This window comes from Nicotiana attenuata, unplaced genomic scaffold, assembly GCF_001879085.1.
Source record: "Nicotiana attenuata strain UT unplaced genomic scaffold, NIATTr2, whole genome shotgun sequence".
NCBI classification, from domain to species: Eukaryota; Viridiplantae; Streptophyta; class Magnoliopsida; order Solanales; family Solanaceae; genus Nicotiana; species Nicotiana attenuata.
In genome coordinates, this window is record NW_017670512.1 from 301,161 (window position 1) to 370,913 (window position 69,753).

Consider the following 69,753-nt stretch of genomic DNA (forward strand, 5'->3'; position numbering starts at 1 on the left):
AAATCTCTCCCGAGTAATTATGATAATTTACTAGACGCTCTCTCCCGAGTTACGCTAGCTGGCTTTATTTATTACAGCTCACTATAGATTGCACCCAAGGCTTCGTTATCCCTAATCCCGCCTTTAAACCCGCAGTTATAGATCCCTCTTATATCTTGGGAGTGGTGTTGTTCAACAATTACCTAAATATGCACTCTCTCCCGAGTTATGCACACTAAATAGGCACAACTAATTGAGGATCCTGTCAATTAACTACAACAAACACGTAGTTGAACAAATAGAGATTAAACTGGCAAACTATATTAACATAATCAAGAAGTTCATCCTTCAATAGGTTCCATCAAAACCCTAGACAAAGGAATTAGCTACTCATGCTAGTGTTCATCACAATAATATTCAATTTCATCACAAATCATAAAAACAAAAGGAAGAAAGGAAAACTCGATGTTGAATTATCCTCCTTGCCTCTTGCCTCTCTTTTTCTTGCACTAAACTATGAAAACCTTGATAATGCCTCCTTGGGCGAGCTTGACCTTCTATAGGTTAAGTGAATTTACCCCCAGACTTCCAAGTTTACCCCTGAAAATTTACGTTCCGGGACTGGACTAGCGCGGCCGCGCTAGTGGGCGCGCTAATGGCCGCGCTAGTAGCCTACCATTCTGCCTCGACCATCTGGACTAGCGCGGTCGCGTTTGTGAACGCGCTAGTGGCCGCGCTAGTCCAGGCCTTTATTTCCTCGACTCTTTTTCTCGTCTTCTCGCGTACTCAGTTCCTAGGGGTTTTTCTTGCTTCAATGTAGCTCCAATCACCGCTTTAAGGCCTCATACAAGCTCTTCACTCCTGCAACGTGTGAAATTCACAATTAGAGCTCATTTTTCATCATTTAATTATATTATAGCATTGAAACATAATCAAGCTAGGGGATAAACAATCGCCAAATCACATAAATCTAGCCTATTATCATATGCCTAGCCCTAATTATTTCTTTATTTATTTTTGTATAACTATACACACCTCGAGTCGAGGTAAATGGGTGCTTAAGCACCCATTATAACATGATAGTCGGGGACATCCCTCAATCCTATTTGCATGATAGTAAGGAGATGTCCGTCTTCATTATATATTTATTTGACCCAACAAAAGAAGAAACCGGGATTACCAACAAAAAGAGTTCCATTGGTACCGGGACTGGTAAAATTTGTTGGTAATTTCATTACCTTTTTTCCCTTGAATTATTTCCAAAAGCCAACCCTGGTTTAAAAATCTTCGAGTTCAGAAACAAGATGGGTTTCTTTGGAATTTAGTTTTCCAGAGGGAATGGGTGAACGCTCAACTAATATTCATATAATTGATTAACTATAAGAGTTTAATATTAGAAAAAGGTTAAAATAGTCAGATTGTAATATTTTACATTAATAATGAACATATTAAAATAACTGTCGGAAGAAATCAAAACAAGGGAGATACACGTATTACTATATATAAACTATAAGGTAGGTTAGTGTTATAAAGTAAAACATGAGGAAAATCCTCTGAAATTATCCAAAGAGTTTACGTTATGTGAGATTTAAAATAAAACTAGTCCCCTATTTAATGAACTTACCCTCTCGAGATAAGTAAGGGAAAAAAAAAAATATCACAATTTTACCACAAAAGTTCTGTATGAAAGGTAATCAAGTTGTGTTGCACACGATAATTAGTTAGGAATGACCATTATGGTAGCACACTAATGTACGCATAAACATACGGAAATTGTATTATATTGCTTATTTTGGGATTTCTCAATGTGCATGTAACTTCTTAAATATCCAAGTTGTATACAAAGAACTAGCTTAAATATCCAACCTGTATGCAAAGAACTACTCATGACTCATGAGCTAATTCTCCATATACTATGACACAAAAGTTGAAGAATTATCCAAAAAATTAAAGAATTTAAGTTATGCATCGCCGGTGGAAGAAATTTGTATATCATTAGGTCACATTTACTAATCTTTCTTATTTTCAAGATTACAAATCCCAGATTTTCGGAAGACTTACGTGTAAATATATTTTGAATGACCTGCTTACAGTATATATAACTGAAACTCAAAATGAAATACACTATTCCAAAGCGTACTAGTGATAGTACATCCTACTCAAGAGGTAGCTTTTAACAATGAGCTAACGTGATGGGACAGTGCTTTAAGGGCGACATCAACAGCATCCCTAAATCCATATGAAGTAGAATTAGGGTGTGCATACGTTAATGTTGGGATCAATTGTATGACAGTCCTCCTCATTCTTTCTACTTCTTCCATTGGAATTTTGAGAAGCTCCTCCTCTATTGAAATGCTATGGTTTCGTTCTAAATCAATGTAAACGGAATATGTGGTAGGATCAGAAGGTAAAAACCATTGGTATTGCGAATACGCGGTATGGTTAGAAAAGAAGACCGGAATACATCCAGCGAGTATGGAATCAAAAGTTGAACGTCGAGTATATGAATCGCCCAATACTTGCAAGCAAAAATTGGACCTCATCATCACGTTAAGAACTTGTCTAGGCTTGTGACACTTACTTGGTCCCTTGCCACATTTCAAGATCAAGCATTTACTTGACTCCTCGCATTGTTTTATGACTCTGTCCCTAGTGACAACTTTTTTCTTTCCTGTCCGTGGAGCCCCAACAAACGAAAACAAATGAAGCCTATCCATATAACTCACACGATCTTGCCATTCAATCATCTCAGACAATGCAGAGGGATGGAAGTAGGAGGGGTAAGGAATGCCATGTTGATTATGGCCTTCCCATGGATGTCTTTCCACCAAAAGAAGAGACATATTTTGCACAGGGGACATGTTCAATAACATGTTTGCACCAAAATCAGGAACATCATCAGTCCTCATGAAATCCCAAGCAGTTCTTCCAAAAGCCATGAAATGGTCTCTCCCATTATTATTCTTCCACCACTTCTGCTCTTCTATATACTCCACCAATTCAACAGCCAATGCATCACGAATCGTGTAATTTGGCTCGCGGAATTTGCTCGAGGCATGGAGCCCCCCGTAGAAAGGTACATAAAATAGAGTAGCTTTCTCTGCATCCTCTGTACGACAGGGGTGGTTTTCGATTCGAGCATGAACGATTAATTCACCGATGAGTTGATGAGTGGTGTACCAACTGCTAGAGCCCATTTCAGGGAGTGGTCTTCCCATGCCATTATTTGTAACATGAGGGCACATATCTGTGTAGATATTCAAACTGCTACAATCTTCCAATAGATCAAAATTGAATTTGGAAGGCAGGTTATAAATATAGACAGAGTAATTGTCTTTGCATTCTGCTGGAGAATGAGTTGAGAGGAATACTCGGATGGGATTCGATATTCTTTTGGGTGAAAGAACTAGGAGAAAAAGAAACCAAATCATCAAGGATGTTGTAAAAAGAACAAGGATTTTCAAATGGGGTTGAATATCTTTCAGAGAAGTAAATTCTTTCTTTCTTGATCCATATTCTTCATCTTTCTCCTTTCTAAATATTTTTAAATTGTGTTTTCGCCACATGATGGAGAATTCTCGAATGATGAAGAAACAGAGTAAAAGGACAAGTGATACAAAATGAAATATATAGTCACACTGTATTAATTGTTTAATTGAGAGGAATAACTAACCATATACTATACTCCTTATTTTCATAACTTGGAATAGTTTCAATGCAATGAATTCTTTGAGTGTATCAAGCCATATCTTTTCATCTACTCCCTATATCTCAAACACACTCGTTTAAAATGAGATTGGCAAAAATGGTACTTATTAAAAGTGGTTCAGAAAATTGAAATTTTCATTATTATAGAAATCATCTATACTCGGCAAACTTTTGTTCATTAAAGTGTCCTATGCATTCACCGGATATATCTATCATTTGGTGTTCAGTCAGGGATCCTAGCATTCATTATGGCTATAATGGGTCATTAATTAGGTTCATTATTTTAAATATGAGAGAAACAGTACTGTTTCCATTTAGACTATACTAACAGCAAGTTTATGGGAGATTAAAAGTATTTTTTCTCCAAAAGTACTTTTTACAAAATTAGAGTTGTTTGGTCAAAGACGGAGAAATACTTTTGCCCAGCAGTTGAAGCAGTTTTTCTGCTTTTGGGAAGAAGTAGAAAATTCTAGCTTCTTCCAAGAAGTAAAAGCAGACAAAACTATCTTCACCATAAATTTATATTTTTCGAATTATCCCTTACTAATTTAAGCCATTTCTTTTCTTTTTTGTTTCTAGTTTCTACCATTCTTTTAAAATCTAATATGTGAAAATTACCTACAAATAGGTAATATATTTACAATTGCGTCGCATAATCTATATATTATTATAAGAAGAAGAAAAAGCCTCCACATCAAATCAAGTGATAGTTTCACAATAGGCCACTTGGCAATTTAGGACAAAGTTAGTTAGGTTAGGTAATAATTAGTTTTTTGTATTTAATTTTTTTTTTAAAAATTATGTATTATGTGCTGTTAATAATTAGTTACTCTTTCTGAATTTGAATTTAAACATACTTAACTTTTTTTAAAACAATATTTTTTTAATATTTAATTTTTATTTTATGCTCAATTCCATCATTCAAGTTTGACATTCAGAATCATCTTGTTACAACTACCATGGCTATATATAATTTCATCCGACGATATTCTTCTATCAATAAGGAATTCAACTGTTATGCTAATGAAGACATTATTGTATAGATAAAGGAAGGAGATGGACCTTCTGGTATTCCTTTATAAATACAAACCAAGTCTTCTACTAATAAGAAAGTGTTGTATGATAGTATTAGAGATGAAATTGTTGAAAAATATTATCATGTGCGAGTGATTGCTTATTATTTCATGGTAGATTATCAATATATAGTAATTTGTGGAATAGACTTCTAACTCATACTGAATGATGACAATAAGTAATTATACTAGATAAAATTATATGCTCTGGTATAACTATATATGTTATATTGATTTAAATCTTTAATATGTATGTTTACTTTGTATTTTATAATTTAATTTAATAAAATAAAAAATAATAAAGGTCTCTTACGATAAAGATTTGAGTTCATTTTTCCCTTCAAAATTATTATAAGACCTTGGTATTATTTTTTTTGGTAATTTGACACTCAAAAGCACTAAAACATTGGCCAAACACATTTTGTTTACCAAGTGTTGCAAAGAAAACTTCTTAAATGAATTGGCCAAACACAAATTATTATTTTTCAAAAGTACTTTTGGAAGAAAAAAAAACTTCTAAAAAAAGTACTTTTCAAAATAAGCAATTTTTGGCAGCTTGGCCAAACGGGCTCTAATTTATATTTTACAATTATTTATGATATAATTCTCAAATATTAGAAACTATCGCTATATATATATATATATATATAGTTAAACTAATTGCCTAAATTTTACATATTATACACTGAATATAGTTAATGTTAGATCCATGTTTCGATGATGAAAAATAACATTACTCTTATTGCAGGTATCCAAGTACAAATAATATTCCAGAAGCAAAATAAGGCGTCAAAAAAGAAAGACAATCCATAATGCTCAGAGAAGGAAGGTTCAAATAAACCAAAGATCATGCTTAATAGAAGATCATCTAAGGAAGCAATTCATAAGCCCCAAAGAAGGAAAGTCAAAATCAGCAGAAGATAATCAAGCCGAAAAATCCGCTTGGATCATCAATCAAGCTATCAAAGGAAGATCGTGTCGTGCTTGAAGATCCGCCCAGCTATCTGTAACGACCCGATATCATTTTGAGTAGTAGCTCCATTTTCTATATTTCGAGACTTTTCATAGCTCACTTTGATGAATTATTACTTGTGTGCATGATCCGTGTCGTTTTTCGAAAAGTTTATATGTGGAAATTTTGAAGAAAATGTGATTTTTGGCATTTTGACGAGGATGGTAGAGTATTGATGGGAGAGTCCCAGATTAAGCAGAGATGGCAGACGTACTTTTATGGTCTTCTGAATGAGGAGGGGGACCGGGATATAGCGCTAGGGGACTTGGGGCATTCGGAGAGTCTTCGAAATTTTAGGTATTGTAGGCGCATTAAGGTGGAGGAGGTCGTGGGGGCGTTGCGTAAGATGAGTAGGGGTAGAGCGACCGGGCCAGATGAAATTCCGGTTGAGTTTTGGAAGTGTGTGGGTAGAGCAGGATTGGAATGGTTGACTGGATTGTTCAAAGTAATTTTTAGGACGAAGAGGATGTCGGAGGAATGGAGGTCGAGTACAGTGGTACCGTTGTACAAGAACAAGGGTGATATCCAGTGTTGTAACAATTATAGGGGTATCAAGTTACTTAGCCATACCATGAAAGTCTGGGAGAGGGTGGTGGAGGTGAGGGTGAGGAAGACACATCTATATCCGACAATCAGTTTGGGTTCATGCCGGGCCGCTCCACTACGGAAGCTATTCACCTTATTAGGAGGTTGGTGGAACAGTACAGGGATAAGAAGAAGGATCTGCACATGGTGTTTATTGACTTGGAGAAAGCGTATGATAAGGTTCCTAGGGAGGTGCTCTAGAGGTGTCTTGAGGCGAAGGGCATGCCGGTAGCCTACATACGAGCGATCAAGGACATGTATGATGGAGCTAAGACTAAGGTTAGGACGCTGGGAGGCGACTCGGAGCATTTCCTGGTTGTTATGGGATTACACCAAGGCTCAGCGCTTAGCTCGTTCTTATTTGCCTTGGTGATGGATGCTTTGACACACCATATTCAAGGGGAGGTGCCATGGTGTATGTTATTTGCTGACGACATAGTTCTAATTGACGAGACGAGGGCCGGTGTTAGCGAGCGATTGGAGGTTTGGAGACAGACTCTCGAGTCTAAGGGTTTCAAATTGAGCAGGTCTAAGACAGAGTACCTGGGATGCAAGTTTAGCGCTGAGTCGAGGGATGTAGGCAGGGACGTGAGGCTTGGGCCACAGGTCATCCCCAAGAGAGATAGCTTCAAGTACCTTGGGTCGATGATCCAGGGGGATGGAGAGATCGACGAGGATGTCACTCACCGCATAGGGGTGGGCTGGATGAAATGGAGGCTTGCATCTGGAGTCTTGTGTGACAAGAAAGTGCCACTGATACTCAAAGGTAAGTTTTATAGAGCTGTAGTTAGACCGGCCATGTTGTATGGGGCAGAGTGTTGGCCGGTTAAGAACTCTCATATCCAGAGGATAAAAGTAGCAGAGATGCGGATGTTGAGGTAGATGTGCAGGCACACTAGGATAGACAAGATTAGGAATGAAGATATTCGGAAGAAGGTGGGCGTCGCCCCTGTGGATGACAAGATGCGGGAAGCGAGGCTCAGATGGTTTGGGCACGTGCAGAGGAGAAGCCTCGATGCACCGGTGAGGAGGTGTGAGAGGTTAGCCGTGGTGGGTACGGGAAGAGGTAGAGGGAGACCTAAGAAGTATTGGGGAGAGGTGATCAGGCAGGACATGGCACGACTGCACATTTCCGAGGACATGGCCCTTGATAGGAAGGCCTGGAGGTCACGCATTAGTGTTGTAGGATAGGGGTAGTAAAGCTTTCCTTACTTCATTCCGGGGGTGAGGCGGGGTTGGATTAGGGTTGGTCTTAGATGGCTTGCAGTTTAGGTTGGACCCACACTATTCTTGTTATTTGTCTTAGCCCCGGGCCTTAGATTAGGGTTACTGTTATTGCATGTCATTCATCTTTCGGTTTTTATGTTTCTGTTATTATTACGATTTTCACTGGAGTTACTAATGATTTCTCTCCTCTTATTTTTTTTCTTACTTTATTTTTGTCTTTCTGAGCCGAGGGTCTATCGGAAACAGCCTCTCTGCCCCTAACGGGGCAGGGGTAAGGTCTGCGTACACATTACCCTCCCCAGACCCCACTATGTGGGACTTTACTAGGTAGTTGTTGTTGTTGTTGTTGTGATTTTTGGCATTAAAATTGACTAGAGTTGACCACGATCAACGTTTTTGTAAATGACATCGGATCGGTGTTTTGACGGTTTCGGTAGGTTTGTATGATGTTTTGTACTTGTACGCATGCTTGGTTGGGGTCCCGGGTGACCCGAGGCCATTTCACCACATTATGTTAAAAGTTGGAAAAATGAGTTTTGAAGTTGAAAATCTTGAGTTATATTGATCCATTCTTGATATTTGATGCTATTTTGATGATTTGAGTTAGCGGGCAAGTTCGTACGATATTATTACACTTGTGTGAATGTTTGGATTGGAGCCCGGGGGGCTCGGATGAGTTTCGATGTGTTGTGAGAAGTTTTGAATTACTGATGAACTGTTGGTGTGAATTGCCTTCAAGTCTCTCATTTGCGAAGGCCAGCTCGAAATTGCGAGCCTCACTGGTATTTCACTTTTGCGAAGAAATGGCCGCATTTGCCATGTAGGGTGTATCGCATTTGTGATGAACGAGTCGCAATTGCGACTAGAGACTGGGCTAGACAGCATATCGCTTTCATGAATTGTGGGCTTTTCGCAAATGTGAGGTATATGTCGCAAATGCAACAATTGATGGGCTCAGAAATTGTTCACTTTCGCAAACAATGGTTTGCTTTTGCGAACGACGTAATTGCGAACAAAAGTTTGCATTGCGACATCTGCAGCTGGGCAAAGGTTGGAAATTTTGGGACTTAGATCATTTTACACCTTTTTTGAATCCTAGACTCCATAGAGGCTATTTTTGGAGGGCATTTTCTTCTGAAACGCATAGGTTAGTAACTTTAACTTGTTTTCAATCAATTTCAATTACCTTTTCATGAATTTCATCATCAAATCGATGAATTTTAAAGTAGAAAATGGGAGTTTTGGGTAGAATTTAGGAATTTTATAAAATAGAGATTTAGACTTCAAATTGAGGTCGAATTTTGAAACAAATCACATATATGGGCTCGGGAGGTGAATGGGTAATCGAGATTTGATCCTAATTTCAGATTTCGATCGTGTGGGCCCGTGTTGACTTTTTCAATTGTGATAAAGATTGAACCTTTTTCATTTGTGGGTAGTTTCTAAAGCTTATTCTTAATTGTTTGAATGATATTTGACTAGATTTAATTGGTTTAGAGGCTTGTTCTAAAGGAAAAGCCGTGTTGGATTGTTGATTGTGTTCCAAAAGAGGTAAGTGTCTTGGTTAACCTTGATTTGAGGGAAATAAGATAGAGCCGAATCTATTTGCTTTAGTGAACATAAGGATAAAGCACGAAGGATGATGCTATGCAATTGCTTTTGTTTTATTCTGTGAGAAAGATAGTAAAAGCACGAAAGGTGATGTCGTGTACTGGTTTTTTCATTATTTTGCATGTGAGGATGAGAGTAAAAGCACGAAGGATGATGTCATATACTTCCTTTATTATTATTATGTGAGGATGAGAGTAGAAGCATGAAAGGTGATGCCGTGCACTTCCTTTGTTATTAATATGTGAGGATGTGAGTAAAAGTACAAAGGGTGATGTCGTGTGATTTGGTTGATTCCATTGCTCTTTACTTTGATATTTGAAATGTGACTTGGCTTGTGTCTTCGTTATTTACTTGTAAAGAGGTGTACTTAGTGATACTTTATTTGATATTTTCGATTGTTGTCCCTTTAATATGTCCCTATCCCGTTATCATATTTGATCTTTTACTTGTTATTTCGTTACTTTTGATATATAACTACACATGTTTATCATAGGTGTCTTGTCTTAGCCTCGCCACTACCTCAGCGAGGTTAGGCTCGATATTTATTGAGTATATTGAGCCGGTTGTACTCATACACCTTTCTGCACTTCTTGTGCATATTCAGATATTAGTACCAGAGGAGTCTCCGGAGGTACTTAGCGGTTACCAGATGGTGATTCAAGGTAGAGCTACATTTTGTTTGCAAGCCTTAGAGTCACTTTTCTATTTCTATTGTACTATTTCTATTTCTCGGATAGTGTTGTACTTCTTTCAAAATATTATATTTAGTCTAATCTCGAGCTCATATACTTGTTACTCCATATCTTGGGATGGTTTACGCTAGATGTTGGATTTAGTCTTAATATGCTTATCTCGGAATTGCCTTTACATTATGTTAAGTCTTTTATAACAGTTCTTCCTATTTATCTATTGTGTGTTGACTTTCCTAGCAAGCGGTGTTAGTAGTGTTGACTTATCTCGGAATTGCCTTTATATTTTGAAAGGAGCACCCTTCTGAGTCCACTTGGTCAATAGAGCTGCAACAGATGAAAACCCCTCAACAAAATGGCGATAGTAGCCTGCCAAACATAGGAAACTTCAAATCTATGTAGCTGAAGTAATCTAGGATAATTCTGAAATGTCTCAATCTTCTTAGGATCAACCTTGATACTATTACTAGACACGACTTAAGAATGCAACTGAGTCCAACCAAAACTCACACTTCAAAAACATGGCATAAAGATGACGATCCTTCAAAGTCTAAATACAATCCGAAAGTGTTGCTCATGCTCCTCTCTACTACGAGAGTAAATCAGAATATCATCAATCAATACAATCAGAATGGAATCAAAATAGCTTGAACACTAGGTTCATCAAATCCATGAAGGCCGATGGAGCATTAGTCAAAATGTCACGACCCAAACCCCGCTCCGTTCGTGATGGCTCCTCTCGTGAAGACAAAGCCATCCAACCAACCCTATTTGCCTTTTTCAAAAATAGATAACATGAATAAACAATTTTAAAGATGATTCAATAATATTATTTGGCGGAAGTACAACCAAACACAGCCCCAAACTGGGGTGTCACAAGTCACGAGCATCTAGAGGAGTCTAAATACAACTACCATGACAGTAATATACAGAATACCAAACTTGATCCAATCATCAAAACACCACGATTAACACTAAAACCATCAAATTACATCAAATCCAAGCCTAAGTTCCTCAAATTCTTCTGAAACTCGCATTCGATCAAAAACCCAACCAAACCACCTCCGAATCACCTGAAATTTTGCACACACATCCCAAATCACCTAACGAAGCTACTGCAACTCTCGGAATTCCATTCTGAACCTCGGATCAAAATCTCACCTCTCAACCGGAATTCGCCGAAATACTAACTTCGCCAATTCAAGCCTAATTCTACACCGGACCTCCAAAATCAATTCCGATCACACTCCTAAGTCACAAATTATCCCCCGAAGCTAACCGAATCACCGAAAATCACATCCGAGCCCTATAACTCATAATTCAACCTCCGATTGACTTTTTCAAACCAAGCCTTCCTTATTTCCTACCAAAACCAATCCAAATCAACTCTAACACACCACTTACTGATAATGAAACATGAAGAAGCATAAAATGGGGAAAACGGGGCGGTAACTCCTGAGGCGACGGGTCGAATCGTCACATCCTCCCCAACTAAAACAAACGCTCGTCCTCGAGCGTACCCAGAGTTGTCCTAGAAGCCAACCAATAGCTGAATGACCTTACCATGCATATACCCAGGGGTGATCCCACGTCACCCTATCTCGCATAGATAACACAACATAACTGAAATTTCCACAATCCATCTAGTCCATAAACCATAGAACCACATTGCACTTTCCGAAATCACACACAAGATCAGAACCTCATATCAAAACTCAGAATAAGCCCGAACCAGCTGTAATAACCCATACCTGCAACCTCAGGTGCAATCATATGATATTTTACATAACCCAAACACTCGAAGCGATAACTTCTATTCACAACAGTTGCCCACAACACCCGAATACCGGTAGAAAACCTCTTATCAACTAAGGTCTTATTCCAACACTTTCATATACTGCCAACGATAAATGAAACACGCAATAAACCGTAACCATTTCTCATATCAACCATTCATGAAGCCACTTCCCTTTTGACTAACACCACAGCAGATTCCGAGCCGAACCTCGATACTATCCTTCCAACAAGCTGAAATCAAATCCGTTCGTATCCATTAGTGACCAAATCCAACACAACACTCTGGTGATATGACACCTCAATACAAGCCTAAGACACAACTTGCATAATACGCGCACCAATAAGAAACGATCTGAATATACTCAAATCATGAAAAATGACTCAAACGAAAGAGCTGTACCTCAAGCTCACCAATAGCATCACCACACGAGGCTGAGACCCCGTCTCACATCATAGAAATAGAACACCTGAATCTACCCCGAAAGGTCATATCTCCACGTAGCCTCGCTACAATGCGCGATCTCATCCAAACACTATTACACATGAAACACCCCAAGCCACTATGCTCAAAGTTAGACAGCCACACACAATTTGATGTCTGGAGCCCAAGAAAATCATTACACCCATGGTGAGACAAATAACATATGCCACGCAAGCCTGATTGAACATAACCAGTACGTCAATTACCGAGCAACTCCCAATTACTCTTCCGGCTCTACTTCCACTATGAAACCCCAATGGAACAGCACCATATGTGCCCATAACCAAAAAATCATAACGTCTCGCAGCACAAAAGCAACTCATAGATCTCCCCAGATCACTAACAAGCTCACTAACGATCGAATCAACCTATCCTTCAACAAGAAAATTTGGGGCCAACCGAGCCGACTCAAGCTAGAACATGCATCCACATTGGCCTGCCAACGAACTCCTCATCAAGAAAGCCTGGGGCTGCTCCTTCCACTACTACAACTTCTACCGGAGCCATACGATACGGTTCCCGGCACCAAATCAATACCGAAATCCACAACCTCGCCCGGCAACATGCCCGGCCACAAGAAACGCATCCGAAAAGTCCCTCAACACCAGAACTGAACCAATGGTAGGAACCTCTGCACTGACATCCATCACGAATGCCCAATTAAGAAAAGCAGTCCTCCCCAGCCATCCGCTGGTCTTTGGATTAAAAACCACCCTGCTAGAACATAATCCGATGCACCTCGCCACTCAACCCGTGGCATTTTCAGGCATAGCCCATAGCGCAATAGTCTAGAATAACCCAACACTGAGACAACCAGTCTACACCCCCAACATCATATCCAAAATCTAACATACCAAGCAAAGAAAGATCCACTCGGGCCTCCAAATCCCAATAGCCACTAAACGGTGCCGATACACACGATCCACAACCACTACACAGTCTGTACCTGAGAACTCCCAGTCTCCCACTCCATATAGCGCACGACTCACCATACCTGATCTCGAATTCTACCGTATGAATACATATCACACCTCAAGTACCAAATCATTCCACGAAAGATATTCTAAAATTTCCCCTATGCCATCAAACAAAATCAGATATCGGCAATCGACCTAACAAGAAAGCGCCGCAACACTACCGAAGTATCATCAGTTAAGTCACATTACCCCTTTCCGAGACAAATACTCTCGTCAAATCACTTCCATTTAGCAGTACCATTTCCTTGATTATCTGAGGCTACCCGTTGCCTAGGAGTTTTATGAACTTCCTTTCAGAACTGAACTGAAACCTCGCACACGCCAGTCTCGATCCTCTACAACATACCGCATATACCATACCATCCAAGGATAACATGAGAACTTTTATCTCGCTTCCGCGCCGCAGACATCGACGCACTCAACTAGTCAAGAACTTCCATTGATCCCATCCAAAAGAAAAATCATTACACACTCCATGCTCCGCATGTCCATAGAAATATACATCTCCAAACCACGATGAAACCCAACAAGAATTCTCTCCCAATTCCATTTGCACAAGCTAAACTGTCAGGACTGAATCCTTCTAACTAGACCAAGCTAAACAAGCTGTCAGAACTCAAGGACTTTGCTGCAAAATACCTATACGAACTCATTGCCTCGAACACGCACAAAGAATTAATCACATCCTTACCATACCGATTCGGTCTTCTATCAAGATACTCCACCCATCTAAATTTCCTTCTGTTCCATCCTCAACTTGATATTTCCTCTTACTGTAGCACCACAATGCCTCACCCAAGCTTACCACACGAGACCCAAGCATGAACCACACTGTCTGAAACCCATAAGCCGCTGAATACTCACCCTCGAATATTCCCAAAAACACCACATTCCGCAGCACTTTATTCTGAAGAACTTCCTGTGAATCTAAATCTGTTGCCTTTACTTTCCTGATACTGATGCATAGAATCCCATAATTAACATAAAAATACACAAATCTGAACCTCTTTCGATGAAAACACAGTTTCTAACCACACATGCAACTTTAAGATACCCAATTGTTCCCTGTAGACTCTTGAACACATTAGAACCATTTTCGAAAGTCATTCTCTCTTATTCAGACTGCAAATCACCTGACCTGACAGACAGGACCACCCGTGCCTCATTGGCACTCCGATACCGCAAAATGATATCTTCATCCCAATACAACCAAGCAACTTCCTGCTCTATACGCCGAGCATCCTTTGCAATAACACTCTAGACATTCCGTGATTCTCATACTCTATAAAGCATAATATAACCTCTATCACAATTTTTGCTTCACTCATGCCACCCTCGGCTCAATTTCCGCGACCAGAACTGATTCGCCAGCATGCCTCAAACCAGAACCAACATAGCACATAACCGTGCAATCAGCTAAACAACAACAACCTCCCCAACTTGGCTCGAAACCATATATCAGGACACACTCAATAACCCAGAACACTTTTACTCTAATGATTCCACAATACCATAGTGAGATTAAACTCAAATCATTTACAAGTTTGTGAAAACACAGATCATCTAGTACTGTAATCCTCTGCAAATCTCGCATTCATCCCCACATCAGTTGAGTCCACTCTCTTAAGCGGCCCAAATTTTCAAATTTCATCTCGTACTTTTCAATTACACATGAGATCTTCTAACATACACCTAGGGATCATATCACTTAAGAACACTTCGCAGGAGATAACCCACCGGCTTCGCCTCAATTTAACATTTCTGCATACCTTCCACCGCCATACACATTACACAGCCACTTAGTCTTCCTGAGTCTGAACTCGTACCGCAACATAAAACTTACTTCACTCCCATCTAGGAGACATGAAAAGATTCTTCACGGGCCCGTCACTCGGGCAACACATCAAATCACAATAGGAAACGAACACTTAACAGTTCATCTATTATCCAGCAGACTTCTTCGTCACTACCAAGTCAAATAGATACATCTCGCAGCACTAACGTACTCATCACACGGACATCTAACCGCCATTCCGGCTAATAGGGACAATACCGAACATATAAGTTCAAAACACTTGCTCACACAAAATCAGCACCTCGGTGCTCCAGCCATAGGCAAAGATCCGGCCTCAAGTCATCCAGACTGGCCCAAATAAACTCACGGAGATTGCATCTCGCCCCTTGATCGGGTAATCACAAGCCATCAAGGCACATCTGATACTGAGCGCTCATGCGCGCATACAAACGCGTGGAAGGAATCTCAAGAGTTTCTTTTCAAGCTGAATTAAAGACGCACGATAAGAATTCAAGAATGTGAAGTTTTCCTAAAGGTTTTGCAGCCTCTCGAGGATAAATACAGACGTCTCCGTACCGATCCGTGAGACTCTACTAAACCTGTCATGACTCGTGAGACCTAGTAACCTAGGCTCTGATACCAACTTGTCACGACCTAAACCCCGCTCCGGTCGTGATGGCGCCTCTCGTGAAGACAAGGCCAGCCAACAAAACCTATTTGCCTTTTTCAAAAATAGATAACATGAATAAACAATTTTAAAGATGATTCAATAATATTATTTGGCGGAAGTACAACCAAACACAGCCCCAAACCGGGGTGTCACAAGCCACGAGCATCTAGAGGAGTCTAAATACAACTACCAGGCCAGTAATATACAAAATAGAATTTAGAATCAAAGGAAGAAATCCGGTGCCGCGAACGCTGGCGGTCACCTTACTCAGCTACGATAGCAAAATCTTCAACCGGCTCAAAACCCGTTACCGGGTGAACAAATACCTGCATCTGCACGCGAGGTGTAGGGTGTAAAGTGAGTACTCCAACTCAGTGAGTAATAAAAGTAAATAATAACTGAGCGGCAAGAAATCACGTAAAGCAACCAACATGCTGTATAGAAGCTGGGTACAATTTTTTTAAGAAAACAGTAAGATCTGTGAAATCTTTAGAAATACCTTGGCTCGGTTCAAATCTCTTTTGAAAATGATCTTTTCAATAATTACGAAAAAATGATTTCAAAACAGTTAGTGCTGATAAGCACAGAAAATCCACCCCTCGGGCACAAATACCACAGTGTAATAGGTAAAAAGGCAAATAAGTATGCAAGATGAGCACATAAAAGTTCGCCCCTCGGGCAATATCTCAAATTGTACCAGCCCCTCGGGCTCCCTCTCTCAGATCACTCTCAGAACGGTATCATATAGTAACCGATGCGGCGTGCAGCCCGATCCACATATCGCTGCGGCGTGCAGCCCGATCCATATGGGTACCCGCGCTCACTGTGGGGGTACAGACTCCGGAGGGGCTCCTACAGCCCAAGCGCTATATCACTGCGGGGTGCAGTCCGATCCAATATATATATATATATATATATATATATACACACACACACCGCTGCGGCGTGCAGCCCGATCCATATAAGTATCACTGCGGCGTGCAGCCCGATCCATAATATAAACCCTCACATACAGGCCCTCGGCCTCATATCACTCAGTGTATCCTCACATCTGGCCCATGGCCACACTCAGTCAGAATATCATCACAAGCCCCTCGGCATTAGTAAAACAGTAGTTCTTAGCCCAAATTATCATTTAAATATCATTTAAGACTCAAATAGAGTAAAAGTGGCTGAGTTGTAAAATAGTGGAGAAACAGTATGACTGAGTTCAAGTAATAAGTCAAAACAGTGAGGAAACAGTGATAACAATCCCCGAAGGATTCAAATAGTTGGCACAAAGCCCAAATATGGCAATCAGCCCAAATCATGATAAAAACAAATATGTTTCAGTCAAATACGCGATAAAATCATCAACCGGGACGGACCAAGTCACAATCCCCAATGGTGCTCTACCCCCACGCTCGCTATCCGGCGTGTAAGTCACCTCAATATAGCACTATGGTGTGCAAATCCGGGGTTTCAAACCCTCAGGATATCATTTACAATCATTACTCACCTCGAACCGGTGAAATATCTAGCTCGCGACGCCTTTGCCCCTCAAATCGGCCTCCACGCATGTCGAATCTATCCAACATCAGAGCGAATACATCACAATATGCCAATGGGACAATACCCAATCGAAAACAATCGGAAAAAATAGCAAAAATCTCAAAATTAGCAAACTCGAGCCCTGGGCCCACTTCTCGAAAAATCAGAAAACTAACATCACCGAATTCCATATCTCGCCACGAGTTCATACATACCAAGAACTCTCAAATCCGAGCTCAAATGATCCATTAAACCCCAATTTGAAATATCAAAAACTCAAGCCCTAGTTCACCAATTTTAGGCTTAATTTCCATGAATTTCTAGGTAAATTTCACATAATAATCATGTTTTTAACTCATTAAACTTACCTCCAGTCAATCCCAGTCGAAACCCTCTTCAATTGCTCCCAAAAAGCTCTCAAGATGTTCAACAATGGAGGAAAATAACTTACACTCGCGGATGAAATATCATTAAAACCCATTCTGCCCAGTCATTACCGCATCTGCGGTAAAAATGTCGCTTCTGCGACTTCCGCTTCTGCGGTCACATTCCGCTTCTGCGGTAAATCCCAAAATCCAAGACCACTTCTGCGACGCAAAATCCCGCATCTGCGACTTCGCAGATGCGGCTACTAAACCGCTTCTGCGGAAACAGTGGCCCCGACAAAAATCTCGCTTCTGCGATCCTCCCTTCGCTTCTGCGTGACCGCACCTGCAGTCCCATAACCACAGGTGCGAAAACACCAGATACCAGCAGACCTTTAACATGCAAAAATTCCAAAACTCTCCGTTTAACCATCCGATCTCGCCCCGAGGCCCCCGGGACCTCAACCAAAAACACAAACATGATCCAATACCTTATTCAAACTTGCTCCAATCATCAAAACACCACGATTAACACTAAAACCATCAAATTACATCAAATCCAAGCCTAAGTTCCTCAAATTCTTCCGAAACTCGCATTCGATCAAAAATCCAACCAAACCACCTCCGAATCACATAAAACTTTGCACACACATCCCAAATCACCTAATGAAGCTACTACAAACCTCGGAATTCCATTCCGACCCTCGGATCAAAATCTCACCTATCAACCGGAATTCGCCGAAATACTAACTTCGCCAATTCAAGCCTAATTCTACACCGGACCTCCAAAATCAATTCCGATGACACTCCTAAGTCACAAATCATCCCCCGAAGCTAACCGAATCACCGGAAATCACATCCGAGCCCTATAACTCATAAGTCAACCTCCGGTTGACTTTTCCAAACCAAGCCTTCCTTAATGAGACTAAGTGTCTCATTTCCTACCAAAACCAATCCAAATCAACTCTAACACACCACTTACTGATAATGAAACATGAAGAAGCATAAAATGGGGGAAACGGGGCGGTAACTCCTGATACGACGGGTCGGATCATCACACAAAAAGAATTACATCACCAAGAAATCATAATGACCATAACAAGTCCTAAAAGCTATCTTAGGGACAACAGAAGCCCTAATCTTCACCTGATGATAGCGCAGATCTCAAATCAATCTTGGAGAACACCTTGGCACCCTAAAGCTGATCAAATAAATCATCAATACGAGGCAATGGATACTTATTCTTGATAGTAACCTTGTTCGACTATCTTGAATCAAAGTACATCCTCATATAAACATCCCGCTTCTTCACAAATAACACCAGCACACCCCAAGGAGAAACACTCAGCCCAATGATCCCTTATAAAGAAAATGCTAGAACTGCTCCTTCAACTCAACTAGAGCCATATGGTATGGTGGGATAGAAATGGATTTAGTGCCTAGAACTAAATCAATGCAAAAGTCAATATCCTTATCGGGTGGCATGCCTGTAAATCTGCTAGAAAACACCTTTGAAGACTCCCTCACTACCGGTACTGAGTCCATAGAAGGAACCTCCACACTAGAATGTCAAATGTAAGCCAAATATGCTCAGTACCCATTCTCCACCACACGTTGAGCCTTAAAAAATAAAATCACCCTACTCATGGAATGGCCAAGGGTCCCTATCCACTCTAATCTAGGCAACCCCGGCACAACAAAAGTCATAATCTTGGCGGAAAAATCCAAGATAGCATGATCAAGGAAAAACCAATCCATACCAAGAACAACCTCAAAATCTACCATATACAACATACAAAGAATAACCTCAAATTCACCATATCTAACAACAAGAGATCAACTATAGTACCAAAACTATTAATAGTAACAACACAAGACCTATACACTTGATCTACTACTATAGAATCCTCAACCGGTGTAGACACAAAAACAGGACTAACAAGAGAGTAACGAGGCATACTCAAGTACGATGCAAAATATGAAGACACATATAAATAATTAGAACTCGGATCAAGCAACACCGAAGCATTTCTATGACCGACTAAGATAATACCTATAATGACTGACTAGACTGGCCTAATAGAATGACCTCTACTAAAAGAACCTCTGCCACTTGAAGTACCATTAGAACCTCGAATGCTGACTAGACTAGCCTAATAGAATGACCTCTACCAAAAAAACCCCTGATTCCAAATGAGGCACCACTGAAAACACCAAAATGACGAGGCATCTTAATAGATGTCGCCTCTCTCTATCTCTCCGCCACGAATTTGCTCAATCCTCCTAGTAATCTCAACCACCTAAGTAAATGAAGTCTTAGTCTCGGCGTCCCTAGCTATTTGTAGTCTAATACCATAAGCAAGCCCCTGTTTGAATCTCCACACCTTCTCCCTCTCAGTATGGATTAGGATAGCTACATGACGAGACAAATCTACAAATCTCATCTCATACTAGGTGACTTTCATACCACCCTGCTAAAGGCTCTCGGCCATGTAGCCCATCTCTTTGAGTGAGGAGGACAAACTTCTCCAAGAATAGCTATGAAAACTAGGCCCAAGTAAGAGGGGGTGAGCCTCTTGGTCTTCCCATCTCATAGGTCTGCCACCACTTCTTGTCCAAACCATGGATATGAAAGACATTGAAATCAACTCCATTGGACTCAACTAGTCCCAAAATGTGCAATATTTCATGATAATGGTCCAAGAACTCCTGGGACCCTTTGAAGGCGCACCACTAAAGTGAGGAGGAAACAACTTCTAGAACCTATCCATCCTCTTTAGCTCATCAGCTAATATCACAGGCCTAACCTTAGGTTGTTTTGCAATACTAGGCTGAACCACCCTAACTAGTAGCACCCCTGGGGTCAGATACCCATGTACCATCTGCTCTGGAGTATGAGTAGCGTGCGTAAGTTCCTACACTAGCCTGAGAGGGGACTGGTGCCATAAGGAGCACACCTGCCTGAACCATCCTCTCCATAAGGCCAACCCTGCGAACTAAGGCATCCTGAAGCACTAGTGTAGTGATTAACCCCTCTAAAACCTGATCTAGTCCTACTGGCTAGGGGTGGGCATAAAATCCGAAAAACCGAATTCCGAACCGGACCGAATTAATTCGGTATTTCGGTTTCAGTTTTTTCGGTATTTCTGTCTAATTTGGTATTACATTTTCGGTATTTCGGTATGGTCCTCGGTATTAGGATCTTGAAATTTTGGTATATCGAAATACCGAATTACCGAATTTTTAAAGACTTTTTTTAAAATTGGGCCTATAGTTAGCTACTACACTGCCCAACGCCCCAGCCCAACAATTTCTAATCTAATTCCCATCCCACTGCCCACTCCAGCGCCCCAACCCAAGCCCACTCTCTATTTTTTGTCTTTCATTCAATTAGGGTCTAAAGATTAGGGCATTAGGCAGTCACAACTCACAACTCAAAACTCACTCCTCACTCCTCAAAAATTCAATTAGGATTTAGGGATCGGTTGCTGTTTCAGAAATTCCGAGCAAACAAAGACCAAAATTCAAAGAGATCGGATGCTGCTATAGTGCTACTGTCACATGTTTGTTGAATAATGAATAGTGGATTAAGCCATTAAGGCATTAAGCCACAAGAATGTGAGTAGCGAAATGCTGCTACAGTAGATGCCATTATGCCAGCATGTAGCGAAATGGCTACTGTTCAATTTCATGTGTATTTACTTCTTTCTACTTATTTCTTTCTGACGAAATGGTTGTTGAACTTCATTGTTCTGTTGTTCAATTTCATTGTATTTGTATTTCTTGGCTGAACAGTTAGACGGTAGAGCATTGAACATAGGAGAATTGTCACTCGTTAGTGTTGCTTATTTAGCGAATATTAAATCGAAACCATACCGAACCAAAATAATAAATACCGAACCGTACCGAAATACTTTGGTACGGTATTTGGTATATACAATTGATAAACCGAATACCGAAATACCAAATCGAAATTCTTAAATACCGAACCGAAATACCGTATGCCCACCCCTACTACTGGCTCATCCTGAACTGGAATCTCAACATATGGAGCTATCTAAGGCTCGACTTATGTTGCTTTAGCATGAGAGTGAGTAGCTACAGGTGCTGTTACACGTGCTCTAGGTTGGACTTTACCTCTGCCTTTGCCCATACCCATGCTCTAGCCTTTACCCCTGGTAGTGGCTACAACCTGGGGCTCTGGCTCCTGCTATGTTGTGGCTGAAGCACGTATCCTCACAATCTGTGAGAGAATGAGAGTAACAATTTGAACTTTAGGATTGAACAAAACTGCATGATAGAGAAAGAAAGAAAGGGAAGTTTCCTAAAAGCCTTATAGCCTATCGAAGATAAGTACAGACATCTCCATACCGATCCTCAAGACTCTACATAGCTTGCTCATGACTCGTGAGACCTATGCAACCTAATGCTCTTATACCTACTTGTCGGAACCCAAAATCCCAAACAAAAGGTCATGATAGAACCTAACACCTCTTGTTAGGCACGGCAACACTTAACAATAAATTAAGAAGCAAGGTTAACAGTTAACAATATTTAATATAGATAAAGAGTGAAAGCTGAAAAATACGTTATAAGTCTAAAACCAAATACTATCTAGTCTATTCCCTAAGATTTGGTATCACATAGTGCATGAGCTACTAAGAGCACTAAATACAAAGTCGCAAGGAATATAATACTGTCAAATACAATAAACAATAATGGAGATAATGGAAAGGTGACTCTAAGGCCTGCGAACAAGTGTGCACCTCTACCTCAGTGGCCTGTCTAGTAGCATCTAAGCATCTCTCAACACTCTATTGGCACCAATGTCCGAATATGCATAAGAAGTGTAGAAGTATAGTATGAGTACAGTCGACCCAATATAAAATATCGAGCCTAACCTTGACGAGGCTATGACAAGACACTTACCATATATAAACCTATACAATTAATAAGCAATAGAAATGGCAAGAGATATAACAATAAATATAATAGGAATAAAGGTAGAAAATAGTAAAAGGATCCAATAATTAACAGAAGTAATAACTATGTTTCTTGAATAACACAACCAAAATGTTTTCTGCAGTTCAAATCAAAGGGTAAGAAAAAATATCCATGAACAACATAGCCAAAACCAACAAAGGAAGAATATATCACAAAATAACACCAGAATTCATAACATCTACATTGTGGTGCACAACCCGATCTAACATACAAAAACTTCTATTATGGCAACAACCTTATTCCATGGCCATATTAGTGTTGTAGCGAGCAACCCGATCCTTATCATAGCAATGTTGTAGTGGCAACCCAATCTAACATAACATACCAATCCATATAGAAACATCCAATAAATAACCAAACATGGCGAGGTTCATAATATGATATCGAGGAGAATAGATATGCATAATTCATTAAGGAAAAGATGAACTCACATAACTCAACTAAAACTCAAACAAGGTCATAAACACGTGAAGAATCAAGTGATCACACAATCCAACATAGCATAGGTGAATAAGGCATGAAATAAGTATAGACATGTTACAATTAAAGGCATATAACAAGTAAAGACATGAAACAAGTATAGACATGAAACAAATATAGGCATGTACCAAGTAAAGGCATGAAACAAGTAAAGGCATTTAATTGGTAAATGTATGAAATATGTAAAGACATGAAATCAGTAAAGGCATGAACAAACTAGTTCTACCTGTATGATTTAACCCATGACAACGCATATACACTCATCACCTTGTATATACTCTGCCCCCAACACATAAAGCCCGTAACAAATAGACCCAATCATATCCTAGTTTAACCACGATACTTATCTCTTTCCAAAATAAAATCAACAATCCAACACTACTTTCCTTTTAGAATAAGCCTCCAAACCACTCGAATCTAGTCAAATAATACCCAAATAAGTCAAAAGAAGATTTAAAAATTACTCTAGTATAAAAATGGTTTGATCTTCAACATATTTGGAAAAGTCAACAAAAACCCAACCCTAGCCCACTTGGTCGAAATCCAAAATCAAGATCAAATCCTAATTACCCCTTCATCTCTGAGTCAAAATATGTGATCTGTTTTGAGATCCGACCTCAAGTCGAGGTCTAAATTTGTAAAATACAAAATCTTAACTTTCTACCAAAAAATCTTATTTCTACTCTATGAAATCCTAGATTAAGGGATGAAAATCTATGGAAAATAATAAAAATTAATCAAAAACAGGTTCTAAGGGTCTCACAAGTCACGAGCAAGCCTAGTAGAGTTTTGTGGATCGATACAGAGACGTCAGTATGTATCTGCGAGATACTATAGAGCTTTAGGAACTTTCCCTTTCTTGGTTCCTCATCATGCATTGATTATTGTCTAAGTCCAAATCATCCCCTTCTCCTCTCTCATATATGGTGAGAACGCGCGCTTCAGTAGTAGGAGCAGGTGAGGGAGAGGATGTACCACCAGTTATATCCATAAGAGGTAGGGCTCAAAGTAGGGCCAAGGCCCCCGCTAGGGATCACACAGTCATAGCTAAAGGTGGAGCATCCAGCAGAACCCGTGACCACGCTAGAAAAGTTGCAGCAGAGACGCATAAGGACCATACAGAGAATAAAATTATGCATGATCACGTTGAGGCTCCAATACCCACTCAGCATCTAGAGGGTTTTATTGTTGCACCAGTATTTCAAGACGCTATGGACAAGATGGTCAGTTTCATTGAAGCCTTGACTTGGGTTGGAGTGGTCCTAGTGGCCCCATCCACATGTCAAATTGGAGGGGGAGCTCAAACCCTGTTACCCGTACTCCGGAGAAGGCAATATTGATGTTTCAAACACCAGGAGTATATCCAGTTGGTAACGAGTAGCCTATTGTAGCAGCTAGACTTGAAATTATGCATGTCATGTCTTCTGAGGAGCAGAATAGGATGGAGAGGTTTCAGAGATTACATCATCCTCACTTCGAGGGTGGTTCTTCAGAGGATGCCCCGGATTTTCTTGACAGATGTCATCACATGCTTCACAATTTAGGTTTGGTAGAGTCCAATAGGGTGAATTCATTATATTTCAGCTGAGAGGGGCTGCTAGGAGATAGTGGCAGATGATCTACATAGGCCAGAGGGTTCATCTCCTCTTACTTGGACTCAGTTTTTGCACTTTTTTCTTTAGAGGTACATACCAGTCAGCAAGAGGGATGAGTTGAGAGGCCAATTCGAGCATCCTCATTAGGATCTTATATCAGTGACTGAGTATGGGGTGAGATTCACAGAATTGTCTCGTCATGCTGCTTTCTTGATCCCTACCAAGGAAGAGAAGGTAAAGTAATTTATTGAGGATTTGAATACATCAAGGTTGATATGGTGCGGGAGTCAGTGATTGGGACTACATTCAGGCTGGGGAGATAGCTTAGAGGATCGAGCATATTTGCAGTCAGGGGAGAAAGGCCATGATGAGAGATAAGAGCTTTTGTCGTTCTGTTAGTTTCGGTGGCACCTCATCTGGAGGTATAGGTCAGTTTGGCAGAGGCCATCATGGTAAGTAAGCTTATTCTACAAAACGTGTAGCCCATGATGCAGTGGCTCGACCACCTTTCAGCACTCTAGTTCCATCATCTTTTAGTGCTTTTCTAGTGAGTTTGTATCGTGCTTCATCTATTCAGGATTCTTCTAGTGTGTATTTGGGTCACCAGGGTAGATTCAGGTTCAGCAGCCTCAGTCAGCTAGAGGTTGTTATGAGTGTGGAGAGTTCGACCATATGAGGAAGTATTGCCCCGGGCTTGGTAGAGGCACAACCCCTCAGAGTTCCTAGTCAGTGGTTCCCACACAAATTACATCACCCCCTGCCCACTCAGCTAGAGAGGGGGGACATGCAAGTAGAGGTCCCCTAGAGGAGGGGTTTAGGTAGGTAAAGGTCAGGCTCGTTATTAAGCTTTTTCGGGTAGAACTGAGGCAGTTGCCTTAGATAGTGTGATTACAGATATGGTTTATGATGATTTTGTGTTGTTTGATCTAACGTCTACTTATTCATATGTGGAATCATATTTTGCTCCTTATTTGGATATGCCTCATGGTTCTCTTGGTATTCTTTTTCATTTATCAACACGTGTTGGTGATTCTATTGTAGTAGATTGCATATATGTCTTGTGTGGCCACCATTGGGGCCTATGAGACTAGGGTTGATCTTCTATTGATTAATATGGTAGACTTTAATTTTGGAAATGGATTGGCTATCTTCGTATTATGCTAATCTTGATTATCACACTAAGACTGTGACATTGGCTATGCCAGGATTACCAAGGTTAGAATGGAGGGGTTCTCTTGGTCATATCCTTAGTAGAGTGATTTTATTTCTGAAAGGTTCAGCGGATATTTAAGAAGGGTGTTTGGAATATCTGGCTTTTGTTAGGCATGCTAGTGATGAGACTCCTATTATTCATTTAGTCCAAGTAGTGTGGCAGTTTTCGGATGTGTTTCTTGCAGACCTACTAAGTATGCCACCTGATAAGGATATTGATTTTGGTGTCGGGAACTCAACCCATATTTATACCCCCATACCGTATGGCTTTTGCTAAGTTCAAAAAGTTGAAGGAGCATTTGTAAGAGTTGTTGGATAAGGGATTCATTAGATCAAGTATTTCTCCTAGGGGATCACTTGTGTTATTTGTGAAGAAGATGGATGGTTCTAAGAGGATGTGCATTGATTATAGGAAGTTGAACAAGGTCACTATCAAGAACAAGTATTCATTGCCTCGTACTGATAAGGGATTCATTAGATCGAGTGTTTCTCCTTGGGTGCACTGGTATTGTTTGTAAAGAAGAATGATCGTTCTAAGAGGATGTGGATTGATTTTAGGTAGTTGAACAAGGTAACTATCAAGAACAAGTATCCACTGCCTCTTATTGATGATTTGTTTTATCATCTCCAAGAAGCCACGATGTTCTCGAAGATTGATTTGAGGTTGGGTTATCAATAGTTGAAGATTAGGGCTTTGGACATCCCTAAGACGGCTTTCAGGACTCGATATGGACACTTTTGGTTTGGCGTATGCCCCAGCAGCTTTCATTCATTTGATCAACAGTGTGTTTCAACCATACTTAGATACTTTTGTCATTGTTTTCAATTACGACGTCTTGGTATATTCCCATAGTGGTAAGGAGCAGGAGTAACATTCGAGGATTCTGCTTCAGATTCTAAGAGAAAAGAAGTTGTATGCTAAGTTTTGCAAGTGCGAGTATTAGTTGGACTAGGTGGATTTCTAGGGCCACATGGTGTCTAGTTATGGTATCAAGGTAGATTCCTAGAATATTGAGGTAGTTCAAAGTTGGCCTAGACCTCCTATAGCTACAGAGATCATAAGTTTCTTGGGTTTGGCAGGCTACTATCGACACTTTGTGGAAGGTTTTCATCTATTGCAACTTCATGACCAAGCTGACTTATAAGGGTACTCCATTCAGATGGTCTGATGAGAGCTTCTAGAATCTCAAGATTGCTTTAACTACAACTCCAGTTTTAGTATTGCCCTCAGGATCGGCAATGTATACTGCCTTGGTTATGTGTTGATGCAGGATGGTAGGGTGATTGCTTATGCGCCGTACTAGTAGAAGACCCATGAGAAGAATTTTTCTTGTTCATGATTTAGAGTTAGCAGCTATTGTGCACGCGCTCAAGATTTTGGAGGTATTACTTGTATGGTGTGTCATGAAAGATTTACATTGATCATCGGAGTCTCCAACATTTATTCAAGCAAAAGCATTTGAATTTGAGACGGCAAAGGTAGTTAGAGTTGTTGAAATATTATGATATCACTATCTTTTATCATCCGGGTAAGAGGGATGTGGTGGCGTATGCCTTGAGTAGAAAGGTTGAGAGGATGGGGAGTTTGGAATTTATTCTAGCTGTGGAGAGGCCTTTGGATATAGATGTTCAGCTTGGACAATAGATTCGTGGGGTTGGATATTTCTTAGCCTAATAAAGTTCTTGCTTTGTTGTTGCACAATCATCCTTGTTTGAGGGCATTAAGGCTCGCCAGTATGATTATCCTCATTTTCTTATCTTTAATTACACGATATTGCGAGGTGGTCATTGGTGATGATGGTGTATTGCGACTTTATGGTCGGATTTGCATTTCTAATATGGATGGTTTGTGGAAGTTGCTTCTTGATGAGGCTCACAGTCCATGGTATTCTATTCATATAGGTGCTACGAAGATGTATCGCGACTTAAATAAGCTTTATTGGTGGCAGAGGACGAAGAAAGACATTGTTAGACATGTTTCACGATTTCTAAATTGTCAGCAGGTCAAGTATGAGCATCAGAAACTAGGTGGTTTGGCAGATAGTGATACTGGGGTGGAAATGGGAACATATTACAACGGACTTTGTGGTAGGATTACAATGGACCTTGAGGAAGTTTTATGTTGTTTGGGCCGTTGTGGACAGACTAACAAAGTCTGTGCATTTCATTCCAGTCATGACTTCTTACACTTCAGGGAAGTTGGCTAAGATCTACATCAAGAGATTGTCCATTTGCATGTGGTGCATATTTTTTCATCTCAGATCGGGGTACCCAATTCACATTGCATCTTTGGAGAGTTGCTCAGCGAGACTTGGGCTCGTAGGTAGAGGTTAGCACCGCATTTCACCCACAAAGGGATGTGTAGTCCGAGAGGACCATTCATTTCCTTGAGGATATATTGAGAGCCTATGTTATTTATTTTGGAGACCATTGGGATCAATTTATACAATTTGCAAAGTTTTCTTACAACAACAACAGTCCAGTATCTAGATGGCTTCGTATGAGGCTTATATGGGAGGCAATGTCGTTCTCCGGTTGGTTGGTTTTAGCCTGATGAGGCTAGGTTATTGGGTACATATTTGGTTCGTGATGCTTTGAAAAGGTGAAGTTAATTTAGGAGCGGCTATGTACAATTCAGTCCGGATTGAAGAGTTATACTGATAGGAAGGTTCGTGATGTGGCTTTTATGGAGGGTGAAAAGGTTCTTCTTAGATTTTTGCCTATGAAGGGAGTGATGAGAGTTAGGAAGAAGGACAAGTTGAGCCCTCAGTATATTGGCCCATTTAAGGTTTTAGAGAGAGTTGGTCAGGTGACTTACAGACTTGTTTTGCCACCTAGTTTTTTGGGAGTTCACCTGGTATTTCATGTTTCCATGCTTCGGAAGTATTATGAAGACCAGTCACATATGTTTGATTTCAGTTCAATGCAGTTAGATGGGAATCTGACTTATGATTTAGAGCAGTGGCCATTCTAGATAGGCAGGTTCAAATGCTGAGGTCGAAACAGATTTCATTAGTGAAGGTTCAATAGATAGGTCAACTGGTCGAGGAAGCGACTTGGGAGACCGGACATGATATCAAGAGCAGATATTCTCATCTTTTTAGCAATCCAGCTATGATTCTAAACTTGTTTGAGGAGGAATGTTTGTTTAAAAGAGAGGAATGTAACGACCCGGCCGGTCGTATTATGTATTAGAGCCATGTTCCCCTATTTGATACTTCCTCTATGTTTGTTTTACATTTTATGACTTGCGGGAATGGTTGGTTTGGTTTTGGGAAGGTTTGAGAGTGAATTGGAATACTTAGTTCTATTTTTGGAAGCTTAAGTTGTAAGAGTTGACCAAGGTTTGACTTTTTAGTATACAACCTTGGATTGGTGATTTGATGGGTCTAGTAGGTTTGTATGGTGATTTTGGACTTTTTCATATGTTCAAAATAGGATTTGGAGGTTCCTAGAAGGTTGTGGCTCTATTTGCCGAAAGTTGGCGATTTGAAGAATTGGAGAGTGTATAGGTTTGATCGATAGTTGACTTTGACTGTAACCTTATTCAACTGGCGATAATCAATACGCATGCACATAGAACCATCCTTCTTCTCAAACAAGACTGGAGCACCCCAAGGCGACACACTGGGCTGAATGAAGCCCTTATTAAGCAACTCTTGCAACTACTTATTTAACTCATTTAAATCTGTTGGGGCCATACGATATGGTGGAATAGAAATGGGCTGAGTGCCCGGTAACAAATCAATGCCAAAATCGATATCTCTATCGGGCGGCATGCTTGGAAAATCCGCTGGAAATACATCGGGATATCCCTCACTACCAGAACTGACTCAACGGTAGGAGTATCAACACTGACACCCCTCACGAAGGCTAGATAAGCATTACACCCCTTCTCAACCATCCGCTGAGCCTTTAGAAATGAGATAACCCTGCTAGGAACATAATCTAAAGCACCTCTCCACTCGATCTCTGGTAAACCTGGCATAGCCATCGTCACAGTCTTGGCGTGACAATCGAGAATAGCATGATAGGGCGACAACCAGTCCATGCCCAAAATAATATCAAAATCTATCATACTGAGCAACAATAGATTGGCTCTGGTCTCAAAACCGCCAAGAACAACAAAACATAACCGGTACACAAAGTCAACACCAATAGAATCTCCCACGTGTGTAGACACATATACAAGAGAACTTAAAGAATCACGGGATACACCCTATTATAGAGCAAAGTAAGATGACACATAGGAATAAGTGGAGCCTGGATCAAATAAGACTGATGCATCTCTATGACAAACTGGAACAATACCTGTGATGACTTAGTCGGATGCAACTGCCTCTGTCCTAGCAGGAAGAGCATAATATATGGTCTGGCCTCCCCCTCCAGGGTGACCTCTACCTGTATGACCTCCACCTCGAGCTTGTTGTGCAGGTGGAGTGGCAACTGGTGCGGTAACCATGGCCTGAGGACCCGGTAGAATACGCAGAGCCCGAGTAGTCTGTGGAGGTGCACCCCTCCTGAGTTTGGGGCAATCCCTCACCATATGACGAGTGTCACTCAAAATAAGCTCTCGGAGGACATGACTATTGTGACTGGCTCGAGTCTGATCGACTGGACTAGCCGCTAAAAGCACCTCGTGCAGGAGGTGCACTAGACAATAGCGGTGCATAATAGGGAACCCGAGGCCTAGGAGTGGTCGAAATACCACTGGAAGCTGGAAGTGCTAAATGAACAGGGCGGCTCGCAATGCCCCGCACGAGCACCACTATATGTTCGAGAATCTTGAGGCCTCATGGACTCCCTCTCTTTTCTCTCCCGGGCCCACATACCCTTCAATCTCCTAGCGATCTCCACTACCTGCTGGTATGCGATGTCCATCTCTAGCTCTCGGTCCATGCTAAATTTGATACCAAGGTTGAGCCCCTCGATAAATCGACGGACTCGCTCTCTAATAGTAGCAACTAGGGTCAGTGCATGTGTGGACAAATCACTAAACCGGACTACATACTCCGGTACGATCATAGCACCCTGGTACAATTTCTCAAACTTTGTGCGCCATGCATTCCCGAGACTCTGGGGAACAAACTCCCTCAAGAACATATCTGAGAACTGAACCCAAGTGAGTCAAGCTGCCTCGGCCAGACTACCCAACTCATACGCTCGCCACCACCGATTAGCCGCTCCCTTAAGCCAGAATGTAGTGAAAGCAACCCCACTCGACTCCATAATACCCATAGTACGGAGGATACGGTGGCATTTTTCAAGAAAACCCTGGCCGTCCTCCGAATCCAAACCGCTGAAAGTAGGAGTGTGGTACTTCTTGTACCTCTCGAGCTTGAGTTGCTCCCCCTCAGAAGTTGCTGCCCTAACCTCGAGCTGAACTAGGGCGACCGCTTGTACTGTATGACCTCTAGGACCTGGTCAACTTGGACCCTCTGCTCTGGGGGTACTGGAGATGGGAGTCTGTGCTCCTCCCCCGGCCTGAGATGTGGCAGGAGCAAGTGAGATCAACCCACCTGAGCTAGAGTTCCAGACATGCTGAGAAACTAAGCGAGGGTCTCCTAAAGTTCTGGGGCAGTAACAGACATCTCAAGTGCCTGCTCTTCAACTAGAGCTACTGGTGGCTCCTCTGTAGCAGCTCGTGCAGGTGCTCTGGTTGCACCATGTGGACGTCATTGGCCTCTACCTGGCCCCGGCATCTCGCGGCTCTAGCAGGAGAGGGGGGTTTGGTCATCCGTTCCAGCTGTACGTGTCCTCACCATCTGCGAGAGAATAAAAAGACAGAAATTTAGAATCACAAAATCAACAAATTCGCACGATAAGGAATCAAAGAAGTGAAGCTTTTCCTAACAGTTCCATATCCTACCGAAGATAAGTACATACGTCTCTGTACCGATCTGCGAACTCTACTAAACCTGCTTGTGATTAGTAACATCTATGAACCTAGAGCTCTGATACCAACTTGTCACGACCCCAGTTTTCCTCCATAAGATGTCGTGATGGCACCAAGTATCTAAGACTAAGTAAGCCTAACAAACATGCGGAAGTGACTGAAACAATAATTTAAAAATCTCAAAACTCAACAACATATATAAAGAGAAGTCTCTACAACTCAATGTGTTTACAATAGACCAAAACCCGGCGTAATACAAGTCACAAGCTCTATGACAATACCGAAATCATTCCTATACAACTGTGTCTAGTAAAGAAGGATAAACATAAAAAGGGATAGAAGAGGACTCTGAGGCCTGCGGACGCGGGCAGGTGTACCTTGAATTCTCCAAATGCGAACTCAGCTCACTAGTGCCGGGACTGATAGAAAGTACCTGGATCTGCACATAAAGATATGCATAAGCGTAACCACAATAGTACCCAGTAAGTGCCAAGCCTAACTTTGGTAGAGTGTGACGAGGTCAGGGCAAAGCCCTACTGGAAATAATAAGGAACAGGACGAAAGATATAACAATATAATGACAATGATAATAGAAATGAAACAAATAAGGAGTTTACCAAAAGTTAACTACACAGAATCAAGGCAGATAATACAACATGGAAGGAAACAAGGATTGACGTGTTAAGGAAACAAACAACCAAAGACAAGTACAGCAAATAGATAAAGATCAACAAGGGCCACTAACGAGGTACCGCCTCGTAGTCCCAAAGTAACTCACAGTCTTTACTTATATCACCGCGGGAGCCTTTACATTTAATTTTGAAAATTATTTTTCCCGAAATAGCATCCCGCGTTTTAGCCCACCTTATCACACTGCATGGCTTCTAGTAGTTCCCCAACTATCACGCATATCAAGCCCACCTTATCTCACCACATGCGATTCAACCCCTAGATCTTATACCACCGCATGCGTATCAATATCACAACATATCACAAATCACACCTCAAGTGCCCAATATCACAACTTTCCAGATAAACCAAACAATAACAGAATTTCACAATAAGGAGCCCTCGGCTCAACCACAATGTACACAAAATCTCAACAATAACAACCGGAAGAGTAACTCAATAGAATGATATTTCACAACTTAGCACTTTGCCTCAATAGGAATCACGTCCTTTGCAACTCAATACCAATTTCAAAAACAAGATATTCTAAAAATAGCAATTTAAAGTAAAGAATTCAATAGTTAAATAATGAATATGGGATAAAGAAAATAAGAACTTTAACTAAACATGTAGAGCAATTAGCAAATAAGAGATAAGACAAGTAGACGTGTGAAATTAGACCAAAAATGAGGACTATAACATGTTAAGGCAACTCAATTAAGGCATGGAAAGGATCTACATAGGTCAAATCGAAAATTTTCCACATTTAGCCCGTGTACACACTCATCACCTTGCGTACACGGCTTTCACATATCACTATTATCACAAACAACACCAATCCTAAGGGGTAGTCCCCCCCCCCCCCACAAGGTTAGGTAAGTCATTTACCTCGAACCACGCTAAATCAATCCAATAGTAGGCTTTTCCCTCGATTATCCAACTCCGAACGGCTCGAACATAGCCAAAGCAATTTTATACTATAAATATAACTATAGGAAAATAATTCAAATAATGAAATTACGATCCTTGCAAAGAATTATAAAGTCAACCCAGGTCCACGTCTCGGATAATTATAAGTTCGATATCGAGTCCAACCATACAAGAATTACTCAAATTTGACCTCATTTCGCCTTTCAAAACTCAAAAATTTAGTCTAAGAAGTTTCTACCATTTTTTTTAAATTTCCAACTCAAACTACTAATTTAATGAAGAAATTAACAATAGATTATTGCAAATTAACCAAAACTTAGTTAGGGTCGCCTCCCACCGAGCTCTCTAAGTCCAAAATGTGAAATATGAGATAAACCCTCGATTTTAGAATTTTAAGTCTGCTGCCAGTGGATTACTTTTTGCGAACGCGAAAAATGCCTCGCGTTCGCGAAGCACAATAATGCTACTGCCCAAATTAACACTACTCAAACACGAAAGTCCACTGGCAAATGTGACACACCGGCTCCTGAAGCTACACAATCGCGGTCCCCTACACGCGATCGCAATGAACAAAACACGTGGACCTGTAGCCCCCAAATTCTTCTACACGAAAGCGACTTTCTTCACGCGTTCGCGATTCACTGGAAGCCAACCTTCCGTGATCGTAGACCCATTCTCGCGATCGCATAGAGCGAATTTCCCCTAGTGCCAAACTACTCTTTGCAGCGTTAATCCACTCGCGATCGCATATAAGAAAACCAGAAGCACCAGATTCAGCAATCATCCATGTTCCGAAATGCGCCGAACATGGTCCGAATTACACCCGTGGCCCACGGGACCTCAACCAAATATACCAACAAGTCCTAATACATCATGCGAACACGCTCGAAGCATCAAATCACATCAAACAATACTAGAATCACGAATTGCACATCGATTCAAGCCTAAGGAATTATGAACTTTTGAATTCTGAAACCAATGCCAATTCATACCAATACAACTCCGATTGACTCCAAATTTGGCACGCAAGTCATAAATAATATTATGGACCTATTCCAACTTTCGAAATTGGGATCCGACCCCATATCAATAAAGTCAACTCCTGGTCAAACTATTCAAATCCTTTCAACTTTCCAACTTTCGCTAATTCACATCGAAACGACCTATGGACCTCCAAATCAACATCCGGACGCGCTTCTAAGACCGAAATCACTATACAGAGCTATTGCAACCATCAAAAATTTATTTCCAAGTTGTCTTCATAAAAGTCAAACTACGGTCAACTCCTACAACTTAAACCTCTAACTTAGGGACTATGTGTCCTATTTCACTCTGAAACTCCCCCGAAACCACAATCAAACACTCCAAAAAGTCACGTACCCACAATATAACATAGAGGAAGCATAAATTAGAGGATCGGGGCTAAAACACTCAAAATGGCCGGTCGGGTCGTTACATATTGATACGCATGCAGTGGTATGAGGGTTGATATTGAAACGCATGCGGTGAGATAAGGTGAGATTTATACCTGTGTTGCTAGTAAGGGAATTACTTGAAGGTCACAGAGTGAGATGAGGGAGCTAAAGCGCTTGTAGCTATTTCGGAAAAAATATTTTTAAAATAAATGCAAGGCTCACGCGGTGATATGAGGAAATTTGTGATTGTAACTTTTGAAATGTGAATATGAGGTGCGATACCTCGAATGTGATTCTTGTTGTGCATTTTATGTTGAAAAGGCTTGTTGGTTGGAACAGTTATTATCTTTCCTTCTTTCGTTTACTTGTATTATACGATATTTGATCACTTTTTGTTCTTACCATATGATCCCTCTTCGTTGTCTTTTATTGCCTTAATATCTGTTGTTAGCCTTACATCATTGTATTGTTCAGTTGTCATCATTTCTTTGTTTTCTGCTATTAGACTATATTAATATTCTGTTCAGGTTTTTATGTCTAGTAGGTGTTATGACCTGACCTCGTCAATATTCTACCGAGGTTAGGCTTGATACTTACTGGGTAACGTTGTGGTATATTCATGCTACGCTTCTATACATTTATGTGCATATCCAGGTACTTCTGCTTGTGTTGGACGTCAGTAAGTTGACCCAGAGATTTTGGAGACTTCAAGGTATACCTGTTTGATGCTCGCGGGCCTCGGAGTTACCTTTTGTTATTGCTTTTACTACTGTTTATTTTCGTATCAAACAGAGTTGTATTTAGAAATTACTAGTGCATTTTATGTAGAGCTTATGACTCAGTTCCACCGGTTTTGGGAATTTTGTACCTGTTAATCCGTTTTGGTTTTATTGTGAAAATTATCAGTTTAATTTTATATCTTGTTTGTTAATTCTGTTAAATTCTCAATGATTGTTAGGCTTACTTAGAGACTAGGTGCCATCACGATATCATAAGATGAGAATTTGGGATGGTGAGTCGTGACACTTATACATTGGCAAAGTTCATAAAAAATGGGCTTGCTTTTGTATAAATAACATCAGGACGGGAAGAAATGTCTTTCTCAAGTACTAGCTTTGGTTAGCTCTTTCCGACTAAAATATTATCTGCAAATCAGCTTCCACTAGCATGTATAATCAAGCTAAGATTGTGACGAGAAAGTTTGTGTTTGTTCCCTGCCAAGGGAGGCCACCATTCAACCAACAGAGTAGCGGCGGTGATAGCTGTTCTAAGAAGGCAATAGTTGGTAAGCTCGTGATGGATGCAAATGCAAACATTACAAAGGATGATATCTCCTCTTTGCTCATCAACAATTAGAAAGAGATAGTTGGCAAGCTTTTTATCAATGACGATGGGCAGATTCTTGCTTGGTTACAAGTTGGTGAAAGTATGAGGCAGATTTTGGTTGGGGAAAACCAATTTGGGTGAGCTTGAAGGAAGAAGACATGATTGAGTTTGAACAAGATCAGGACATTCTATCTTTACATTTTCTGAGTTGTAAAGCCAAGATTCTCAAAGTTTAATTTGTTTGACAAGTACAGTATATCATAATACAATTCAGAAGATAATCTAAACCCTATGAACACTTCCCTTTGTTATGGTGATCATCAGCAAAGAATTAAACAAGTATATATAAAGTTCAAATTACACTTCTTCAGTTTCAAGTATCTGCTTTCAAAATTGCTTCTTCGCTAACCTGCACAAGACCATCAGATGAATAATTTGTTTGACCTTATTATAATTACTAGTTTTCTGGAACCTCATTGTACCTTGGTTTTATCATTGTATCTACCCAAGATACTTGAGTAAAACACCATCGTTCCCCAGTACAAATCCCTGGTTGTCATTGATAAACCTGCATAACAATGTTTCACAATATCATGAAGATAAGATTTTAAAATCACATGTACAGACAGCAGACCACAACTTTATCCTCAATTAAGTTTTCATGTGGAATCTAATAACGAAAGGCTGAATACATACGGAGACACTTAAAGTTGGCACGATTTTTCATTTAGACATCTGAACTTAGGGGTGTTCCTAATGAGCACGTACATTACATGAACTTTGTTTCAATTAGGCACTTCTATCTGAGTTGACACAGAGTGAGTTTCACCCAATATAGGCGCGTGAAAAGCCCAAAAAACAGTCTTTTTTTTGTCTTTTTTATTTCCTTCTTCTTTTCTTTATGTCCACCACCATTGCCTCCTCCACTTTCACCATTTTCTTTTTCTTCTGTATCAGTGTCACTACTCATATCCAATTGAAGATAAAGCAATTAATTTAAGCTTAAGCTCTCAAATTCAATCATCTTTCCGTTACAGAACTCTCAATTACTTTAAGCAATTAATTTAAGCTTAAGCTCTCAAATTCAATTACTAGCTAATGCTTCGAATTCACCTTTCCGTTACAGAACTCTCAGTTAGCTTGTACCAGACCAAACAACCGGCCGCCGGCAAGCTCCCCCTCCTCACCACCAAATCCTCCGCCACCCTCCTTTCTAACCCCCATCGCCGAACCCTTCTTCTTCACCCCACCCATCTCCAGCTGTCACTCTTCTGCAGGAGCAGCCCCCCCAATTGATTAAAACTGAAATGAGACCGAGGTCTTCATTTCAAATCGAAACACCATTAATGGGGTCTTTAAAAAGCTTGAAGGTTTAAAATGGGTTACTTGATTTGATGAAAGTTTGTGAAATTAATGTTGGGGTTGCCTTCGGGTCGTCTTGGGGAATCTTTAGCTGAAGTTATAACAAATTTGGAGGAGTTTTTCTTAAAAGTTTGGATTAAAATCTTGGTTGGAACAAGAACACACATGAAGATAGTGAAGAACACCAAGAACACACCTTAAATAGATTTAACATAGTTTTCCCTCTCTTTTTTAACTCAAAAAGATATATGTCCACATTTTATTCGCCATTTGCCACATCAGCAGCGAGTGTATTGCACAGACTTTGTAAGTTTCACTAATTGTCAAAAGAGTGTCTAATTGGAACAAAGTTCGTGTAATGTACGTGCTCATTAGGAACACCCCTAAGTTCAGGTATCTAAACGAAAAACCGTGCCAACTTTAAGTGTCTCCATATGTATTCAGCCAATAACGAAACGAAGGCTGACTTTTAAAATAAAAGGTGTGGGTGGGACAACATGGAATTATCTATAGCAGTTTACTCACACTTCATTATAGACAGCAAACTAAATAGACCAGCTTAAAGACTGAAGGCTGGCATATATATGTGGGGTGGAAAGGAACAGAAAATTTCGAGGTGGAATTCAAACCACCAGAGGAAAGTAAAAATTCAAACATGAGAATTTAGCGGTTGATTGTGGAAGAAAAGGTCAGCTTGTAGAGCTTACTTCACCGAATAAAGATTCGCAGCAATATTATCAGCTGCTTTGTCACGAATCCATGTCTTGCCGCCATTTTTGGTCTTCAATAAAATCCCACTTCCACCAGCAGCCCATGCCTCATCCTGAGTACCAAACAAATTAATTAATACATGAACAGCAGAAAAATGATTTAGTACAAAATGTAGGAACTAATTAAGTCCCAATTGAGGAAGTGCAGTTCATCAAACATCTTTTCTCTTGGTCTGTCCATATATTAAAATAAAATCAGGCAAGTCAATCAGAAATCATAATCTTACTTATTATAAAAATAATTCTGAAATTACTACCTTTTCATTTAACGTAGTATCAGTTGGAATGGCGAATTACCCATTCAATCTTATTTCTGTTGCAACAATAAACTAGCAGCCAATAATTACATGCATTCCTATTGCTAATTCAGCTCGTGTAAGTGATCGAACTATAATGACTAAATAGCACCACAGCCCTTCCCCTGAACGAGCAGGAGAAATTAATGAAACTGGTGATTCAAGATATCTTCAGGGAATGGTGCCTTTTGGGAGCATTTAAATTTCAGCAACATTAAGTGATTCATCATCAAGAATTCACCCCAAACTCACTCATGTAGTCTATTATGTTTGATTCAAGGCAACCATGCATATACCTGTGAGCGGTAGCCGACATCAAGAATGCCAAAACCACGGCTTTGTACAGAAACTTCTTCAAAGTCCTCCGATAACTGGAGATCAAGGACAATTTTCTTCATTATATGCAAAAGAAGATAAAGAAACCAGAGTAGCTACAGATAGCAAGAGCTCATACTGTAGAACCAAGTAAAAGGACCGTAACCTGTATAAGTAATAAAATGGTAAGTTTATGATCTGCCAAGACATAAGTGCGTGCACCAATTTTGGGTTTATCAAATAACCCAAGCAACACCACTCTATTCTCTGCCATTATGAGACTTTGAGCCCTTCATTCAACCATTATGCTGCTTTATTGCATAGAAAACCAGTAGTTTTATATCTAGCCTAAGAAACCCCATCCAGTCAACCTCATGTCATGTGCTTAACTAGGATTCTTGACCAGTCTCCCAAATGCAGTTAACTGAATTTTATTTTTATTTTTTTTGTAGGTAGAGTTATTTTAATAAAAAAGATATTACGCGTCCAGGAGTACTGTTCCTAGCAACTTAGCTCAATAGATATCATGACCAGTTTGTTAGATGTGGAATGGAATATCTTGCTCTTCTACCCATAGAGGTCCTCTATACAGATTTGACATGTTACATTTATGTTGACGTGAGAATACTTTCATGTACTTTGCTCAAATAGAAGAGAACTATTGCAGTGAAGGATCATTCATTCTAGAGTAAGATAATGAGTTCTTTTATTAACTTGCAGGAGATGGATATTTGTTTCTTATAGCAATTAAAGCCAGAGTTAAAATAAGACATTTAGGTAATATACAAGGTTTAATATTGTTGAGTTGTGTCCCACATCGATGGGTTATGGGTATCTTGGTCTCCTTATATGGTCTTGGGCAATCCTCACCTCACAAGCTAGCTTTTGGGGTTGAGTTAGGCCCAAGGTTCATCTTATCAGATATCAAAGTAAACTTAGGAGAAATTGGAAGATCATAAAAATTGTCTCCTTTTACAGAAATTGGACACAGCATCTTCTGAAAAGATTTTAAGGAAATTGATTGCTTCAACCGAGATACCAAGGGAATTGAGTGCACAAATAGGACATGCTACACTTCATCCTATCCGAACAAGAAATATTTATTTCATGCTAGGATCTTAATTTACTAACCCCTGTGCCCTTGCTGAGGTATAGCCCTCCACCACGCACGAGTAGCCAAAGACCACCATCAGCCCTCCAGCCCATGTTTTGGATTCTTCTAGCCACAGCTCTGTTATGCGGTTGCCAGTACGCCTGCAATGTAGTATATATACAACTAATTATATGTATAAAAATATACGACCTTTTTGGACATGAATAATCTTTTTCAAGAAATTTCAGCGCAACAATTGATGCCTACAGAAGGCAAATGAGCTTGTTAATTCACAAAAATATGAAAAGAATACATGTCAAAGAAACCATACCTGCCCTGGCTCCCAGGTCAAATAGAAGTTACCACGGCTTGAAACAGCTACATAACGTCCATCAGGAGAGCGATTAACAGTACTGAAAGTGCCTGTATAGTAACTGGCACCACTAATGCCACTAGAAACTGTTCTGCAATTTTAATAAGGATGTCTGTCATTTCACCTTATAAAGAAGAAACAAAAATAAGCTTCACAAGTAAGTTAATCATAAACCCTGGTCTTAACTATTTTTTGCCGTCACATATGACCTAAGCCAGCATCTAAATTGATTAGGTGCTAAATCCAACAGAATAACACTTTTTATCGAAAGATAGGGATTAGCTCGTCAAAGACCATTTGGGTAGCATCATCTTGTTTAGTGAAGTATCAGCAGTTAAAGCACCACCAGTTAACTATCAGTAGTTAAGCTATTTTCCAGAAAAGTAGAAAGAAAAACATGAGAGTAGAGAACATTCAAGAGTGACCCAGATAATAGGTTATACCAAGTACACATTACCTAAACAAAGAGTGAAAAACCCGCCTTTTTAGTTACTAAGTATTTGGTTTTTCTTTTTCTTTTCATTAATTAACCTCAAACTGAAATATATCTGTTCGTTGAGTTGGTCTCATTTTATTGTAGAAGTAGCGCATCAAACTCAAATCAACATTTTACACTCCAGCCTGATGCGTCACAGCTAACCAGAAAAACATGTCTACATAAAGCATTTCACAATTATGGAGTTCACCTTCTCAAAGATTACCTATTAAGGGTAGCGGACACAGTTTCTTGTATAGCAGCCTTCCAGTTGTATCCCTTGTTCGATGTAACATATATTGCACCTTCGTCAGTTACCATTTCTGCACTTTTTTCTCCAGTTGCCTTGATATAAACCTGTATATCAAGATGATTTCTTTCCTTAAGATTAGTAGCAAGAACAAACAGAAGAAAGATAGTCGGATTCTGTGCCTTGAGATATAAGTTGAGTCAAAGTTCCATTATTGAAACAAAGGTATAGAGGAACAAGAATTAGTTACCAGAAAAGAAAGGTACAGAGGAGCAAGAATGCTGCACAATCAACATAAGACCAATACACATTAATAAATTCTCTTTCTTTAAGCTCAATGTCAAATCAACATAAATAGAAAGCGGAGATTCCACCAAAATCACTACTTATCATAGTTGCTATCTTACTTAATGGCTTATATTTCAGATCCTAAAAAGCAAGCTATTATTGGGAGTTGCAGCTCGCAATGCGCTTCTTAGGCTTGTATTTCCCCATTATTTCATCAATTGTTGGAACACGACATTGATTGTCTGATCGCTTAATATCCCCATAAACAGCCATCTCAATCTTGTCAAGGTCTTCATCACTGAAGTTGATGTCACAAGAATATCCTTTCAACTGTGTTGTGCTAATAGCAACCTTGTCTGCTTTAGATCTATTCACCCTTGTTTGAAGAATTTGACAGTTCTCTGCCACAGAATCACCACCTTTAGAGAAGGGAACGATGTGATCATACTCAAAGCAAAGGCAACCTAGGCAGCTGTGGAATCGCTTGCCAACAATGTTGCCAGCTACATCTTTTCTCCACCTCTCAGGATCTCGACCTGGAACCTTCTCGGCTGTGTCCCAGCATTTCTTTCTAGCCTCCAAGTCAAAAAATCTAGGCCTCCCTTCCTTGTTGTCACTGGTAACACCACCATTATTAACGGTGAGCTGATACAAAAGCAAAGGTTATCTCTTTCTTGCTTCTTAACTTCCATTTTCCCAGCCCCATGGGAGGGAGTTGAGAGGAGAAATGATGCTTCTCTAGTCTGATGGACAGCAGGAATGTTAAACAAGATTCTGTATTTTCCTTTGTTAATTCAATTTTGCCCCCTTGTTGTGTATTTTGAGAAATGCTTTACTAAGCAGACAGATTAAGAGATCAGTGTAGAGGGTATTTACGTTAGTAAACAAGAATGTTTTCTGTGGCATGCTCCGATTTGAAGGTAGGAGTAAAGAAAGGTACTATTCTAGTTTCTGGAAATTTACTCAGAATCACTTATAAGACAAACTATAGAAAGTGAAAAGTTACATCAACACCTGCACCTTTTCGGCGCAGCATGTTTCGGGTAACAGTGATCTCGGAACAAAGCATCATTCCTCAGTTTCAGTATGTCTTTCAAGTAAATAGTACAAAATGCGCCTCGAGCTCTTACTGAACAGAGTTTCAAACAACAGTTGACACTTATAAAGCAAAATGACAATATTCTGCCACAGTTGAAGTGCTAGCAAGGAGTTCTTAAGCAACACACAAAGGAAGGGGGTGGAGGACAGAGAGAGAGGGAGGGAGACAGATAAAAACTTATATAAAATTAAAGAACAGATAGTTCAGATGAATGTATGTCGTCCTTAATTTTGTCTTATAATTCATTTGACTAAGAGTAAATGTTAAACTTGATAAGCTAGGATGCAATCAGATGCCAAAGCGGCAGATAGAAAGGGCATTTTTAACCCATAGAAACAACTTGCTAGGCTCTATTATGTGCCAATGCTTCAGCGCAGACTAAGATGATACATTTGAACTCTAAACTGATATATAGGGGCACTCACACCAGAGCAGAGTGTACTGAGAATAAGGTCCTGCAAACATTCTGACGGAAGTCATGCCAACAGTATAAAGCACGACTCTACATCTGCGTCCTACTCGTCAGAGTTGTCTTAATTCTAAGAATTTGATACTTTTTTTTCACTCTTGACTTTTTACTTTTTGCAACCTGCTTGCATCATTAATAAGTTTACATCCAGCAACATTGTCATTTCTCGACTAGACATATATAAGTCACTACATGAAAGATAACCAGTGATTGTCAACACTCCAAATGGCTAGTAATTTTCATATCGCTCTCACAAACATTACTTACTCTTCGTGCTTCCTATAGAAGAATGTGGATGAAAAATACGGTCATTGGACAATTTTCTCCCGAATTATTTTTGACAAAGAGTTTAGGCAAAACAAAAATATCTAGATAGTTTTTTGTGAAATTTCGTGAGTGTTCGCAAAAAGTTGTGCCTCGGGGAAGTTCTCAACCAAGTTTGTAAGAGAGAAATTTTTGAGGAAAACTTAAAACTAAGACCAAACCATATTTAATCGAAAAACTTTCCACAAAAATCAAAATATTTACATCGAAGCACTAAACCATATGTATACAGTAACCCCAAAAGTATAATGGGTTGTCAGAGATGAGCTCAATTGAAGAAGAATTGAAGAATTTAATGCTTACCATGTCACCAGGAAGTTGAGAACTCAAAGGTATCCGCTGCCAGGTTTCACCAGCATCGGAAGTATACAACAAGATTGCTGGTTTTCCAATAATCCACCCTTCCTTGCCTTTGAAGCTAATAGAATTAAACCTATAATTGAAATCTTCCTCTTCGGCAGAAGCTATAGATCTTGATGCCCAAGTACTTCCTCCATCCTTTGTTTCCAAAATAGTTTGCCTGGTCCCCAGTAGAAAACCTGGCAAAGCATGATTTTCCACAATTGTTCCACTAATAAACACAAATCTTTAACTCAATGCACAAAGCACACGGCATTGAAGTAAACAATTATCACAAAGGACGATATCCCATCATTGTTCAACTAAACTAAGAAAAAAGTTCTTAAACGTAAAGCACAACACCGCGAGGCTGTGCATGATGGTATCTCATCACTGTTAAATGAAATTAAGTACAAACCTTAAACTCAATGCACACTGCCATGAGGCTGTCAACGATGCATAGATGATTTGCCATCACTGTTTGACTAAAGTTAGTACAATTCTCAACATAATGCATTAGATCCTAAGGTTTTTGAGTATTCTTATATCTTCAAAAAGAATGATTAGAACTTCCCACCATCATCAATTAGCTAAATTAAGCACAATTCCCTAACTTACAACCACCACATTCTAGGGATTTGAGCATACTTAGGTCAAATTTAATGTAATTTTTAAAGAAGATCTCTTATCCATTCGTCGTTCTTAATTTGAGAGCTACTGTCAGACATTTACATACTGTTTCCTCTGATACCAATTTGTTGGGCTAAGCTGGTCCAAGCCTCATTTCTTAGCAACCTATTTGTACACCCAACTAAACATTTGAAGAAAAAAATGCTTGCAAGTTAAAACATTTTGCAGTTTCCTCCGTACCAAACACACTCTATTCAGTTAAGCAAAAATCGATAAACTCAATGCAGCATTGAGAGCAGTTATGGAAGAGAATGAATAACACAAACCGTGAGTGGGGTCATCGGGAACAAAGGCAATGTCGAGAAGGACGACACCAGGGTCAATAGGAAGATAAACTCTTTCCCATTCAGAGAGAGGCACCTCGTCAGCTTTAGCGGGGAGAGGTGAGATTCCGGCTCCGAGCAATGGCGGTAGTGCAATGGCAGCAGCAGTCTCAGCGATTAACTGCCTGCGGTTAATACTAGCTGATGCTCTTGGTACCAACCGAGGAAGCTGATGAGGCGAAGCAGCAGCAGAAGAAGAAGAAGAAGAAATGGTGTTAGAAGTAGGTTTGAGAGGAGTGAAAATGGAGTTCCAGCAAGAACATGCCATTGTTTTTGTTATGTTTGGTGCTCTCACTCTTATCCGAATGGAAGGAATGAAAGAAAGAGAATTGCTGTTGCTTTTTCCAAACAGCTTCGCGGGAGGTTTGAAGCATACGTATTCCCTAAACATTACGAGTGGTCATGAATTCGTTATCTAAGGGGCCACCTTCTCCTCAACAGGCTGGAATATTCTTCTTCTATAAAAAAAAATATTTTATAAATACATAGCGAAACTATATATGAATTCCTTCTTTGCTTTTACCTTTTGTTTGGGATGAATGACACAATTACTCATAAAAATAATTTTCTCTTTTTTCTCGTTTTTTTTTGTTTTTAGGAATAATTTCACATAAATACAATTCACACACCTGACTGCAATATAATAGCCTAGATACTATTTTGCAAATCTATAGCCCAAAAAATAATAGGCTAATTCCCGAAAAATAACTTATTTCACACAATCAACTACGGTTATTACTCCCTCTTTATACAACCAGTTGTTTTCATACACTATTATGTGCAATTGCTTAAGCAATCCAACATGATAAAAGAAAAATAAAAACTTGGTAAATGAATTGTGGAATCCGTACAAATCTTTTTTATACAGCACATACACGAAAAAAGAAGAAGAGAAGGAAGTGTCAAACTTCCGTAGAGGCCTCTTACACACTAATAATGTATATACATCCTTATAAACTGAAAAATATATATAATTATACAACATTATACACAAATATATACATTTATACACAATTATACAGTACTGTATAACTTGTATAAACATGTATAATAGTGTATAAGAGGTGTTTGTATATTCATATACACAATTATACACTATTATACAGTGTTTATACAAACTGCTACATAGTTATGTCCAATCCTCGAGCTGTAGTAGAAGGTATTGGATGATTCAACTCGTCTATAGGTTAGCAATTTTGCGCCAACGATTCGGAATTCAACGCACAGATACGATACACCAAATTTCAGATTCGAGACTTCAAGGAGGATAACACACATATAACAGGAATCAATAACTTGCGATGAGCCAAGAAGGTCCACAAGCTTAAGAACAAGCAAGTCTGGAGCTTTCTGCTTCATCGTATTGAAGATTGATTTAGCTTCCGATCTTTTCTCCTCGGAGCTCGACCAGACATTGGAAATTAAGGTTTCAAACTGCAAAGAGTCAGACCCAATTTCAAAAATCTTCAATATTCTTCTGCTTGCCATCATGGACGACGGAGTAGGAGCCCAAGCCTTCTTCGAGCCATTGATGGCAGAACTGCGTAAGGGGTAGGGGAGGGGGATAGCGGGGGCTAGGTTAAGAGAGGATGAGGGATCTATGTGGGTTGGAAAGAAAGAAGCGAGAGGCGGTGAGAGAGAATTTGGTGTGCTGGGAATGAAGAAAGAAGAAAATAATAAAAACCCTAAAAGTGTGTCTTTAATAATGGGCTACAGGCTGAAAAGTTTCTTTCAAGTTATGTACAACATGGGCTAAATAGGATAAGAGCTTCATATCTGGGCCATTTTCGGCTGGACTGTTAGACCAAGTGACAAGGGCCGTAATTCTTTCTTCTTTTTTATTGCTTTGCTTCTTTCCCTTTTTCCTTCTTTTCTTTCTTTTCCTTTTCTCGTTTTTTTATATCTTTTTTCTTCTTTTCTGTTCATTTATTTTTTTGCCCATATCATATTATTATTATTATTATTATTATTATTATTATTATTATTATTATTATTATTATTATTATTATTATTCACACTCAATTTTGGCTTTTTTTTCTTTTGTTTATTTTCTTTATTTGTTGTTTTTTATTCTAATTTTATTTAACTCCTTTTTTCTTTTATTTTATTTCTCTTCATAATCTAATTTCATTGGCTCTTTTTTCTCTTTTTTATTCTTCTTCTTTTTTATACAATAAGAAAAGATAACTGATAAAGTAAATATTTATTCACCTTTTTTAATATAACCGGTACAATATATATTTTTGTCTTTTTTTCTTAGTTTTAATTCAATTATTAGAACAACTTATACACTATAACTGTTTCTCTTCTCTTTTTTGTTTTTATTTTATTTTTTATTATTATTTATTATTATTTCAAATTATTCCTTTTTTTCATAATCTCTGCACAATGTTTTTGCTCCTTTATTTTTATTCTTTTTGTTTATTTGTATTTTTTATATATTAGTTTTTAAAAAAATAACTTAATTTAGCATATAGTATATCAAAAATAATATATTAGTAGCAGTTGACGTATATTATTGCAGTATACTATGATACCCGCATGCTAGATATCATATACTGACTGGATATATAATATTGAATACTCTATTAGAAAATTGAAAATTAAAAAATGACCCATTGAATTTTGTTTTGTTTTTGAAAAATTAAAAAAATACCAAATTTAACTATATCAATTAATTATATACTATTGAATTAAATATTATATACCAAAATGTTATATAGTATGTTATTTTGGTATATAGTACAAATTAGTCTTCTTCGCTAGTTCAACACAATTTCAACCTAAATTTCAAAATTCTACTACAGAATTTTACCAAATTGACTCAAACTTTAGCCACATCCTCCAATCAAATATTTGAGACTAAATATTTTGGTTTAAGAAAAAAATTAAAATAAAACATGAGAACTCCGTTGAAATATTGAAAAAGAATTCAATGAAAATTTCAATAAATTCTAGAAGTACCAAATTGTAACAGTATATTGTTACATTATATAGTATACTGTAATAGTATATCAATGAAATAAAGTGTTTACCAAAATGGGTATAGTATATCATTTTGGTATATAGTACAAATTCTTCTTCGACAGTTCAATGCAATAAATTATATACTATTGGATTAAATATTATATACCAAAATAGTATATAGTATGCTATTTTGGTATATAGCACAGATTAGTCTTCTTCGCTAGTTCACCTCATTTTCAACCTTAATCTTAAAAATCTACTCCAGATTTTTCACCAAATTGACTCAAACTTTAGCCATAACCTCCAATCAAATATTTCAAACTAAATTTTTGGTTAAAAAAATTTAAAAAAAAAATATGAGAACCCCATTGAAAAGTTGAAAAGAAATCACTAAAAAAAATTTTAAAAATTCTAAAAGGACCATAATGTAATAGTATATTGTTACATTATATAGTATATTATTACAGTATACCGTTGGAATGAACTGTATACCAAAAAAGTATATAGTATATTATTTTGGCATACAATACAAATTCTTCTTCACCAGTTCAACACAATAAATTTTACACTATTGAGTTAAATATTATATATCAAATGGTATACAGTATGTTATTTTGGTATATAATACAAATTTTTCTTTGCTAGTTCAACTTAGTTTCAATAAATTTCAAAAATCTATTGTAATGACCGGTCGTTTTGAGCTCTAACACGTCGTTCGACGGTTTGAAGTCTTGAGTAGCTTCACTTCAGGTATTACGACTTGTACGCGTGGTCGGAATTGAATTCCGGGAAGTTCAGAGTTGATTTGGAGAGAGAATTCTCATGTTGGAAGCTTTAAGTTGAAAGAATTGACTAAGATTGAATTTTTGAGAAAACGACCTCGGAATCGGGATTCAAAGGTTCCAGCAGATTCGTATGATGATTTCGGACTTGGGCGTATGTCCGGATCGGGTTTTGGAAGACCCGAGAACGTTTCAGCACCTATTGTGGAAGTTAGCATTTTTGGAAGAATTTCATAAGTTTGGGTTGAAGTGCATTTCAGTGTTATCGATGTCCGTTTGGGATTACGAGTCTGGAAATAGCTCCGTATGGTGATTCTGGTGTTGGGAGCGCGATCAGAAGTGAATTCGGAGGTCCGTGGGTCATTTTGGAGTCATTTGGCTAAAGATAGAAATTTGAAAGTTTTTAAGAAGTTTGACCGGAAGTGGACTTTTTGATATCGGGGTCGGATTCCGATTCCGGAAGTTGGAGTAGGTCCGTAATGTTGAATATGACTGGTGCGCAAAATTTGAGGTCAATCGGATGTGATTTGATAGTTTTCGGCATCGAATGTTGAAGTTTGAATTTCTCAAGTTCATCAAGTTTGATTTGGGGTGTGATTTGTGATTTTAGTGTTGTTTGATATGATTTGAGACCTCCAGCAAGTCCGTAATGTGTTTTGGGACTGGTTGGCATGATTGATTGGGTCCGGGGGCCTCGGGTGCATTTCGGATGGTTAACGGATCAATTTTTAGAATTTGAAGAAAAAGTGATCAGCTGCCTTCTGGTGTAACTGCACCTGCGAGGCTTGGGCCGTGGTGCGGAGCCGCAGAAGCGGCCCTTGGGTCGCAGAAGCAGAAAATGGGCTGGCCAGGCTGGGACCGCAGATGCGGTCGTTTTGTCGCAGATACGTGACTGCACCTGCGGAAGGAGAAGCGCAGATGCGAAAGCTGAGGCTAGGAGGAGGACCGCAGAAGCGGACGGTAGCTCGCACCTGTGGAACCGCAGAAGCAGTCAAGCGCCCGCAGGTGCGAAAATGCTTGAATCAGTAAGGTTGTTTAAAACGGGGGTTTAGCTCATTTCAACCCCATTTTCTCCATGGGAGCCGATCTTTGGGCGATTTTGGAGCTCCATCTTTGTCATCCATGTCAAGGTAAGTGGTTTTCTACTAGTTTTGAGTTAAATACTTGGATTATATATGGATTAGAGCATGAAAATTAGTGAAAATTGTGGGTTTTTGGTGGAAGACCTAGAAAATTATATTTTGGATTTTTACCACGGTTTTGAACATGAAATTGAGAGTAAAATATATATTTGAGTTCGTGAGGCCATGGGTAAACTTTATATTTGAAAATTTTCGGAATCCGGGCACGTGGACCCGAGGGCATTTTTGTTAACTTTTCGATCGGGGTTAGGAATTGTTACAAATCGTATTATTATGAGTAATTGAACATATATTAATGGATTTACGTAATTATTGGCTAGTTTTGGAGCGTTGTGCATCAATTTAAGTCTTCGGAAGGGCGTGGAATGCCGGTTATGGAACTTCGGAGCGAGGTGAGTCTCCTTTCTAACCTTGTAAGGGAATTTTCCCCATAGGTGAGTTAATTAGTTATGTGCTCCTAATTGTGGGGGCTACGTACGCACGAGGTGACGAGAGTCCGTGCGTAGCTACTATTATGCTTAAGTCCGGGTAGTCTAAGACCCAAAAGCATGTTTTACTTGTAATATTTGAGATCTTATTGTCAAATTGAAATGCTTAAAACATATTGATATGTATGAAAGAATTTATAAAAACTATACATTCGTTTCTTGACTTTTAAAAAGATAGTTTTCCTTTTATTGGATGATTGATTCCCTGATGGTTTCTTGATTGACTGTTTGGAGTGTTTCTTTAAATTTGACCGCGTCGCATGTATGATTTGCGAGCGGGGTAATATATGCATCTATGGTTCGCGCCATTCGACTCTCTGGCAGTGCACAGTTTAAATATTGTTGGATCGGGCCGTACGGCCTCGGCATGATTTGCGCATGCTTGTATTGCTTGCCTTGTAATTTACTGAAGTTGATATTGCTTCTTCCCGTCTTGAGAATGTATGTATAAATGATGAAAAAGGAAATTGGAAATTTTCATATAAAAGAAAGAATTGTTTACTTGCTTCACTCTATTGAATTACATTCATGTTTATATAAACCCTCGACTTGCTATATTATTGATGTATCATCATTGGACCACTAATAAGTGTCGAAGTCGACCTCTCGTCTCTACTTCTTCGAGATTAGGCGGGATACTTACTGAGTACACGTTGTTTTCGTACTCATGCTACACTTGCCGTGCATTTTTGTTGCACAAGCATTTGCATCTCTAGCGGCCTAGTGGGCGTAGCAGCATGGTTGATACGGAGACTTAGGTGAGTTGCACTTCTCGAGACGACCCGCAGCCAGCAGAGTCTCTTTCAGATTTCCATATTTATTATCTATCCTATTTGTATTCCCAGATAGTTGTTGTACTATTTTGTTTCCTAGAGATAGCTCATACACTTGTGACACCGGGTTCTGGGGTAATTATGGGGTATTTTGTATTGACTTCTTGACATTTACATTTAATTTGAAATGAGTATCTTTTACTAGTAAAATTGAAGAAAAATTAGAGTTTTCACAATTATTTAAATGAGAATTTAATTAAGTATTTATGGTTGGCTTGCCTGACAGCGGTGTCCGGCGCCATCACGACCCTTAGTGGATTATGGGTCGTGACACTATACCAGAATTTCCACCAAATTAACTCAAACTTTAGCCACAACCTCCAATCAAATATTTCAACCTAAATATTTTGGTTTAAGAAAAAATGAAAAGATTCTGTTGAAAAGTTGACAAAGAACTCAATGAAAATTTTAAGAAATTCAAAAAGGACCAAAATTATGATAATATACTGTAACATTATTGTCACGACCCGGATTTTTCACCCTCGGGAGTCGTGATGGCGCCTACTAGTGAAAGCTAGGCAAGCCAACCATTTGAATTATTTACCTTGTTTCCATTTTTAATCCGTTAACAATTAAGAACCAGCATTTAATAAACAACAGGGTTTAATAAGCGGAAGACTGAAATGCAATATCTTAATAATGCTACCAATACCAATCCATAACAAAACTACCCAGAACTAGTGTTACAATTTCACAGACTGTCTAGGAATACTACAAATAAAGGTCTGAAAGATCAATATGACACTGTCTCGGGAATACATGAAAGAAACAGAATAAAAGATAGAAGGAGACGCCAAGGCCTGCAGACGCCTGCAGGACTACCTCGGGTCGCCTGATGAACTAGAAGCAGCAATCTCACTGCGGTCCAAAAGCTACAGCACCGGGATCTGCACAAAAGAGTACATAGTGTAGTATCAGCACAACCGACCCCATGTGCAGGTAAGTTCCTAGCCTAACCTCGGCGAAGTAGTGACGAGGCTAGGACCAGACTACCAACTAAACCTGTATAGTTAAATCACATACAACGGAAAATAAAGGCAAATATTTACAGTTAAAGATGGGAAGGGGGAATCATGCTACAGGGAACAACAAGTATCAACAGAAAACCAACAGTTAAATGTAGAGAAACCATAACTCAGTTATCAATAGAAATCAGGAAAATCAAAGACAAGTGCACGGCATCACCCTTCGTGATTTTACTCTCGTCCTCACCAAAAATCAATAAAATCGGCACGGCATCACCCTTCGTGCTTTTACCTCACATGATCATGGCACGGAATGATCCTTCGTGCATTATCACTCATATAAAGGCACGGAATTGTACATCGTGCGGCACGGCATCACCCTTCGTGCATTAACACTCTCTCACAAATATCATGCACGGCATCACCCTTCGTGCTTTAACACTCTCTCACCAAAACAATGCACGGCATCACCCTTCATGCTTTAACACTCTTCCTCACCCAAACAACAATCACAAACAATGAGGGCAAGAAAATAGATGAAAATCACAATAAAAATCCCGGCAAGGGAACAATAGTACAACAATCATATCCCGGCAAGGGAAAACAATATCAAAAGCAATAACGTCCCGGCAAGAGAGATAACCTTAAAAGCAATAACATCCCGGCAAGGGAGACAATATCATAATCCTCTTATCTTTTTCACATTTACTTCACAACTCAATTCACAACTTGAGCCAATGCTCTATAATGTCCAATTGCCAACAAGAATTCCACAAATCATTTCACAACTAGAGCCAACACTCTGAAATGTCCAATTGCCAACAATAATTCCACAAATCATTTCACAACTTGAGCCAACGCTCTTCAATGTTCAATTACCAAAATTTCTTCCACAAGCCTTATTCCACAATAGAAATATCACATAAGGCATGAACAATACAAACGGAGTCATATTAATCATTGCATAAGACTCACGGGCATGCTTGACACCAACGTATAGATACTCGTCACCATGCCTATACGTCGTACTCAACAATTAACACATAGCAAATAGGACACAACTCCTAATCCCTCAAGCTAAGGTTAGACCAAACACTTACCTCGATGCCACGAACACAATTCAAGCCTCAACTACCGCTTTACCTCTTGTTTCCACCACCAACTCGCTTGTATCTAGCCACAATTTAATTAATACCATTAATAAATGCTAAATGAATCGATTCTAATGCATGAAAATGAGTTTTCAAAAGTTTTACCCAAAAGTCAAAAATCGACCCTCGGGCCCGCTTGGTCCAAACTCGAAATTCGGACCAAAACCTGATTACCCATTCACCTCCGAGCCCGGATATATAATTGGTTTTGGAATCTGACCTCAACTTGAGGTCTAAATCCCAAATTTCAATATTCTTAGGTTTTACCCTAAATTCCCAATTCCACCATGAAAACCCTAGATTCTAGGATGAAATCTTGTAATAAGAAGTTAAGAAGTGAAAGAAATGAGTTTAAAATCACTTACTTGTGTGTTTGGGGAAGAAAGAGTGTTTGAAAAATCGCCCCTTATGTTTTAGGTTTCTAAAAATGGAAAAATAACTGAAAAGTCCCGTTTATAGACTCCTCTCAGACCCTCATCGCGGACCGCATAAAATGGATTGCTGCCGCGGAGCTCCACCGTGGACCGCATAAAATGGATTGCGTCCGCGGAGCTCCACCGCGGACCGCAAAATATCGAGCGCGGCCACGAAAGGCTTGGCATTGCTCACCGCGGACCGCATAAATCCCACCGCGGTTGCGGAAGCCCTAACGCGGTCGCGAGAAATCATTGCAGACCGCGGAGCCTGGTTCAAAGATCTGCAACTTCTCTGAACCTGCAACAACTATGTTCTAAGTCTAAATTCACTCTGTGGCCCATCCAAAACTCACCCGAGCCCTCGGGGCTCCAAACCAAACATGCACGCAAATCCAAAAACATCGTATGGACTTGCTCGTGCGATTAAATCATCAAAATAATATCAATAACCATGAATTTAGCATCAAAATCAAAGAAAAATCTCATGAACTCTTAAGTTTAAATTTTAACAACCGATGGTCCGATTCACGTCACATCAAGTCCGTTTCTTACCAAATTTTACAGGCTCAACTTAAATACCATATAAGACCTGTACCGGGCTCCAGAACCAAAATACGAGCCCGATACCATCAAATTCAATTACATTCAAATTTTCCAAAAACTCCACAATTTCAGTTAAACAATTTTCTTCAAAAATTCATTTCTCGGGCTTGGGACCTCGGAATTCGATTCCGGGCATACGCCCAAGTCCCATATTTTCCTACGAACCCTCCGGGACCGTCAATTCACGGGGCCGAGTCCGTTTACCCAAAATGTTGACCAAAGTCAACCTAAATTTATTTTAAAAGCAAAATTTATTATTTTTCAGAGATGTTCACATAATGGCTTTTCGGGTACACACCTGGACTGCGCACGCAAATCGAGATGAGACAAAAGGAGGTTTTAAGTCCTCGGAACACAAAATTTATTTCTAAAACAAGTGATGACCTTTTGGGTCATCACAATTATATAGTATACTGTTGGAATAAACTGTATACCAAAAATGGTATATAGTATATAATTTTGGTATACATTGCAAATTCTTCTTCTCCAGTTCAACTCAACTTTAACCCAAATTTAAAAATCTACTGCAAAATCTCCACCAAATTTGCTCAGTGTTTAGCTACAACCTCCTAACATTTCAAATTAACCCGGGCAAAATTGGATCAAAACAGCTACAAACTCAACAAACCTGATTTATGAGTTTCAAGCTTCAAGGTCCTTCAATGGTGGATTGACCCTTCAATAACAAATCTGTGAAAATCAGCATTAACACTATAATCCAAATGTCAAAGAACAACGCCAAATGAATTTCAATAATAAAACATTTCAAACACACACCGAAAATTCAGACCTAAAAGTTTGAACTCATACACATAAAGTTTCAATTTTTTTCTTCAGCTCTAAATTTGGATCCACTACTTTGTAGTATTTCTCTATTGAATAATGGATAAGACCGAGAACTTTTTTCTACTTAACTTTCTTGCCAATAATATATGGAAGAGAGAATTTAAGAATAAAAGAAATTGCTATTTTTGGAAGAATATGAAGAGAAAATGAATTAATGTCGTAAAAAGAAGAAAGAGAAAATGGGGAGAAAAACAAGGGAACATGTAAGGTAGCTTTAAACTCTAAAATTACAGAGAAAGAGTGATAGGTAGGTCGGGTAATCAATATGGGTGGGGTAGATAGATATTGTAACTATTTTCAAAATGGGTAAGAGCGGGTAAATATTTTGGTTTTTATGGGTATATAGTGTAGTTTCTCAAAAGTATTCAGAAAACTCTCATGGGCCCTTACATGGCACAAATCGGAATTATCAAGGCCCCAGAGAAGAAAACACAGAATATTTGTGTTTTATATATTTTAAGCACATAAAATCTTTATTTCTTTGCACAATTTTTAGTCCAGTCGTTTGTCCTTCTCTTGCTTTCGATTCCAAAAAGTATTCAACAAGCTCTCAAGTTACTTTTAATTTGCTCGTTTGTTTCTGAAGAAGAACCAAAAAATATTCCACGACTAGCAACAGATTACGGTGAAATGGATAAGATTCCTCCAACCTCCTCGTACTTTGGATTCCTAAAAGTATTCAACAAGCTCTCAAGTTACTTTTAATTCGCTTTGTTTGTGAAGAAGAACCAAAAACATTCCATGACCGGAAACAGAGTGCAATGGAATGGATAAGATTCCTCCACCGTTAATCAAAGATCTCAGATTTTAAGTTTTGCGAATAGAATAATTCTAGTAGGGTGTTTACCCTCAAAATCAGATAACAATTAAATTTGTACGCGGTTTTAAAGATACGTGTATAAATTGATACAATTTAAGAAAATAGATTAATATTAAAATTAATGATAAAAAAATAAATGCAAATCACACAAATTGAACAGCCTTAGCCTTTGAGTTTGATCACCCTCGAGCCATGAAATGCCTCAACTGATGTTAGAACGGAATAACAAGATGATGAGAACTAGAAATAACAATGTATTGCTTTTTGCTGTGTATTACAATGTGTTTTACAAATGTATCAAACCCCCTTTTTTTTACAGTAGGGGTGTCCTACTCTTGATACAATTCTATACAAGGTAAAAAATCTCATGAGTTGTTAATTAATTGGCCACTCCTTGATACGTGTCGAGATTTTCGCTATGATCTCCAACCGATCGCGGATATTTCGGCCTTTCGTTATTTGGCTCGGCAAATTTCCCTCGATCTTGTTCGGTCTCAATCTTGTTCGATCCCGGGGTCACGAGCTCGACGATCTAGTTTCGCGCCTTGGTTTGTTATAACCCGAGCTCGAGCTTTGACCTCCCATGTTTCAGCCTCGATTGGTCACACAATAGGTGAACCTGGTTTCGACTATATACAAATAGTCTCCTCATTTTTTGGAGAGAAGACAACGAGAAACAATATGAACTTTCGAGCCTTGCTTTGATAGATCATGACGATGACTTAAGCGATAAAAAGTAATTGAACCGTCCCGTCGGTCCAGTCCCCAAGGCATTAAATGTGTGTTAGTTGTCGGTCGTCCACTACGGGTTTTGAATCGCTGTTTGCAAACTATAAATACTTCATCCTTCCATCCATTAGAATCTTTACATTCAAATGTTTGTTCTTGTATTTTTAAGAAAAGATTCATCTCCTTCTTCCTCTGGTTTTCTGGTTCAAGTTTAAAAACCTCTTCCTTTATAGTTTTCTGAAAATTTTCATAAACTATCTACCAATTTTGCCCCCTCTTTCATCAATACCATCTCTTCACCCTTACTTAGAAGCGATGGCAAAGACTTCTAAATCTGTTCCTCAAAAGGAGACTCCCTCTTCCTCGAGACCGTTTGAAGGAGGAAAGGCTCCGTCTACTGTTGTCGAGGAAAAGACATCGGATCCCTCCTCGACTTCGTTCGTTGCTATGGGTGCCCAACTAGGGCCAATTTCAAGATCGAGAAAACCCCTTCCATACCAGGTCGATGCGAGCCGGTCTCGTGGTATATATGCTCTATCACCGACGATCTCCTCCCCAAAGTCAAGGAAGATTGCAACTGAGTTGGTAAACACGTGGTGGTGCCTATGCCCGAGGAATCAATTAATACCCATGTGGAGGGTTTTCTAACTATTTACACTTATCCTTTCACGTTGGGCCCTCTAGACCCAATTATCATAGCCTTTTGCAAAAGGTATGAAGTAACGCTCGGGCAGATTCATCCTTCATTTTGGAGGATTGTTATTCTGCTTCGTTCTTTGTGAGCAAGCTCGACAAGTGCCCCTTCACCATCGATCATCTTATGCGTTTGTACAATCCCCGACTCTATCGAGGGGGGTTGATAAAGCTTTCCCGTCGGGCTACTAAGGCCCCAGTCTCGAGCATAGATGAAGATCGAGACCGAGGCTGGTTGGGTCGGTTCATTCAAGTGAAGTCCTCGGATCTAATCTCGGCCAAGGAAATGTCATTTCCTGAGAAGTGGAACATGAAACGTAAGTATGACTTCACTTTTAAGATTTTGCTCATTGTCTTTCCCTTTCCTCTCACCTAATCGATGTTTTGTGGTGCAGTTGTCGCTCGGATGTCAGATGTTGTTCCTCGTCTCAAGGAGTGGGTCGAGGGAATCGTTTCATAGAAGCCTACTCTGAGTGCGCATGGCGCAAACTTTCAAAGGGCCGGTAGGAGATCGTTCTCACGGTAAGATTCTTTTTTAAAACTGACATCACTTGGGTTTCTTTCCAGGCTTAATCATCTCTTTTTCTTTTGTAGGCCTCACGAAGGATGTTGTGATGAGGCCCCCATCCGCAGATGAAACCGTCCTCCCTCAATCTCCTGCTCCAAAGCAGGATAAAGAGAAGAAGAGAAAAGGTGCTCCGAGTTCCCCGAACTCGGAGAAGGCACCCTCCTATTGGACTCACCGAGTGAGGGATGAGTTCGAAGAAGAAGAAGAAGAAGACAATTCCGAGCTAATGGCTCGGGTGCGAACCCGCAGTGCTTGCCTCAAGGCGGGGAGGATGCTAAGAAGGCATTGGCCGAGATCTCCGAACCGAAACAGGGTGAGGCTACTTTGCCCCAAGCTAGGGGGGTCGAGAGGGAGACAGGAGCAGACACTTCTTGAGCAGAGGAAAGTGCCCCGGAAGATGTGCTTGGAGCGATTGACCTTATCGGGTCTCTTCTGTTCTCCGATTCCATGATCAACGAGGCCGTACGCTAGAAGGTCGTTCTCATGAAGGGCCTCAGGGGGTGATAACTATGGATTTTAGCCTATCTTATGCCCACTTTTGCTTAGGTTTTGGATCAAAAATGTGTAAAAGTATTCCCGAAAACTAACTTAATGTGCTTGTCCGCAGGGTTTGGTCAAAATGAGGCAAGAAAGTCATAATCAACTCATGAAGGAGTTAAATTTGCACAAGTTCAAAATTGAGATTGCAGCGCTGACCGCGACGAAAAAGAGCGGCCACATAAGTTCCACCGCTGAAGCGGCCACAATTACGCGGTCCGCGGAAGTAAGATTCGGAGAAAATGTTTTGGGTACAATAGAGACCGTTGACAGCGATGAAAAAGCGCGGCCGCGGAATACCTGACGCGGCCGCGGTGTATTTCCGCTGAGAGTGTTGATCAAAGTTCAGAGACTCTGCAAGTTGAGCCTGACTGAGAAGCGCGGTCCGCTTCCAAATTGCGCAGCCACGGTTGATGCCAACGCGGAGGCGATAACGTTTACGCTGCCCGCGAAATCAAGTCCAAACCAAGCACAAAAGTTAAGAAACGCGGTCCAGGCTTGTTTTGCGCGGCCACGAAAGTCCATACGCTGCGGTGCTCATCATTTCGCTCACAACGGAACCTCCGTAGGGGTATTTTTGTCCAGTAATTTCAGCTGTGTATAAATAGATCTTTTTCACATTTTAGGTTATCTTTTGTATCAGGAGCTCGTGAATAGTCGTACTTTACCACTTAGAGTAATTTTAGAGCAGTTTTAGCTTATATTCTTAGATTTTATTCTTGTAATCAACTTTTATGGCTTATATTTCATCTCTATCTTTGATTTCTACCTTGATTATGAGTAGCTAAACCCATTAGCTAGGGTTGTGACCCAACCCTAGTGTGAGTATTTAATAGGTCTTCAATTTTAGGGCTTAATTGCTTATGGGTTAGTGATATTTAGCTTGATTCATGCTTTAATTGTAGAATTGGTGGTTGCAAACACTGATTCGCGCCTTTATGACTTAGTCTCTTCTTGATAAAGAGGGACTACGTCTAGGAAAATTAGGCTAACAAGGAATTGGGGTGCATTCAAGATATTGATAGCCCCAATTAAAGGGTTAAACCTAGAGATAGTAATACCCGACTTGAGCCAATTTTACTTGCATTGTTTGAACACCCAATTGGGCTTGAGAAAGCCAATAAGGGCAAAGTCACTCAAACTACCGAGAGGTATAGAGTGAGTAATTATGTGTAAAGGTTGTATCATGACTCCAAATATAACAAGCTTGTCCTAAATTCTAGACCCCATTTGATACCCACCTAGGTGTAAGTTACTTCCTTAGTGCTTTTTATCACTTGAGAGAACTCCTACAAAAAACATTGTACTTAGATTACTTTCAACAATTAATAGCATTAAACTTAGATTAGAAACCAATCCAAACATGGTTAGAAGTGTAATTAAAAGTAACACGCATAGCTAGATTATGTTGAAACCCAACTCCCAATTAATATTAGCTCCCTGTGGATATCGATCCCGACCTTTCGGGTAAAAGCTGCATCGACCACTCCTCACCATTATATAGTGGTGCAGGGTTAGAACTGATCACTTTTTGGCACCGTTGTCGGGGATTTAAACGGTTTTGGCTATCTATCTGACTAGTTCTGTGTCTTGTTTTTCTTGCCTTCTATTTTACTAACTTGTGTGAGTTAATCGATTCAGGTACAAAATGGCAAATAATGATCCTCTTGGAAATGTTCTCCCGGGGGAGGAGGTAGATGATAATGATGAAGATGAGATGCCTCTAGTACCTCAAGCTCAAAGAAGAGGCCGCCAGGCCAATAAAAACATTCCAGACTCTCCACCAGCTTCTCTGCGAGTAGCTCCTCGGGTACTTCCAAATGAAGGTTACGCAAGTGCAATTGTCCCACCCCAGATCCGGGCAGGCAATTTCTAGATTACAAATGTTATGTTGACCTTATTGGAGCAAAGAGGGTACTTCACAGGCGCTCTCCATCAGAATGCATATAAACATCTAAAGGGCTTTGTGGATACCTACTGGGGAATCAAACAAACAAACGTATTGGAGGATGATTGAGAGTGATATTGTTCCCTTTTAACTTAGAGGAAAAGCTTTGGACTGGCTCGAAAGACTCCCCAACCATTCCATCACCACGTGGGATGAGTTGGCCGACAAGTTTATAGCCAAGTTTTTCTCACCGGGATATATGGCGACACTAAGAGATGAGATCCTCGCCTTTAAACAAGAGCCAAATGAACCGCTTCATGAGATCTAGGAAAGGTATCAGACGATGGTTAAAGAATGTCCAAACAATGACATGACCGAAGCCATGATCCAGCATACATTCTACCGTGGCATCAACACTACCAACCAGTGTGTAGTTAACCAGCTAGCAGGGGGAAACTTTATGAACACACCTTATGCTGAGGCGTGTGAGATACTTGATGAGATGGAAGATACTTCCTCGGCGTGGAAAAGTCGAGCTAATGTGCCACAAGGTGATCCCAATGTCATTCACCTGCACAAAGAGCTCCATGACCACAGCCAAGCAATAGCAGAGTTGACTACAACAATGAACCAGTTGGCCAAAGCTCAATTGTAGCAAGTTCAAGCACCAAGACAAGTGAATGCCATGGAAGGGGTAAATATGTCAACAAGAGGCGACAAAGAGGTCAACAAAGTCAATGAAATCCGGATCAATATGAGCAAGGTAGTAGTGGTTTCAACCAAGATGATGGGTATGATGATTAAAGTGAAAAAGTTCAGTATGTGAACAACTACCGAGGACAATGAGGCAATGCTTCGAATCAACAATAACAGTGGAGATCCCAAGGAAATTGGGGGAATCAAAATCAACAAGGAAATTGGAACAGTGGGAACAACAACAACCAAAACAACTGGAGGAACAAAAATCAGAATTGGGGCAACCAGGGCAACTGGGGAGGAAACAACAACCAAGGGGGTTGGAATAACGGCAATCAAGGGAATTGGGGCCCGGGCTTTCAAAGGCCTCCGATGTATCAACCAAACAACCTGCCTCCATTTTCATCTCAAGGTCCTAGCTCGTCAAATAACGAGATGGGAAGGATTGAGCTGATGTTTGAGCAAATGATGAAGAAAACGCCGACTCCGATGCCCAGTTGGCATCCCATAATACTTCTATCCGAAACTTGGAGGTCCAACTTGGCCAAATTTCGCAATCTTTAAACACTCGCCCTAAGGGGGCACTACCTAGTGACACACTAGTAAACCCGAAAGGTGGGAACAATACCGGCCATGCAATGGCGGTGACCACAAGGAGTGGTAGAGGTGGTGAAGCAAGCACCTCCAAGCAAAAGGAAGTTGTGAGTGATGAGGTTGAAGTGCAAAATGATGATGATCCAATAGTTGATGAGAAAGTGAGTGAAGAGGATTTGAATGGTGAAGTCAGAATTGATATTCATGACAATGAGGAGGAGACTCAAAATGACGTGAACCCGTCTAGGTAACACGTGATAGACATACCGGAAATGGTAAGGCCTAAAGCTAAGGCTCCCTTGCCAAGTCCTCCCCTGCCTTACCCTCAAAGACTAGCAAAGCAAAAGAATAAAAACCAATTCAAGAAGTTTATTGAGATGATGAAAAGCTTGTCGATCAATGTGCCCTTGGTGAAAGCTCTTAAGAAAATGTCGGGATATGCCAAGTTTATGAAAGACTTGGTAACTAAAAAGAGATCTATGGATTGTGAAACCATCAAAATGACTCGTCAAGTGAGTTCCATTGTGCATTCGATGGCTCCAAAGCTTGAAGATCCCGGTGCATTTACCATTCCATGTACCATTGGGAGTGCGGATTTTGCAAAGGCCTTGTGTGATTTAGGAGCAAGTATAAATTTGATGCCTTACTCTGTATTCAAAACTTTGGGTATTGGTCAATCGAGAGCTACTTCAATGAGATTGCAAATGGCGGATAGAACAATGAAGAGGCCGCTTGGTATTATTGATGATGTTCTTGTGTGGGTCGACAAGTTCATATCATGCGAATTTTGTGATTCTGGACTGCGAGGTTGACTATAAGGTGTCGATCATACTGGGAAGACCTTTCCTAGCTACAGGGAAGGCTTTGGTTGATGTGGAAGCAGGGGAGCTCACCTTCCAAGTGGGTGATGAAAAAGTTGTGTTCCATGTCTGCAAATCAATGAGGTAGCCCAATAGCAACGAAGTATGTTCCTTTGTTGATCTTGTGACCGAGGTGATTGTTGAAGATACCAATGCTGTAATAAATGTGGAGGACCCTTTGGAAGTTGTGCTGTTGAACCATGATGTGACTGAGGATGAAGGCTTGGTAGAGTATGTCAATGCCTTACAAGGAATGGGTTCTTACACATATGAACCCCAGAAACTTTCCTTGGATCTGGAGAACCGAAAGAATCCACCAACAAAGCCCTCAATCGAGGAACCTCCCGTATTGGAGTTGAAGCCTTTGCCTCCACACCTCAGGTATGAATTCTTGGGCCCTTGTTCAACGTTACCTGTTATTCTTTCTTCGTGCTTAACTAACGTGCATGTAGATACCACCCTTGAGGTGCTCCAAAGAAGGAAGAAGGCAATTGGATGGACTCTAGTTGATATTCAGGGGATAAGCCCCGCCTTTTGCATGCACAAGATTATACTTGAGGATGATGCCAAACCCTCTGTGGAACATCAAAGGAGGTTGAACGAGGCTATGCAAGAGGTCGTCAAGAAGGAAGTTATCAAGTGGCTAGATGCAGGGGTTGTGTACCCCATCTCGGATAGTTCATGGACTTCGCTGGTACAATGTGTGCCAAAAAAGGGTGGTATGACTGTGGTCACAAATGGGCAAAATGAGTTGATCCCCACTAGGACTATCACTGCATGGAGGGTAAGCATGGACTACCGGAAGCTGAACAAAGTGACCCACAAAGATCATTTTCCATTGCCCTTTCTTGACCAAATTTGGATAGACTTGCGGGGCGTGCCTACTACTGCTTTTTGGATGGGTACTCAGGTTACAACCAGATTTTGATTGCACTGGAGGACCAAGAGAAAACTACCTTCACATGCCCGTATGGGACCTTTGCAATCTCACGGATGACATTTGGTTTGTGTAATGCACCGGCTACCTTCCAGCGGTGTAAGATGGCTATCTTTACGGACATGGTGGAGGACTTCTTGGAAGTTTTCATGGATGATTTTAGTGTTGTGGGTGACTCCTTTGAAGAATGCTTGAAAAATCTTGACAAGGTGCTTGCCCGATGTGAAGAAACATGACTCCTTTGAAAAATGCTTGAAAAATCTTGACAAGGTGCTTGCCCGATGTGAAGAAACAAATCTTGTGCTTAACTGGAAAAAATGCCACTTTATGGTTGAGGAGGGAATTGTCCTCGGCCATAAGATCTCCTAGAACGGTATTGAGGTGGACAAGGCAAAGATTGAGGTGATTTCAGAACTTCCTCCTCCTACTTCCATCAAAGGGGTTAGGAGCTTTCTTGGGCATGCGGGGTTCTACCGAAGGTTCATCAAGGACTTCTCAAAGATGGTGAATCCCTTGTGCAAATTGTTGGAAAAGGATGCAAGGTTTGTGTTTAATGAAGAGTGCATGCAAGCTTTTGAGCTTCTCAAGTACAAACTGACAACCACTCCCATTATTTCCGCACCCAATCGGAGCTTACCCTTTGAGCTTATGTGCAACGCAAGTGATGTTGTGGTAGGAGCGGTCTTGGGGCAAATGGTGAACAAGATGTTTCACCCGGTGTACTATGCAAGCAAAACTATGAATGATGCCCAGGTTAATTATACGGTGACGGAAAAGAGTTGCTAGCCATAGTGTTTGCCATGGAAAAGTTTAGGCCTTATCTCATGGGTGCCAAAGTGATTGTTCATACTGATCACGCGGCACTCCGTTACTTGATGACAAAGAAGGACTCTAAGGCTAGGTTGATGAGATGGGTTCTATTGCTTCAAGAGTTTGACCTTGAAATTGTTGATCGAAAAGGGTGTGAAAACCAAGTGGCAGACCACTTGTCCCGCTTGGAGGAGGAGGGGAGGCCCCATGATGGCCTCGAAATTAATGATTCGTTCCCGGATGAACAACTCCTCTCCGTATCTTTCAATAGTATGCCTTCGTTTGCCGATGTTGCTAACTTTCTTGTGACCGGCATTGTTCCGTGTGAGCTCTCTTCTAACCAAAGGAAAAAGCTTAAACGGGAAAGCTTGGATTACTACTGGGAAGAGCCTTATCTTTTCAAGTTTTGTAATGATGGTGTGATCCGAAGATGTGTTTCGGAAGAGGAGCAAATGAGTATTCTTGATGCTTGCGATTCCTCACCTTACGGTGGTCATCATGGTAGGGCGAGAATTACTTCAAAGGTTCTCAGCTGTGGTTTTTATTGGCCTACGTTGTATAAAGATGCCAGTGAGCTTGTGAAGAGATGTGATGAGTGTCAGAGAGCTAGTGGAATTTCCATGAAGGATGAAATGCCTGTCACCACTATTCTTGAGATTGACATTTTTGACGTGTGGGGCATTGACTTCATGGGACCTTTTGTGAGTTCATGTGGTAACACGTACATTCTGGTTGTTGTTGATTATGTTTCTAAGTGGATTGAAGCTGTGGCTTTGCCTAACAATGAGGCACGGAGTGTAATGGCTTTCTTGAAGAAAAATATTTTTTCAAGGTTTGGCACTTCTAGGGCGATCATTAGTGATGGGGGTTCTCATTTTTACACAAGGCCTTCGATAATTTACTCTCCAAGTATGGTGTCAATCATAAGTGTCACCCCCTTATCATCCTCAGGCCAGTGGACAAGTTGAGGTCATCAACAGGGATATAAAGAGAATATTGTCAAAAATTGTCAATGCAAATAGGACTGATTGGTCAAGAAAACTGGATGATGCTTTGTGGGCTTACAGGATTGCGTACAAGACTCCAATTGGTATGTCTCTGTACCGGTTGGTATTTAGGAAAGCGTTCCATCTTCCGGTTGAGTTAGAGCATAAGGCCATGTGGGCGCTGAAAAGTTAAATGTTGAGTGGGATGTTGCAGCAAATCTTCGGGTAGAGCAACTTAATGAACTAGATGAGTTCCGATTTCATGCCTATTCTAGCTCGTCCTTGTATAAGGACAAGATGAAGTACTTACATGACAAGTATGCCCGGAGCAAGGAATTCAAGGAAGGTGACTTGGTTCTTTTATTCAACTCTCGGTTACGACTATTTTTGGGAAAGCTCAAGTCAAAATGGAGTGGCCCTTTTGAAGTGGTGCATGTAACTCCGTTTGGTGCTCTTGATTTGAAAAACAAAAATGGTAAAATCTTCTAAGTTAATGGGCACCGAGTAAAGCACTATCTTGGCAAGTGTGATGATAGCCACATGGTGGCAATGATCCATTTCAATTGATTGATGGTAACCTGCATCGTGCCGCGACGTTAAATCAGGCGCTTCTTGGGAGGCAACCCATGTGTTTTTCTTTCTTTTTGATTTTCTTCTTACAGTAGGCTTTGTTTTGGACTAACTGGTTGTGAAGTTTGTACAGGAATTATTTGTGCAGTGCAGGACTGTTGCTGGGAAAAATTTGCTAAGTGTGTGAATTACGCTGACCGCGCTCAAAATTTTGCGGTCAGCGGAAGATTTTTGCGGGGGCATAAATGGTCAGCGGACGCGAACTTGAAAAGTCCAGAATAGCAACTCTCTGAAGTTGTATTCGCGTCCGGGTTGAAAATTCACAGGCTCCTTCGCGGCCGCACTCACTTTTCCGCTCTCAGCGGTGTTATTGAACTTGTTGCTCATCAAAACAGGTAAAAGCGCGGACTGCGGTGGAATTCCACGGACCGTGCTCAGGTTAGTCTGTGGGCCCCTTTGCTTGTAGTATATATAGAAGGTCTTCAGCCTTTTTACCCTTTTCGCACCATTCACTGACACAAGAAATAGACTACTGTTCATCATCCTCTAATCTGATCCCAATATCATTGCATTAATCAGGAATTAGTTTCTACCACAAAATCAAACAACCGGTATGTTCAAATCATCGCACTGTTTTTATATTTTTTGCTTTTCTTTTCTCTTAGTTTTAACTTCTTCTTTTTAATTAGGGTTTGATTACTTCCTATAAGCTAAACATAGATGCTAAAACATTAATGTAGGTGCTTGTTGTTCATGCATAATAGGAGATAGGGTTGTTCATTATGCCGATTATTGCTAAAAAAATGAAACCCTAGGTCTAAGAGAACTCAAAAACAAAAATGCCCGTCTGGTTTGAAAATTTTGCGGACAGCGGTCCAAATTACGCTGTCCGCGTTCATGTTTGTGAGAACTGAGTTACTTGTAAGTCCGCGGATGCGATGCTTTTTCCACGGTCCGCGGTTGCCTTTCCGCGGCCGCGTATCTTTTTCTGCGGTCAGCATTATTGAATTTCAGAGAGTTGGTAAATTGGTTCCGCGGCCGCGTGCACTTTTTCGTGGACCGCGTTGCATGTTTCGTGGCCGTGCCTCCTTTTTCCGTTGACAGCGATTTACTGTGCTGTAAATACTGTAATCATTTATCTGCTTCATCTGATACTCACTTGACTACCAATACTAATGAGCTTTCACTGATTGTGTGTGCAGACAATGGTCCGATCTAGAGGCGGAAGTGATAAACCAAAAGGGAGGGCAGAATCCTTCCGAGGCAGGGGAAAAGGAGGACAAGGAAGGACCAAGTTACCACTAGCGGTCCAGAAATCTATAAGGAAAATGCGGGCAACCATCAAAGCTGCGGACAAAGCCGCATCCCATTCTGAAGGTAGTGAGTATGTCCATTCCTGGGAAGTTTCGGAAGGAGACTCGGTGCCAACCCATGTTCCCGCAAACTTTCAAGGGAAATTCTAGTTGCGTGACGAGCCTACACCCTCTTCTTCTGCTGAGTCGCCTGATGGCTCAGAGGACAGTAATGAGGCTTCAGAATCGGGTTCCCCACCTGCTACACCTTTGGCCTCACCAACGGATCCTATTGATGTTGATGTTGAGATCCCGGACGACGGGAGGGGTGGTGACACCCAGATAGGGGGTTGGTGAGATCAAGGAACCTTGTGGTATGGCAAGAACGGTTTGTGAGTGAGAAAGCCTACCACAAGTTTTGGGAGTGGTGGCCTCAAAGGTCACTTACACTTGAGAGGGTGTTCACTGAGCGAGATCTGCTACCCCACAACCCTAATGTCAAGAGGCAATTCAACGAGAGAGTGGGGTGGAAGTTCTTCACCAGCAACTTACCGGATGCCAATGAACATTTGGTCAAGGAATTCTATGCAAATGTCGCCTATATCAAAAAGGGCATGTATTTGACCAAAGCCCACAACAAGAAGATTATGTTCGATGGCAAGACATTAAATGACTATGCCGGGTTCAATAACAAGGATGAGTCCTTGTATCTGGAGAAGGTGGCTATGGATGAGTTAGCCCGCCCTTGGCTTGCATCAGTGATTGCTATTCCTGGGACTACTCCAGCTTGGCTGACACCTGGGGTCCCGATCTATAGGAAAACTTTAAGCTTTGAAGCTAAGGGGTGGTCTACTTTTGTGTGCAGCTGGTTAGACCCTACTACACATGACAGTGATATGCCTGCTCCCGGGCTATTATTGTGGGGGATATCACGGCGAGGTACCGGATCAACGTCGGGAATATTATGGCCAAGGTGATTAAAAGAGAGGTTGGCAAAGATGAGAGTTCATATCCCTTCCCAAACTTCCTCACCATGTACCTAGAGGATCAGGAAGTAGAAGGAAGGGACTTTGACACCAAAGTGAAACCAAAGAGGCCATTTTCCTGGTACAACCTTCATGGTCCGGACAACCCCAAGTCAAAGGGAAAAGCCACCACTTCCACTGGACAGTCTGAAGAGCCAGGGGTGATGGCCACTGGTTTCGAGCCTTCCACTGCCATGCTATATCCTCCCTCTGGACCATCTGCTTCTATTCCTACTTCAGTGCCTTCTTCATCAGCATACCCTCTGACTGCACTGCGGGTTAATCAGACTCTATCCAGCATTAACAACTGGATGCAGGCAGCTACATCAAAGTTGTCTGTCCTATCCAGCGCATTGGCAGCTCAGTCAGCTCTGGCACAACCTCAGGTGCCTTCTTTAGTGGAGGAATCACTAAAGAAGCTTCTAGACAACCAGAAGAAGCTCCTGGACAACCAGCAACTTATCATAGCCACTTTGGATGCACAAGGAAAAGTAATCAAGGACCTGTGCAAACAAACGAAGAAGATAAAAAAGACTCGGGCCTCAAATGAGTCAGTAAAGCTGCTGAGGAAGGAGGTTGAGAAGATTATATCAGCTGGAGACATCCAACTGGACTTACTCTTGGAAGAGCAAGTTCCAGCAGCTCAGGTAGCACAGGGACCAGAACAAGAGGCTGACAGAGAACCGGTGAGAAGAGGAGTGATTCCCCAGACTAACGGTTTGGAGATTGAGCTGGAGGACCCCGAGGGAGGTGACTCAGGCCAGCCACAGGACCCAACCAGTGACCCCATGCAGACAGAGGCATCATAGGGAGTTTTCTTTACTATCTATCCTTCCCCTATTCTATTTTTGCTGATAGCATTGAGGACAATGCTAATTTTTATTTGGAGGGTGGCCTTATTTTGTGATGATTTGGATATTGGTCTATAATAACCTTGATACTATTTTCCGTTATTTTCATACTTTTTTTACTTTTGGTATGTATATAAAGTTACCTTTCCATGTATATATTCATTCCCCTTTTATGTATATTCATCGCAATCCCCTATTGTACATATTCAGTTTACTTTCAGTATTTTACTTTATAACTTCTTTTGAAATTTTCCTTAATAGCGTAGCTTCTTATTTTATTTAGTAGTTTCTTTTTCAATTTGTAGCTTCTTACTTTTACAAGTTTTTGTGATCAATAAGCCTTTGGTTTTCTTAATGCCACGGTTCTTTCCAAAGGTGGAATTTGTGTGAACCGGGTGGCTCTTCCCGATGATGGATGGCGTGACAACCTTCTTAAGGGGTTGAGTCCATTTTCTTTATGTTTTTGTGTATATAGTAGTAATAAATAAAAGTGTCTAAAGCAATGCTTCACTTGGGCCTAGCACATTTACCTTTGACCTTATGGTTAGAAACAAGTTGACTTGCAAAGAATGGTGTTATTTGTGACCTTTAGACTCTTGTGTTGACTAAACGATCATCGAGTGGCTTCTCAGAGGCATTTGTGTTGCTCAATCTTAGCTAGGGTCGTTGTGGGCCCTCGACTCTGTTCTCTTTAGCAATCCAACAGCTTGTGAGGTGATGTATTGATTTGCAAGTCCAAGTCTCGTGCCAATAAGTCTAGAACTTGCCCTGAATGTTTATCTAAGCGAAATTCTAAGTGTAGCTCGACTTGAGAAATGATTATAGGCTCTCCTTGACCCAAGTTGAAATTTGAAAGCATACATAGCCCGTCAAGTATGATATCCCTAGTCAACCCCGTCGAGCCGAAGCCCTTGTTCTTTCAATAACAATAATACAAGTCTTTATCCGTTCTAAAATGACCCTCTCTTGGCACCCGATCTTTCCTTAGCACAATTGGCAAAAGAATAAGTTTTGGGGGGGGGGGGGGGGAGGAGACAAGGAATGCAAAAGTGATAAAAGGTACAAAATGAAGAAAAGGGAAAGGCAAAAGAAAAAGAAAAGAAAAGACCAAAATTACAAAAGAAAAGTGAAAATAATAGAAAAATAGAAGGGAATTCAATGAAAGACAATAGATGAAAGGACTTGGAATAGATTAGAAAGGAGAAAAATAGA

The 69,753-nt window shown here is 40.3% G+C and overlaps 3 protein-coding genes across 3 annotated transcripts; all 3 read right to left on the reverse strand.

Moving 5' to 3' along the window:
- Positions 1-2,070: 2,070 nt before the first annotated feature.
- On the reverse strand, positions 2,071-3,533 carry LOC109240409 (probable xyloglucan galactosyltransferase GT17). Its single transcript, XM_019407046.1, has one exon. The coding sequence runs from the start codon at positions 3,408-3,410 to the stop codon at positions 2,139-2,141; it is 1,272 nt and encodes a 423-aa protein (XP_019262591.1). The 5' UTR covers positions 3,411-3,533; the 3' UTR covers positions 2,071-2,138.
- A 32,655-nt stretch (positions 3,534-36,188) lies between these two features.
- Positions 36,189-44,875, reverse strand: LOC109240413 (photosystem II stability/assembly factor HCF136, chloroplastic). The gene is made up of 9 exons (XM_019407050.1): positions 44,436-44,875; positions 43,444-43,679; positions 40,937-41,067; positions 40,194-40,326; positions 39,901-40,023; positions 38,751-38,825; positions 38,096-38,211; positions 36,509-36,594; positions 36,189-36,435 (listed from the first exon to the last, which is right to left on the reverse strand). The coding sequence occupies exons 1-8, from the start codon at positions 44,758-44,760 to the stop codon at positions 36,528-36,530; spliced, it is 1,206 nt and encodes a 401-aa protein (XP_019262595.1). The 5' UTR covers positions 44,761-44,875; the 3' UTR covers positions 36,189-36,435; positions 36,509-36,527.
- LOC109240408 lies at positions 41,189-41,908 on the reverse strand (the record flags this gene model as incomplete). Its single annotated transcript, XM_019407045.1, has 1 exon — positions 41,189-41,908. A coding segment is annotated over one exon (504 nt), but the record flags the coding sequence as incomplete, so codon positions are not given.
- Positions 44,876-69,753: the final 24,878 nt, after the last annotated feature.

Excerpts from the sequence above, each read along its gene's own strand:
- LOC109240409 (XM_019407046.1), bottom strand. The coding sequence starts at position 3,410 with ATGATTTGGTTTCTTTTTCTCCTAGTTCTTTCACCCAAAAGAATATCG.
- LOC109240413 (XM_019407050.1), bottom strand. The coding sequence starts at position 44,760 with ATGGCATGTTCTTGCTGGAACTCCATTTTCACTCCTCTCAAACCTACT. Across the intron at positions 38,826-39,900 it reads ACCTCAGCAAGGGCACAGGG|TTATCGGAGGACTTTGAAGA; the intron begins GTTAGTAAATTA and ends CTTGATCTCCAG. Across the intron at positions 38,212-38,750 it reads ATGTCGGCTACCGCTCACAG|GATGAGGCATGGGCTGCTGG; the intron begins GTATATGCATGG and ends TTTGGTACTCAG.